Source organism: Rhynchophorus ferrugineus, unplaced genomic scaffold, assembly GCF_030347505.1.
Source record: "Rhynchophorus ferrugineus isolate W39M unplaced genomic scaffold, kcgeb_rfMv2 rfM9, whole genome shotgun sequence".
Classification (NCBI taxonomy): Eukaryota; Metazoa; Arthropoda; class Insecta; order Coleoptera; family Curculionidae; genus Rhynchophorus; species Rhynchophorus ferrugineus.
Genome location: NW_027472588.1, coordinates 35,432,508 through 35,497,001, shown reverse-complemented (window position 1 = coordinate 35,497,001; position 64,494 = coordinate 35,432,508). Strand labels below are relative to the sequence as shown.

Genomic DNA, 64,494 nt, shown 5'->3' with positions numbered 1-64,494 from the left:
AATTAGAATTCATCGCATACCAATTGTTACATAACTCATCGATCTGTGAATATCAATTTCTTATTAAAATTTATTTGGGCGTAACCTAGAGAAGCCCCTGTGTATACTAATCGCTTCGGTATGTGTCAATTCGACGAAATGTGAACAAACAATGTTTTCGGTGCACTGAAAATGTCTGAATATCTTCCGAGTTAATCGCATTTGTGGGAAGTTTTAATGTTTTACTTCAATTTAAAGAAACATGCAGCTGAAGGTCATCGAATGCTGTGTGAAGTTCATGGTAACCATATGCCATCGATTTGATTGATCCATATACAACAAAACAAGAATATGCAGAATTATTGGGAACAGCACAACAATTTCCAGTCACTTGAAGAACGTGGGAATGATTCAAAATATTGGAGATTTTGCGTTGTATGAATTGAAGCCAAGATACATTGAAAGACATTTGGTCTTATGTGAGATGCAGCAAACTCAAATATATGCTTTGCATAGATATATTACTGCTGAGTATTATTGGGGTATACTGGTGATTACTGGTTCAATTTATGGATCCTCTCAAAGCAAAAAAATTCATGGGCTCCACCTGGCTTGATGTGGTACACTATGAACTGCTAAAACTTAATTAAATCATCAACACGTTCGCACTGCGTGAATTTCCGCCCGAAACATGAGCGAAGACGCAACTATAATCACATTCACATTCAGCATGGCAATGATTGACCACATGTTGCAAAACCGGTGAAAACATATTTGGAAACCTTAAAATCGGAAGTGCTACCACACCCGCTCTATTCTCCAGACCTTGCTCCTTCTAATTACTACTGGTTCACTTCTAATCTCATCTCACTTCTGATGAAGATACCGAGAAATGGATCGATTCGTGTGTAGATATAACGTTCTTTCGAGATGGAATTTGCAATATTCCTAAAGGATTGGAAGTAGCACTAACACTCAAATATAAATCTAGGTATGACACGTTAAATTAAATTAATAATTAATAAAAATTATGCAATTTAATTATAACCCATTTTCAAATTAAAGGTTTGAAATTGACTTTGAGCGAATTTAAAGAATAATGTAGATCGGTACCCCGATTAAATGTCTTTTTTTATATCTTTCAAACATTAACCCGATGTTCATTTTTTTAATATCAAAGAGCGCGTTTTTAATTTTCGTTTCTGCATTTTTTAAATTTATTCCGCCTGTCTTACTCCCTCCTTTCGCTGTAGGCTTCTGAAAATATCTGTCCCGATAAGATAAATATTGAACAAAGTTAATATTTTAAATTGCTGTTATCTAATTTTAATTTACGTGATCATAAAGCGATTCAGTTAAATATTTGTCGGCTACAATATTAAATTGTCAATAAGTGATCATTTCGATAATAGTTTTGTAATTCTTGGTGTGCCTTAAACTTCAATTTACTTAGGATATTTTGAAAAATGTTTATGTTTACAGGAACATCAATAGATTAGAATCCAAAAAGTTGTAACAATGTTCTTGCTAAGTTATAGCATGACCAAGTTATACAATCTTTGTTTTTTTTTAAATATGAACAACAGCGTTAAAGAATAAAAAGATATTGAAAGAAAAAAAAGTAGTTGAAGGATTGAGAACAGACTGGAAGACATCGCACAGCAATAGAATATCATAGTAGCAGGATATAATCTGCCAGATAATCACAGCTAAAATTTAATTATAAAAATATATAAGTAAGGGAGCAAGGTACCATATAGGAATTAAACAATATATTGATTTTTATTTACTTAAGTTACTAGCGACCCGCCCCGGCTTCGCACGGGTGCAATGCTGATACTAAATTAAATACACTACAGAAAAAATATGAACGTTGTATATAAAAACATAGCGGCCCGCTCCGACTTTGCACGGGCATAAAATATATATGCCTATGTCACTCAATGAAAACATGATTAAAATCGATCCAGTATTTTTGGTTCATTTATTACTGCCCTTGGCCTGCACGCATTAAATTTGGAGTAAAACAATTCCTCTTCCCCTATACTTACTATGAAGATTTCCTGCTATCTTTGGAATATCTAAATTCATACAATTTTTATTACATTACACATTTTTAAACGCAAATTTTAAATTTGTAATATCTCCGAAAATATTTGTTTAATTTACATGCTGTAAAGAACCATATTGATCTATAGTAATTGCACACTGTATTTAAGGTACTTAATTCGATAAGGATTAATGCCGTATTGCTTAAAATAGCTTCGTAAATAAGCCATTTTCTCACGTAAAAAGTAAACAATAAAAATGGTTAATGTGGGTTATCCCTAAAAGATAAACATATACCATCGCGGACTTTTTTGTAGACCTTTTTATGGTGTACAATTCTGTAGTACATTAATTTGATCTAACTCGTAGGGTTAGGCAGCGTTTTTGCTAATTACTAAATAAGCCTAAAAAATAGGTTAATTTACGACATCACGTTAGAAACCTCTAAAATTAGCAATGTTGCCTTAGTATATTATGCATGTATTATACATATAAACCTTCCTCTTGAATTACTCTATCTATTGAAAAAAACCGCATCAAAATCCGTTGCGTAGTTTTAAAGATTTAAGCGCACATAGGGATATAGGGACAGAAAAGGCGACTTTGTTTTATACTATGTAGTGATATACATAATTTTACTCTCTATGATAGCCCTTTCTTCATTAATAATTATAACATTAGTTGGGAATACCGGTTAAAAGCGACTATCGACTTTTCAATAGTTACTTTTTTCTATCGACTGTTTCTGAACACTATTTTCGGTTTACTAATTTTTTCCACTGATTTTTAACGTTCTGGCTTTGGTATTCTAGTCGAGACCTTGAAAATAATGTGCCGAATTTTTGCTTATATGGATGTATATGTGATGTATATATTATTTTTCAAAGTAATAGGGTAAAATGAGCAACATTTTAATTGATAAATAGACATATAATTTTGACTGTATTTATGTTACCTTATTAAAGCTTTAATTAAAATTTCACCAAATAATCAATCCGTATTAACGATAATTAGAATCAGTATTTGAAAAGGTTGCGGTGATTTTGTGATTGATAAAGATTGATTGAGAAAATACGATGAAAATATTTGGTGGCCATTATTCTTTATAGTTAAATCAAATATATAAAATATAAATAAAGTTCGAGAAGATATACGTTTCACAACATCTCCGTCTCATTTATGCATTTTTCAAAAACACCTTTAGCACATGTTATAGTAATATAGAAATAAACGAATTACTTTTTTGATATTAGGTCATTGTTACTTTCCGAAAATTAAAATATGATTAAGTATGTTTGGGATCATTATTCCATGTATGTTTTCATACTGCCACCTGCCAATTTAAAATTATTTAAAATGAACTGATATATTCAGCATAGATAATCAATTATCTCCTTCGTTTCCTTTTCCAAAGTTAATACGGGAAGAAATTCATATATCTGCGTCTGTTATCATAAATAGCAAAACAATTACAATTTTCGGACGATAATATTTTGACTGTTAACTAATTTGACTATTTTGCGACTATCGACTCTTTCGACTATTTTGGATGGATAGGTCACAATGCTAATTATTATTAATAAAAGGAATCGTAGAATATTTTTATTGACATGGTCATTAAAGAAATATTTATGAGCTGTATGTTAATACAGATATTTCTTCTACATTTTAGTTTTCTATTAGGATTAATTTTATTTACCAGCAATGTAATTAATGTATAAATTAATGTAATTAATTTCATAGTAAATGATTGTTTAATTATAAGTGAGTAAGGACTATAGCAAAAGCTTCTTTTATTGCTGAATGACTCGAAACGACGAATCACGGCTACTGATTACCTACTATCATGATTTGCCTTATACGGCTTTACAGTTAATTCAAACAACATTACTATTTATAATTTAAAACAATATTATAGCCAAATAACTCATTATAAAATATTTATAATAGGACAAGGATATCAATACAAATCTAGACGTTAAATGTTAACGAACAGCTTCTGCACTCTTTCGCGATGTGTTTGTATTTGTTAAATAAGACCACACTGATTGGGGGATACCGATGTAATTAATTCAGAATTGCAAATGGAATCTGTTAAACATGAAATCATTTATTTACTTTTTAAAATGTTAATTTTGTTAAATGAATACTAAGGGCATATTCTAACATATATATATATATATATTATCTAAAACAATATATAATTAATAAGTTAATTAACAATTACCAAATACAATATTTCGGTGTAAACTCAACAAAAAGTATATTTTAATATAAAAAAATTCTCACAATGATTTCAGATGTTTTAAACCTGTGTTGACACTGCAGTAACGTAATCAAAACCAGCAATTTTCTGAAACACTTAGGAATTAGATTCATAAAAACATGTTATTAAAATTGTTGTCGGCAAGTTTCAGATTAGAGATGGTGTCTACCGAGTGCCGCTAATGTAAACAAAAACAACGGAAAATTTAATTATGTTAGACGCTATGACGACATACAAACGATGCTGAATAAAAACAATACTCTGGATAAACTTGAATAGTTTATATACTGCCTTACAGAGAACTCTTCATAAAAATATTATTTTATAATAATTTTTCCAGTTTCCCTATTCTTTAAGATTAAAAAATATTAAATGTATACGTATGTACACTTGTGCTTGTCCAAATGCTAAGAGTATAAAATCCGACCAATGAAGTAATCCCAGTCATGGCAGTAACCAGGTTGGGTAAGACCGAATATCCTCTTAGATGATCTACAAGTTGGTAACACGCCAGTCTGTTGCTTAATGTCGAAGACCGCGGTTCGGAGGCCACTTTAAGCAGTCGGTCCACTCCAGATAAATCCTAGTTGGTAAAAAGGAAACTATAAAATATAACAAAAAATTTTTGTAAGTGAAAATATTTATTTAGAAATTTAATTACAATTTCTTCTCAACCATTTTAGTATAAATACCGATTGATTATATCGCGCAGCCTGTAGAACTAGGTTGCATATTTAATTACATTGGAGGCCATGAATTATACATTGATATTAATTGACTAATACAGTAGAGGTGTTCAAAATGTTATACATAAATATGCCTATTTATCAATAATTGAAACATTGTTATTCCATTTTGTAATTACATGAATATCATATCTTCGAATATATATGCATTTCAGTGGACATGGAAAATATTATGAAAATCCAACCAGCCAAATATTCCAACTTTGTTGCAAAAATATTTCTCGAAAAAGAAACATAAACTCGTTGGAGATATGATTTATTTTTTACGAGAAAAGAAAAAGGAATACCTGAATATGATATACGTAACAAGCTTTAACCTTAACATGATATGAGAATCGTATACGGATACATTATGTTGTATTATTAAGAACCTCCGATATGTTATCTTCGGGCACTTTGCTGTTTTCGTCCAATGTTTTTAAGGTCCCGATTATGTCGTCAGCTAGTGCATACATTTCTTCGACGGTCTGTAAAAGAAAGACATAATATAAATATTTATAAAACATAAATATTTAGAATAAAATTTGGAAATTACATTTAACAAATTGCATAACCAGTCTGTCTTTAATTTAGAACATATTATCAAAACGAAATATTGTATTATCAACCAAAAAAGTTAACTTAAGTTCCTCATAGTAATTACTTCCTGAGCTTAAAGGGTATATATTAATGTCAGTTATATTTAGTCATACACATATATAGATAGAAAAAATAGTTCGGTGTCTTATTCATAGATTGAGACTTCTTTTATTTATAATATCTCAATAATAGTTCATTTTATCAAAATTTTAAAAATTATGGAGTTTAAAATTATTAAATAAGTTTTTCCCACTAACTAGAAAAAGTCTTATATGAAAGGAAGCAGAAATGGGAATACTAACGGGATAAAATTGAATAAAATAATAAATTTGTTTATTTATATTGATGCTTATGGACATAAAAAATAAATGATATTTCTTATCTTGCATATTGTTTTATTTCCTCCTAATTCCATTCAAGATTATTTTCTAATTAAATATAAACGTATAAAAGATTCTTCATATTTCACTTGTTTTATTTTGAAGATTAAAAGTGTGCCAACATTTTAAGTGATTATATTTTTTGAGATTATATCATCACTCTTCAAATATACGTATAGTTTAATGTAACTGGCAACGTCAAGTGCCACGCGTTTTAAAAAGTAGGCCCTTGTTTTCTGTCTAGTTTGAATATATTTCTTTTCTATTTATATGATTTTAAATTATCTTATTTTGGTGGGGCTTGGTTGGCGACAGGACAGTCCTTCCACTGTTGCGATAGTCACGGGTTCGAATCCTGCTGGGACATGGTGAATGTCTTTATAGGCAACAGTGGAAAACCCAACAAGGAATAACCATGCCAGTTACGCTAGTCACCAGGCTGGGTAAGACCGGATGTCTTCTGGGATGGTCTCTAAGTTTCTCACAGGTCAGTTGGCAGGCTCAATGCCGAGGACCGTGGTTCAGTGCCCACGTTAAACAGTAGGTCAACTCCAGATAAAACCTCTTTGGTAAAAAGGATACTAAAATATATAAAAAACTGATTTTGTTATATTTAAACATAATTTTTATTTTACCGCCAAATTGAATGAATTCACTCAATAAGAGTTCGAGAAATTGGATGTATTTCAAATTAATTTCGAACGTGAAATGTATAAGCCCTGTAAACATTCACAGAACTAAAAATAACGGTAAATAAAATATGATATATAGAATATTAACAACGCTTTCGAATTTGGTGATTGAAATAATCCCGAAATAGTCGGGCGCCGAATTGTTTTTCATATTTTCCAACGGAAACACACAAAGAATAATCAACGATTCGACTGAGTGCTAGTAAAAGTTTGTACACGTGTTTTTACCGTTGGACAGAGAGACGCAGCGTATAACAATGACGAATCATATTAGTCATCGAAGCGAAATAATATTTTCGAACAACCCGCTCCAGATGAAATATGTGCCATGAACAGAAATTAATTTTCGATTGTGTCGCGTCGGGCGATCCCCTAGCCGTAGCGATTTTTAATTACGACGACGTTCTTTCTATATCTGATAGATAATGGAATTCAAGATCTAGAACGTTCTAGGCAGGCACCATATGCATATATCAATAAGGTTTTCTTTTCTGCAAAAATATCGTAGATATATACTCAGAAGATATTTATTTATTGAAGAAGATATTTAAAGAAATAGAAAAATATAGCCCTTTTAATAAAACAGCCAATACACGTCACCGATAACATTGAATATACTTCCAAATTCAGTTTAGAAAAATTTTGCACTTTCAACTGCTGAAACCGTACCTCACAGACAGACTCACATATTGTCAAATAGGGTGAGGAATACACTGACCTACACCCTATATATTCGGGTGGTTCGCAGGGCAGTGTTCCTGGCCCATTGTTATATCTATTGTATAGAGCTGACGTGTTTTATCATCACACGAGGATCCAATATCAGCCACAAGAAACCTCCAACTTCATCTTAACAAAGTCGAATTGTGGTTGGAAACGTGAAGTGTCAAAGCAAATGAGACAAAATCTACCCATGTGACATTCACCCTTTGTTGAAGAACATGCCTCCCAGTAAAACTGATTAATCATGAACATCCGCAAGCAGACAACGTTAAATATCTGGGAATACATTTTGATCGACGTTTGACATGGAAAAAACATATAGTAACAAGACGCAAACAGCTTGGGTTTAAACTAAACCAAATGTACTGGCTGAGAGTGCGTAAATCTAAATTATCTTTAGATAACAAGGTTTTACTCAATAAGTCAATATATTTGGACCCATGGCATTGAACTGTGGGGTACCACTAACAAATCTAAAATAAATATGCTCCAAAGGTTCCAGAATAAAGTGTTGCGAGTCATCGTCGATGCCCAATATTACGCGTTCAATAAACTGATTCAACACGATATACTCATAGAACCCATAACGAGTGTGATTCGGAGTGTCGGTGCGAAGTATACCAATGCACTCGCCAAACAGTTAAATGTGCGCGATGTCAGTGAAGTGCGTAGGATCAAACGCACACTACCATACGAACTGATTAATAGACACATAGATTGAGATTTAATAATCTCTAGAATAAGCTAGAATAGTTTTTAGAATAAGTTAGGATAGACTTTAAAGAAGGTTAGAAAATCATATAATAATATTTATTGCCCACGGGCAGATTGTTGACATTGTAGGAGATTAATTTAAAAATTTGTTAAATAAATGTAAAAATCTTTTAGAATTTGAAGCCGATTTTCCTTCTCATTTTACCAATTAGCATTACCCTAGTTAAAAAGAGGCAGAACGCTATCTGATAAGTCGGAACATATGAATGAATAATAAAAATGTATCTAGTAAAAATAATAAAAGTTAATAGTTAGCAAAGAAAAATAAGATGTAGCAACGTACCAAATCTAATTCAATTTTATGTGACGAAATATTCACTTTCATCCCAATCAGGATTATATTGAACGAGCTAAGATCATTAAAAAAAAAATCATTTGTTTTGACTAGAAAAATATATACGACGTAGTAGGTCAACGACATCAAGTTCAGTGAGCCCAAATAGGGGAAAAGCTGAGGATCGCAGATAGATTGATCCTGCAACGGATCGATAATAGCTATAATTAAGATTTACATCTCATTTATTTAGCTTATATGTTCGGAGATCGGGAAGGAAACGTATAAGCGAGAACCAAATAATGTGATTGCAAAAATAAATCTAAAGACATTTAAAAAAGAAAATAAATTTAAAAAATAAATCGTTATTTATAAAGTGTTTTAATTTGATTTTAAAGGTTACTTCTTTATAGCGATATAACTCTGGTAATAAACAATAATGTTTGACGTTAACGGTTAATCATTGAAATATTTAAATAAATGCTAAACTTTAGATTTAAATAAATGCTAAACTTTAGATTTGAGACAAAATTGGATGAAGAAAACATTGTAATAAAAATGATACTGATATTTATAAATAGACTAGTACTGAATCTGATCTAGCCTTGTATCCGCATATATTTAGTACGATATTGTCGGTTCACTGGCGTTTTATATTGCTGAGAACTATTGTAACAGGTCAATTGAAAAGTCCCCGGCCTGACACATAGAAGGCGCTACTAGAAATAAATCCATATGATTTTTAGTCAGCCCTAACCCTCAAAAGATGCGTATATAAATTTGACAGCTGTTGGATCATTAGTTTGTGATTATAGCATTTTGAGTGAAGCAACTTTTGTTATTGTGAAAAAATGGATAAAAAGGAATTTCGCGTGTTTATAAAATATTGTTTTTGAAGGGAAAAAATATATTTGAAGCAAGAACTTGGCTTGATGCCGAGTTTCCGCACACCGCCTCTGGAAAATCAAGCACCAAGGATTGGTATGCTAAGTTTAGACGTGATCAAATTCGCATCGAAGACGATGAATGCAGTGGACGCCCAAAAGAAGTTGTTACCGACGAAAACATGTAAAAAATCCACAAAATTATTTTGAATGACCATAAATTGAAATTGAATGAAATAGCAGACACTCTAAAGATATGAACTGAACGTGTACATCAAATCGTTCACGAATATTTGGGTGTCAGTGAGCTCTGTGCAAAGTGGGTGCCGCACGAGCTCATTTTTGACCAAAAACAACGAGGAGTTGATGATTCGGAGCATTATTTGAAGATGATCAAGCGTAATAAACCAGAGTTTTCGGCAATATGTGACAATGGACGAAACATGGCTCCATCATTTCACCCCGAAGTTCAATAGACCGTCATCCGAGAGGACTGCACATAATGAACCCGCTCCAAAGCGTGGGAAAACGCAACAGTCGGCTGGCAACATTATGCCGTCTGTATTTTGGGATGCGCATTGTTAATTTTCATTGACTACCTTGAATATTGAAGGACCATTAACAGCGACTATTACATAGCATTATTGGACCGTTTGAAAGAAAAAGAAATTGTTCTCAAATCTCAAAAGAATGCTCAAAAGCAAGAATGGGAAGAAGTTTTTGTCGAATGAAGAGACGTTCGCCGAAACTGAGGCCTATTTTGAAGCAAAGGACAAATCGTATTACAAAAATGGTATCGAAAAGTTGGAGGGTCGCTATAATCAGTGTGAATATAATCCTATAATCCCTTGAAGGGAATTATGTTGAATAAAGAAAAATCTATCATTGCCAAAAAAATGTGTTTTATTATGGTAGGCAGGAGATTTTTCAATTGACCTGTTAGCTAACAGCGTTCTATTTCTAAAGTTTTTTCAACGCATTTTTTTTATCTATAAAAAGTTTTTCAGTAATTTTCATACGTTTTAAAAATGACATATAATTTATATAGGTTAAAACATCATTTGAAAATGTATGAATCAGATTGAATCAGACCCTCTTATGTAGTTTGTGGAAAGTTTACTAAAGGTTCAAATTAAGAACGTCCCACGTAGTTATACAACAACCTCCTTTTCTAAACTTGTAAATTTGGCGAAATAGACAGGTCGTGTTACTGACTATAATTTCTGTGCAATGAAATTGAAGGTATATTCTTATAAAACAAGAGATATAATCGGATATCCTAATGTGGGATCAGTAATAAAGCCTCTTCCTCATAATGAACACATAATGTTTAATATTTACTGAACTACGATTATGTTACTAACCATTATTTCTGTTAATTAAATTATAAGGATTATAGGAAAAGACTTAAAAGCGTATATCCGGATGTGGAAATGGTAACTAAACCTCATTTTTATACCCAATCAACGTAATATCAGAATTATATTGAATATAGCTCGTCATTGTAATACCCAACGAATGGAAAGATGCAGATGATAACGTAAACGACATCGAAAAAGAGTGTTCAATAGAGACCTCTTTAGGGAATTTCCTAGGAATTATATATATATATATATATATATATATATATATATATATATATATATATATATATATATATTATATATATATATATATATATTATATATATATATATATATATTATATATATATATATATATTTAATTCCAAGCAAATTCCCTTTACTTATATGTCTAGTTTCTGAATGAACTTTTTCATCCTTTTTAACATATCTAATTTACCTAATATCATGAAACATTATAATGGCGTTTGTACGTTACAATAAATAATAGTATTTGGATAATAATTAAAAAAAAATATATTTACGCCAACCTTTAGGAATGCCTTTTTAGGTATAGTAAATAATTTAGGATAATTTCTAATACCAATTGTAAATTTTTTATTTAATTTTAATGTATGTTCTTTACATTATTTATTTAATATTAAATAATATATTCGTTGTAATTGTTTAATATTTCATTTTAAAATACTATTGGGATAAAAAATAGGATCATACTCTTATGTATTATGAATCATTTTCTATGTATTAAAGTGTAACAACCAATATTTATTTTTATGTTAATGTTAATTTTATGAATTTGAGCCCTAAGAGGCCCAAATAATTTTCATTGACTGATTAACTGATTCATTAACTGTTATTGATCTATTAATTAACATCATTTTCACACAGTGTTGTTTCATCGCATTCTATTCTAATAATATCCCACCACCACTTTAATCAACTTACTTGATTATATTACATTCTTTTGAATGTCTCCGACACCTAAAGAACACCCCCCATACGTATCGTTTGAAGATGATTAAAATCGAAAAAATCAGTGCAGATATTGAATTAAAAAAACGGTTCCTATTGGATTCTTAACTCAAAAGTCCGGCTAGTTGTTGATTATAATAACAAATATTGTTTCATGCTTGTTATACAACATTAGATATTTATAAGAGTATATTTACCTCACACTGCATCAATCGCTTTACTAAAGAACTCTTGTAATTTAATTTGTCGTATTCCTCTTGTGGTAATGTGTATCCCTTCTTTATATCCTCTTCTTCGGTTGATCCTAGATGCTGTTCGACTGGATGGCAGAGTTTCTCTCCAGGTTGCCTGAACACGTGACCTGATTCGATTGATAGTCCTGACGGTGGATCCGGTGTATCGTCCCAATACAAATAAGTGGGTATCTTTACTTTATATATCTTAATCTAAAAATATATATGCAGTTGTAACAAATAAATATGTGGTAAAACTTATGTAAAATATTTGATTAATTTATTTAACTTAATATTATACTTGTATTTTATCAATGTATATAGGGCATAATGTTTTGAGATTAGAAATTCAAGGAATTTTTTGATAAATATTTGAGTTATATATTTAAGAGAATAATAAGCAAGGAATGAAATTGTCTATCTTATTAATATAACAAGGGTCTAGGGACATATAGGAATTTCAAAGAAAGTTAAAAAAGGAGGATATTTTTGATCGGATTATAAATAATAATTAACATAAGTTGGAAAGGGGAAAAGCAGTGGTAAACACTTATGATGTATATTTGATAGGGTCACAAAGGTGTGATCCACTATGAGCGGTTAAAACAAAAAAAAAACGATAACTGGATATTGCTATCGAAACAATTTGTAGGTTATTAGTAGTGTTTTGAAAAAAAAATGGCCATAATATTTTGAAATCTTGTATAATATTTTTATATAATAACAATGCTTATACACGTACCTCGAAATGGATACAAGCATTGGAATTTATTGTCTTTGAGACTTTAGATATTTATCTTATTTGATAGTAGCTAACTAAATAATAACAAACGATGAACAACATTTTGAACTACGGTGTACTCTTTTTAACAAAACAAAAACATTACAAATGAATTTCAAGACCTCATAATTTTTTAAAATGTAATAGCCACTTTATAACTATAATATACAATAATTTTTAATGTAACCTATTACTTAGTTACCTTAGCTCTCCTTTCTGCAATCAGTCGATTGCAATAGTTCTCTATTAGCATGATGGGATGCCGAGCCATTTCCGGCGGGGCCTGATCCAGTGGTATCTTTCCAATAAGCACCAGATTTTTGACTCTCTCCATTTCCTCTTCCTGTCAAACAAAGAACTTAAGTAGGCGACAATAAAAATCGTCCGGAATACTATTTTTTCTTCGCTAATCGACAGTCATAAGTCGTAAAAGTAATGACTACTTTTAAAAAGTTAATGGGGGAACAAGCACTGGCAGTAAAAGTTTTTAACCATATTGTTCAATTTATTTTTTAATTAGAAAAGTTCGATTGGCTTTAATGGTTCGAGTAAACGAAAAACGGTAATTTAGTTCGATTTTTATAGTATAATCACTGTCAATTTGCTTTAGAAATTAAGCCGAGAAAATCTACAAACTAAATATAAAGAGTTTTTTGTTAGCATAGCGTTGGCGTAGTCGCTAAATTATTTCGCTTATGACAATTAGAGAAACTTCTTTAAGCTATTATGGATAAACTTTTTAATGATATAATTTAATGACTAAATACGCTATTGTTTTAGTAGCTTTGTAAATTATTATTATGATATTATTTTTATGATTAAGTAATAGCAAGACCCAAGAAGGGTTGTTAATTGTACGAAATTTATTTTATATCCTTAAAAGAAATTTCTCTTGGATGCAATTTATATGAACCAACTTTTTTCTGTTTTTCTCGATCAGTTGTTGTTTTCGGATTCGAAATTGTCTCCTACCCAAAGCCTCCTACGACTTAGTTTTTTTGTTTTATATATAATGGGAAGAGTGACATATTTTTTAACTTTGTGTTTAGTGGCAATATCTATGAGTATTATTTATTGTTATCCATTGGTAAAATAGTCATGTTCATAGATGATAGTATAACATGAGGATGCTTTAAATATGATGGAGACAAACGCTGTAGATGCATGGATATTTTGAAGGTCGTGGCTCGATTATGTGGTAGCTGGGTCCCTTACGCGTGGCATAATTTTTGTATGGAGTGTATGTTTTATGCGAGTGCGACGACCATGAGTGAACGTTAAATGCCGACCGCCGTAGCGCAACGTATTGTCATTCTTTTTTAGAATAAGAAGGTGTTAAAGAGACAGAATTTTTTTTACGTTTGCGAAATCAGTTAGGTATTGAGTACTCGAGTAAGGTTGCCTTATTTTAGTGGACCAAATCATTCAAAGATGGCCATGAAACCGTCGAGAATGACCCGAATGACCGTCGACCGTGCACCAACATCACACCAGACAACATTCGCCGCGTAGAACAACTCATTTTGGAGGACCGTAGGATGAATGTTCGACATAATTTGGCTGAACCTGGCATCAGTATTGGTAGTGTAGAGTTTATTATCCACGAACACCTTCAATATCGCAAAATAACGGCGCAATGGGTTTTTAAACTGTTTACGCGATTGAAAGTTTATCGCCATCTGCTGAGGCGATACGAAGCGGGGGGGCCGGTTTTTTAACGCGAATCTTCACTACAGACGAGACATGGATACACTATTACACTCCTGAAAGCAAAATGTCGTCTAAAGAGTGGAGGAAGAAGAAGGAAGGGGCGTCATTCAAAGCGAAGACAATCAGGTTCGCGGGTAAGATTCTGTGTACGGTGTTCTGGGACCAGCGGGGTGTTCTGTACGTGAATTTCCTGCACACACAACGTACCATTAATACTGCACTACTCTAACATTCTGAAAACATACGTGAAACCCGGTTATCGCTCGAAATGGAGGGGCATTCCAGCACGAAGTGCGATACTTCTCCAGGATAACGCGCGCCCTGATACCGCGTGTCCCACGCTCGATACAATATCGGAGTCAGGGTGGGAGGTACTGGAACACCCCCTATAGTCCGGATTTATCACTTTGCGACTACCACATGTTTGGACTATTGAAAGAAGCCCTCGGAAGTCAAAGATTCAACACCGACGACGAGGTAGAGGAGTTCCTGCACACATGGCTGTCCGAGTTGCCCAAGGAATTCTTCGATACCGGTCGATATCAAAAAACTTCCGAAAAAATAGTACCTAAAAGTAGGGGAAGTACCTAAAGAAACTGTAAATTTTTTCAATAGTAAATAAACGTTTCGGAGTATTTGTCTCGATCACATTTCTCATATCTTGTTAAAACTCATTGAAGTACATATATTATATTATTATCAAAATTTTACAAATAATATTTGTTTAATTATGTTGTAATTTTATTTGTTAAAAATAATTTATTTGTTATGGCTAATATATATTTCAGAATAATGAAAGTCGATACATGGAAGTGACATGCAAATTGCCAACATATTCGATTATTTATTTATATTTTTTTGCTTATTTTTTTGAAATAAAAGAGGACATTTGGAAGTATAGAATTTGGCACGGTTAAAGTTAATATGCGGCACAAATAAATAAATTCCTAGAAAACGAAATACGCACAAATCAAGCAACCAAAAGTAGTCGTCATATCGTTGTTAAATTATATAAACAAATATTTAAGGCTCTGGCCAATGCGCTGCAAGTTTCAACTCTTTTAGGGAATATTATTTGTAGTTTCTGTTGTATATAAATTAACTAAGGACACATAATATTTAAATTTCAGAATCTGCCAGCGTTGTGTCGCAAAATGCCCGCAGGCCATTTTGAATCGGATGACTAAATTTCACACATGAAACATTATTATAACCAAAAGTGAGTGTCTTAACACATTATTAAACGATGTTATTTAATTTCAAGTGTTATTTAATATGATGCAACTATTAAAGAGTTATGGCATACAATTATAGCTGACAAACACTAACACAGGATAACATTAAACTAGCCTATTTCTGGTAATAATTACGCTAATTTGTACATCAAGATTTAAAATTAAAGTTGCAAGGAATATTAACAATTTTAAAACAGCTTCGTATAATTTTAATTCATCATTTTTTGGTGAGTTATTATTTACGTAGAACATGAGACAAAATAGACAGCAGTAGATTAGCCAAATCCATAGAAGATAAATTGAAGATAAGCTATCAACAAGGCCAAGATTGAGGAGTGGAAGAAATAAGCAAAGAACAGGGCAATGTTGATCGCATTTCGACCAATGGGCGATCACTAATTAACATATAAGAGACAGTAGCTTTACCGTATGTTGTATGTAGTAATCTCGTGTTGTATTATTTAGTATTTACATTCATATGTTTGATTCATTTATACAATATATGCAGTTATTTACATTGTCTATATATAGCACTAGTGTAAAAATACTATTTTCAGTCACGAATAAAAATATGTAGAAATAAAATATAAAACATATTTTATGTAAAGTTGAATTACATAAACCTTCTATACTGTTTAAGCCAAGAAAACATTTTGAAGTCATAAATAATGATACGTAGTTACTAAGCCAAATAAGTTCTGCTAAAAATATCAAGTCCTCTAATGCACTCTTCGGGTAAAATAATTTAAAATGTGTTTTACCCTATCTGACACTTTGTTTACGATGGTGCGCATGTTATAAGCCGCGTTAGCATCATGAAGATGATAACGAAAACAGGTACATTTTAATGTAATCCCAGGTAAAGTTTTAACAAGCTTTTGTGTTTAGGTGTAACATTTTCCTGATTAAATAATACTACATTTCTTATTCATAGATTTTGGCAATAAACAATAAATTCAACATTTTCATAGATATCCTTTTTTTGTAGTGACATAGTGATTCCAATGATCTTTTAGTATTTTTAACTTTAGTTATCTAGTCAACTCACGATCTCATTAGTTTTAATGTGTATTAGTGCATCCATATTTATTTCATTGATTATTCATCTATTATATACCCTATAAGGACCTTTTGATGTCATTTAAATAATTCCTAACATCGGTCTGTATTATCTGGTATAGAATGTTGTTCTTTTAGGTAAATGCTGTACGTCTATCGAAAGCAACTGAAACTACTATGTTTGGTGGACTCAGTACTAATATTTTTGCGTTTTATTTTTGATCTGGCATTAATAGTACTACCTATGGACCAAACTGGAGTTTTATTGATTATTGCGTATGCCCTGTAGGTACTAAAAGCTAATAAAATATAAATGTATTTTAAATTAGTGAACTTATAATTTTATTTACTGAAATATTTCAGTATTAAATTGAACAAAGGAATATTTCTATATTATTAATAATCCCTTTATTAACGGAAAGAATTATGAATGAACAGGAACAGACAGTAAAATATAATTATAGTCTATATATAGGGAGCCTAATAGCATTTTAATCAGTAAAAGTACGAAACATCTGATGCATTTTCTAATTTGATTAATTCGGACTCTGCGAGATTTTATGTTAAAAGGCATGGTAGGTTTTCTTTTCAATGGTTTCATAATTTCATTGACTGGGGATATAATGAAAGAAAAAATGGATTAACCTACTAATAATTACGAATTTGATTGGATATTAATTAGACAGAAATGCAAAAAATATAAGAAACTGACATTTATAGAATATTCAAAATATAGATTAGGTTGGGTTCTTGGCGAAGTTCTGATATTTCTGGTTTATTTTAGAGCAAAAAGAGAGTGTTTCAGAGGATCGGAACAAATGGTGATTTTACAGAGAAAGGTCTGCACTACAAGATATATAGTCTCAATTGCTCTTCAATCCGACCAATTTGTCGACATCAGTTTGCTTGGTGTCAATGTAGGCTTTGCAAATGTTTGTGAATCTAGAAATGCGTATCTGCAAATGTGTGTGAAGGTCTTCATCACGATCTTTTTCGCACAATCTTGTCGCAAGTGATTAACTTTTTTGTCAATGGTTTTTATTTCGACGACATCTGCTTAAAAAACTGTCTCGATTTTGTCTAGTTTCAACAGCGATTTTAAAATAGAAGCTTGGACTATAAAACGTTCCCCTGCAAATGTAGCAGTAATTCATTTGGAATCCAAATATCGAGTTTTTTTGGTACCCAGTCCATTTGTAAATGATAAACGTTAAATATTAATTTACTGCGATTTTTATTGAAAATATTTTCATGTTGCAGCTGCAGTGACTATTAGTATGGACACGGTCACTGAAATATATCAAATAATTAAAAATATAATTTTGAATTCACCGAAAAAAATTGTCCTCATAAGACGAGGGTGAAGAATCAAGATCAGCTTGATATTAGCTCTATCAGAGATTAATTATATGAAATGTATAAAAACAGTGAGTAGTATTTTAGTACAAACATAATTTAATATAATTATTTCAAAGGAAATTGGAGTCTAATGGAACAGATATAGGATATTGCTTCTAAAATAATACAATTTTTGAAAGAATATAATAAAATGAAGAACTTATTATTTCAATATATGTATTTGATTGAGACATGGATATTTGAGAAAGGGACCAATATACCCAATGGATTAGCATTATAGCAGCCATGGTAGATGCCTGGATAAGTTAAAATTTTTGAAGCAAATCTCGTATTTTTCGGAAGTAAAAAAAACAACGAAATATGATGAAAATGGAGTTTGCCACAGTAGAACAATTTTTTGAAAACATTCTATTACAAATACATATTAAATTATATGAAGTAATTAAATTATTAATTTACAATATCAAAATGACTGAATATATAATTATAATATAAACATTTCGAAAACTTAATAGTTGACACATACGACACAAGATCAACGTAATCGCCCACGTAACTTGAAGCAAACTTTACGAGAACGCAGGCAACGAGAGGAAAAGTTTCTTCAATGAGTTCGGCGTGCGTGAAAGTTAAAACATTGTTTCGTATACGCAACAAAAAATATCCAAGATTAAGCAAAATACACGTGGAAATATTACTTGTTCTCGAGTTTAAAAGATGTCTACCCTAAAGTGGATATTTTATTATTAAGGATATATACAATTTACGTTTTTTTTTTCGTACAAAACAGTTTTATAACCTCAAACTTTTTTGTGTCTTCCTGAAAGTTTTGTGATCAATCAATGTGACAAAAAACAAGAATTTTGAAAAAGGAAAATATAGTAAATATTCAGACCAACTTTACACTTTTTATTTGTATTTGGGATTGTGTTATGTATTATGTTAAGCTATTTCTTTGTTTACTTTAATATACATTATTTTTTAATACAATTGGTTATTATTTTGTAACTCTGGCGGTCCTTATATAATCATACGGTGACTGTAATTAAGCAAATCATATCTTGATTCAGACAGAGTAAGATGGAAAATAAATATAAGCTTAAATCATATAAATTAGTAGGTAGTGGGGTTGAACTAAGATAAAAAAAAATACATGCTTAATTACGATATACAGTTTTACTTTAATTCGATAGAAGAATGTGTAGAGAAGGCTTAACATGTAAATTGAAAAGTCCCCGGACTAACACAAAGATGGCGCTACAAGAATTAATTCGATATTTTGTTTAGTTAGCCCCAACCCTCAAAAGATGCGTGTGTGAATATGACAGCTGTCGGATCATTAGTTTGTGAATTATAGCATTTTGAGTGAGGCAACTTTTGTTATAACGAAAAAAATAGATAAAAAGAAATTTCGCGTATTGATAAAATATTGCTTTTTGAAGGGAAAATATACAGTTAAGGCAAAAAATGGCTTAACGCCGAATTTTCCCTCGGCCCCAGGAAAATCAACTATCAAGGATTAGTATGCTAAATTTAGACGTGGTTCCGTTATCTCACTCCAAAATTCAATCGACAGTCATCCGAGTAGACTGCACACAATGAACCCGCTCCAAAGCGTGGGATGACGCAATAGTCGCCTGGCAAGGTTATGGCGTCTATATTTTGGGGTGCGCATGGAATAATTTTCATTAACTACCTTGAAAAAGGAAGGACCATCAACAGCGGCTATTACACAGAGTTATTGAACCGTTTGAAGGACGAAATCGCCGAAAAACGGTCGCATTTGAAAAAAAAAGAAAGTGATACTTCACCAAGACAAGGCACCGTGTCACATGTCAGTGAAAACGATGGCAAAAATCCATGAACTGGGCTTCGAATTGCTTCCTCATCCACCGTATTCTCGAGATTTGACCCCCAGTGACTATCAGATCTCAAACGAATGCTCACTGGGAACACATTTTTGTCGAAAAAAGAGGACGAATCGTACTACCAAAATGGTATCGAAAAGTTGGATGATCGCTAAAATCAGTGTATGATGTAAAAAATTGTGTTTTACTACAGCAGGCCGAGGATTTTTCAGTTGATTTGTTACATCCAATTTTATCGTGTAAATCGGCTTAAAAGTTTTGTTAAAGAAGTTAAGTTTTTTGCGAAATTAATTTAAAATTTTAAAAATTTTCTAAAAATATGGGTTTTCTAAAATACTTAACCTTAGAATATCTGACGAAAATCGATCTTTACGAGATCTTAGACTAAAATACGGTGTATTCAAAACATAAACAAATATACGAGGTGAATGACAAGCTAATTAAAGAGAACAATAAATAAGATTAGGCAATACCTCACCAGTTACTAGGTTCCTAAAAAGTCCAGTTACATGTTTCACTCCCATTAGTTGACTAATTTTATAACGATAAAATAGATATTAGAACGAGGAGGTCTAAAGGAAGGCAGAACTTGACAATTATTTTTATATTGTTATAAATTTTTAGAAATGCTTCCATTTTCTAAAATTAAATTATCACTAGATGAAGTATGTTAATATAGCTCTATATTTTAAATAGTTTCATAGACCTTTTCAATGTTTGAATTACCACGGCGAGATTCGATATAGCAATAGAAAATTGATTTAATCACTCAATAACATAAACCAGAAGTAAGAAAACTATTACGTGCATAGCAAAAAGCGAAATTTTATGAAACTAACCTTTTGGAATCTCCATTTTCGAAACGCAATATCTTTTGACTGGGTAAATCAATAATGCTATCTTTATTCTACATTTTGAAACATTCTGTAAATTGTTACCTTTTAAAGAGGCTTTAGTACTCGATGGAAAAGTATTACCAGTGATAGGTAAGTTTAAAACTATCTATTAAAAAATCAAATAAAAAAGTGTATCTTAACGAGGACAACAGTCCAGGACATCATCCAGAGCTAATAAATCACATTATCTGGCTTCATTTTACTCTTTCCGGAATGCCTAATCTTAAATTTATTTTTTTTTACGTTAGACTTTGTTATTATATAAAAAATTACAGTATGTAATCTAAAAATTAATATATTATTTACGTACAACAAAAAATGGCAGCATAATTCATGAGTTTTAACTAACATGATAACTTTAAAATTTATTTAGCTTGAAGTTTTAATTTCATAAACTTGAAAAATACTCAGTTTTATAGTGGCTATGCGGAATAAGGCTACGAATTTAATAAAACGGTGCTGAAATGGATTAGACGTGATTGTTTATCACCTCCCACGTTAGTTTCACCAAAGTTAGTTACGAGAGTATTAGAAACAACAAGCAAAGTTATGAGAATACTGCAATTGGAATCAACGAAACAAAATACGAGAAAATAACAATTATATAAGAAGTAAAATTATTTCAATCAGAATATGGCCAATCAATCACATAATTCTGTTTGAACTTATTGATTCTTGATAGTGCTTATATCGATATAAAAGACATGGAAAGGAAATAACCGATGATGGATAAGTTAAGGTTGTCAGAAGAGTAGCCGGGATGTATTTTAGGCGGTTTCGGTCATCTAAATAATAAGAAAGATAGATTGATAATATCAGAAAGTTGACAGGAGCAATTGGACAGCCAAAAAGTTTCATTAATTTTAATAAATCAATGAATAAGACTCCGCTTTTCACTAAAAAATACTCAAGATAACTATAACTTAAAATTGATTGAAAATTACTAATATAATTTAAATATATCTTTACAACATTTACAACTAGCTATATTAATACATTGCTTTAAATGATAAGTTTGATTATTTAATATATTTATCCACGGCCAAACTGAAACCAATATTTGTTAACAGTTAAAAGTACTAATAATATTGTAATACACTACTATTGTACTATGTTAATACGAATTGTGGTTGAAAACATCGAGAATCAAAGCAAATTAGACAAAATCTACCGTTGTGACATTCACCCTTTATAGAAGAGTAAAATTGAATAATCTTGAACATGGGAACAACATATAATGACAAAACGTAAACAGCTTGGGCTGAAACTAAACCAAATGTATTGTCTGATAGGGCGTAAATCTAAATTATCCTTAGATAACAAAGTTTTGCTGTATAGGTTAATATTTGGGCCCATTTGGACCTATGGTATAGAACTGTGGGGTACTGCTAGCAAATTTAACGTAACTGTTCCTCAGAGGTTACAGAATAAAGTATTGCGTATCGTCGTTGATGCTTCATATTATTACGCCTCCAACAAACTAATTCAGAACACATAACGAGTGGGATTCAAAGTGTTAGTACAGCGTACGCTGAAAGACTGTTAGTGCATCCCAATGCACTCGCCAAACAGTTAAATTCGTTATTACTCATTCGCATATTACCATACAAACTGATTAACAGACATAAAGTGAGAAATAATAATCTCTAAAACCAGTTAGAATAGTATCTAGAATAAGATATAGATTATAAGATTTTAGAGTAGATCACTTACTGAAGCCATATTCTAGAAGCCCGTAGAGTTATATTGTATAACGGAAATCATAAAAAATACTTATTACCCACGGGCAGAATGTTGAAGTGTGAAGAGATTAACAAATAAAATTCTTCAATATGGATGAAACTTGGATTTACTGTCATTATCTAAAATCTAAACAAGAGCTTTCATAGTGCGAATAATAGGCAAGATTAAGAAGGTGTAATAAAGCCTGTGATTTTGAGATAATTCCTGAATTACTGATACACTGAAAAATCGACGATAAAGGGCCTAAAATATCTTACAAAAGAAAAAATCACTCGCCATCAAGATAACGCAACTACGAAACCGGCTTACTAGCCAGATTTAGTTCCCTTTGACTTTTCACTTGTTACTCTTAACAATAAATTGTGTTGTAACGGTAACGTAGAACCAGATAAATCTTTCAGAAAATCACTATAATGGTCGAATTCAGAAATAGAATTGTTAAAATACATTCACTTCAATGAATTTGTTCTAACAACAAGGGAAACAATACTGACAGATTAAAGTAGTTCCTTCCACTTTTTTTGTTTCCTTTCTATATATTTATTGAACAATATAACAATCAATGTTAACCGTTTAAAAGTCGTAATGCTAATTGAGCTAGAATAAATACACCTTGTGGTTACCTCTCTTATTTTGATTCTTTTCTGCATTTGTTCCTCGTAATCCTCCAGTATGCGTTCCTGCAGCTTTTGCATGAACTCGCGCTCGATCAAGCTCACATAGTGGGTCCCCATCAGTTTTTCCAGCCTCGTCCGCACTTGTGGAATGTTGAACCTAAAATAAAACAGGAGAACTTTTCAAAACAGTCTTAAAAGTTTTCAATTTCACAGTCCCGAGTTATTTATTGTGCAGTCGCCGCTTCGACATTATCGACTCGACGACATTTTAAACAGTAACAACAACCGAGCTTGGTATGTGGACGATTGCCAAGTGGTTCACACAGGATCGGAGCTTTAAAACGATATAAATAAATTGGCTTCTCGGTATGGAGGTCCTATATTTCCCGACTATCGAGAAAAAAAAAAGTCTTTTTCATTTTATTGCTTCCAATAAAACAAATAAATACATGATTAGTTTTTTTCTGTTCCATTTCTATCAATATTTACTTCGTAGTTCCTGCTCTGAACCCCAGAGACAGATATATATGAGGCGAAGAATTTTCAGCAAAGCTTTATTTCCAATTTAACGCAATATAAAATTTATTACCAGAAGAGAATTGATATAAAAAACTTGATTTCTTATAAAAATCTTATATAGTTATTTCTAACAAATCTGGTAGGGATTGAAGTTGTATTGATATACAATGTGGGGCAAAAGTCCCGCTACCATTTTGATTGAATATAACTTTGCTAAAAAGGTAAGTAAGCTTTGTTCTCATAAAAAGTTTATATGGTATTCACATTTTGTTTAGTTATGATTGAAAAGTTATATCGGCTAAATAGTGGCTGCTATTCGGTTTGCAACTTTCGGTTCTTTTTAAGGAATTTTTCATGACAACCTGCAGCATCTGAGGTTGAATTTCTTCAATTTGGTGACAAATATTGTCTTTAAGATGTTGAATCGTTTGGGGCCTTTTTACATAAACTTGTTCAAAATTACATAAACTTTAATTTACATAATATTACAAAAACTGGGTTCTAAAAAAAACCCTAAGAATAAGTCTGCTGCTGTTAAATCCGGGGATTTAACTCTCCATAATATGGCGAAACCACATGTTCTCTAGTGCTTGCTCTTCCATTTCAGGCACAAGAAAATTTCGAATCATGTCTTGGTAACATTCAGTAGTAACAGTAACTGCAACATCTTGGTAATTTTAAAAAAATAGTAATAAATGATATTTCTAGCATGAATACTACACCATACAGTTGTTTTTAGCGGTTTTTTGATGTTTCATGAATTAATTGAGGATTATGTGTTATCTAAAACCGACTGTTCTGTTTATTGACGTGGCGACTGAAAAAAAAAGGCTTCATCGCTCATTATCATATTAGACGAAAAATTTTCAATTTCACCAGATAACCTTAGCATAGCATTACTGTACTCAACTCGTAGATCAGAATCTCTCGGTAGTAAGTTTTCAAATCAGTTTTCTAAATTCGCCTTAAACTGCGTGCAGAAATGTGTAACTGTGAACGATGTCCCCGAATTGATATTTCTGGAGAATCTGCAACCGTAGCAGAGCCTCATTTTCAGCGTTACGAGACGTCCGTTGTCTTCCAGAACGGGGTCTGCCTGCTGTCTTACCGTACTGTCGAAAATTTGCATGTAAACGATAAATTGTAATTTTGTGAGGCGCTGGACGATTAAGATATTTTTGACCCAATTTCCAAATACAATTACGATTGCAAGAACGATTATTTTCAATAAATATTATCACGGTTTCTGCTCGTTTTTGTGGCGTAAACTTATCCGTAATAAAATTTGGACGTCTACACAACACAATGGTTAAAGCGAAACATCACATGACCAAGATGTCGGGCAATCAAATTGGTAGCGTAACTTTCTCCCATCTGTTAGTGGTGTTTAATCGCCATATAGGAGTTAATGTTGTTTAATTATCAGTTCCTAAGTGAAAGCAACAGCACAATTGTAATTGTGTCAAATTGTTATGATAATTTCTATATGTGACATCGATTTACCGTTGTAAAACAATGACTTGTGTTTCGTAAATTCTTTCCCTGGAATGTAAAAAGAAAACTGTAAAGTTACAAACTATCTTATTTAATTAAATCTAAATTACAGAAATAATCTATTTAATGACAACAATAGTCTACCCTATTACGTGACATTGAAGGCTCGTGGTTAACTAGACGGATACATCACATTTTATCCCCTGTACTTCTCCCTGGAGTACCTCATATTGATATAATAGACTGGCATAACTATTCTCATAGCTTTATTAGTAATTCTTTCTTATGAAGGAAAAACCTATTCAATGGTGATTGCATTGTCTCGATAGAGGGCCCACAAAGTCAACACGTTTCTCGATATTTATCTGATTATGTACATCCTCGTAGATGTTTCAAAACGTTGAAATGATAATGTATTCCGTCTGGTTCTTGTCATCCGAACTTGTTTTCTTATCTCGACTGTCTTGTCCTACGTAAAATACGCCTTATTTCAAGCTTAATTTCTATACAATCATACAAGCTCATAAATTAGATATCAATATGCACCGATTTAAACTTTGGTATCACCTGGTTTACAGTTTTACTGTCATTTAATTATTCTTTTTACCAAATAATGTGTTTTTACAAAAAAAGTGTTTCTGTATAAATATGGTTTCAGATAATGCAATATTACTATTTTTTAACTATTAGTAGTTATCTGATTTGACTCATTCATAAATAAACCTGACATAAATACACTCCATTAAACACATATATTAGACGCCTAATCTATATTATACGGCGTGATAAGCATCAATCTAGAAGTTATGTAATTTTTAACCAATATGCTCTTATTAGTTGCTTCAAAACTTAAGTTCACAACTGTTCTGAATTAGAGCACCTCTTATAAATTTCTATCTCTATGAAATTTATCTACCAAACTGTTCTTAACTGTGCCTGCATTTTGTGATTTTTTTCTCAATTCTGCACTGATCGTCCCATCTTAGTCAAATTATTTCATCATTAAAATGATCTCAAAGAAAAACTGGTATAATATGTTTAAACATACCGATGGTAATATTGTTCAAACCTTGCATCCACACACACCATATTAGAGAAGCGAAATCTGCTGCATTTTAACTGATTATTCATATTATCTTAGAGTAAAGACGACTCTCTTCTCCTGTATCACTGATCCCAAGTACTTTAGTTCCTGTAGTTGCTCTAACTGGATGCCGCTGATATTTACAATAACAAGCGATCCGTCTCGCACTAAAGGCTTTAACATCTGTATCAGCGAACAAAATATCGGAAAAGAAGTTTATAGTAACATGTACCTTATCATTATCTAGAAAATGAAACTTATTTTCTAGATTTTACAACACTTAAATCAAATTGAAAAATATACAATTAACAATCGTACACCCAGTAACTGAAAACTCTATTAAACCGTTGAAGGTTGTTCTACAAAATAAAAAACGAACTTTTTGCAGCAAATAAACATTTAGCAGGAACTTGATAACTTATTTATCTGGATATCCTGTAACGATACTTGTTATTATAAAAAAATTAAGTATAAATTTAGGATTAAAATATCAACGTAGTCAGAAAAGAACATTGAAATATATTTCGAACAAAATGAATAAATTATACGTTTTTGCTGAAGAGCTCTTACCATTTATATTGTCGTATAAATTGCTTGGTCCCCTGACAAAATTCAAAGACGTTCGTTGTATAAATGAACTATTCGGCCGAAATTTATTTAGCTTTGCCGAAATTGAGGTAGAAATTATACCTATTTCGATTACTCTATTAAATTATGTTTATTAAAATTGGAGTTGAACTCGATTTATATTCGGAATGTCAGTTCATTGTTGTTATTTTTTTTGTAACAAATTTAAATGAGATTAATTCTGAATAACATCGCGTATATTGCGCATATACGCACATAAATAATATTGGGTTGCGTCTGGGACATTACCGATATATCGATCATAAATTATGTAATATTCTACACGTCTATATGGTCAAATTTTATTAACTCATTATGATATTAAAGCGTTCCTAATAAATCACAGTTTCATAATGTTAATGATACTTAAACTAGTAATATAATATTGAAAATACTTATTTTGTACGGTGCGTTGGAAATGATTTGTCCAATAACTCATAACACCAAATGCCTGTATTTTTTAAAAAGATCAACTGTACTGAAAATTTTCAACGAGACGTGATTAGAAGGATAATAGTTAGCTGTTGTTTGTTTTGGTGGATGAGAAATGTGAACAGAATAGCAAAAGGCAAAAAAATATTTTTTATTGCAACATCTAAATATAACACAGCTTATATAAATTACGCACAATTATATGCTTACAACAAATATTTGGCAAAAAATATTTAAAAAGACATCTCAAAATAACTAATCTCCCACATATATATCAGAGTACAATACTCTGTATTGGACCGAGTTATATTTAAGTTTAATATATAATATTAATTGTATTTTTAATTTGTTTATAATAGTTTATTAATATTTGTATATATAGAGGAATAACTTTTGTGTTAAATGTGTTATATTACGTTTGAATGTATTGTTAGTATAATATATTATCATTAATCATAGAAAATTCTAAGAATTCTCCTTCAAAATAATATTTGCAATGTAAATTTTAGATGTGTTTAAATAAAATAATAGTATTTTTATACTTTTATTGCATTTTTACTTTTATTAGTGCTATTATTATTAATAAAATGTTTTAAATTTCCCGCTACTTATATTGTCAGTCGCGCCCTCTGGTGGCAAATGAACGCTAAACTCTTTTACGGGTAATACATGGGAGATACACACTTAATTCCTCTGTGTTTTGTGCAATAAAACGTCATTTTCCATCAAAATATGACAAATACCAACGGATTTTGTGTAAATATGTTCAAAATGAGTACGTAAAGGGGTGTAAGAATAGACTATAGGGAAGTAAACAGGATGCAGTATGTGACTGGCAAGTTCTGCACAGGCGCACCTAAAATGAATAACATTTAAATTTAGTTTAGTTTGACGTTATTACTGCTTACTTTCCTGTTTTTCTTTGAGAAGTAAATTTATCTGAAGACATTATCGATCTATGAAAACACTACAAAATCAATCGAATTTAAAACTCAAAATCCTAAAATAAAATCAAACTTGTATTATTAATACTTATTCTGTTACCGAATTTATTAATCTACCGTTTTGATCTGTTTCATTGGATAGTTTAAACGAGAGAAACTAATCAATGTTAAGATCAAATATGGTATATTTCAATATCAAAATAACAGCATCGATATATTCACATATTATTCATATATTTTCTTTGCATATAATTTTTTGGCAACATCAATGTGCTCTAAATTTACCCTGTATGTTCGGATTCTTCTCTTGTAAATTTATATTTTTTCAATTAATGTTATCTATCTGTACTGTATACTCTAAACATGTACAATAGTTTGTGAAGCACAGTCGGGACGCAATCTTTACACACTCTTATTATACATGCTTTCGAATCATATTTTATTTTTAATGAGTACTGGAAACAACGACCTATGAGTATTAAATAACTAGTTACATATTACATTTTCTGCCATTATGGAAGCTTTGAAAATTATTCTATCCTGGTAATATTTATTCATATTTTTATATTAATTACGTTTTCGAATGAATGTCTTCCTGGTAATATTCAGTATACTGACGGATATTTACTGAGATTAGATTTACTAAGTTGTCACAGCTACCCTATAGTGTTTTACTTTCCTTTATTACCATAATTAGACATATTGTTTTGATATATTTTTATAGATTTTATTAAAGTTTCACAACCATATATAAGAATTTAACAAGTCAGTAAAACATTACCATAATATTAGAAAATATTAAACATAACTTGACGTAGATTATCCAAATGCGCATGCACAGATCGAGCGAATCATAGAGAACATATTGTTGACTTCCTGGTAGTCCCTATAGGAATACGTAGTAGACACACTATCCGCATTGCACCACTTCGATTGGGTGTTTTGGTCAAATCTCTAAGTTAGTAATTTGGACTATGATATGTAGTTCAAGTTAATCAGTTGAACTGAGCTAAATCAACTCGCAAGGAAAATTAGGAATACCCCTAACTCAACATTAACTTGCTGTTTATTTTATCAGTGCGGATAATATGTGTTCTTATTAAAGTTTAGATTGAACTCAGATAACATGGGTTTTGAATCAGGGACTTATATCCCCGAATACTACAGATTATCGTCGAGCAAACTGTTGTATAACGAACCTGAAGTTATTTTTATGCTAGAAAGTACCAGATATGGCCGAGCTTGCTTGCTCACGCGAATATTTGCTGCGAATAAATAAATTTATATTCGGACTGATAGTGTAATCCGATGTTCGGAGCAACGAGGCTTAGTGGCCTCTGACCTAGGGTATTCTGTTTTTCTGAATAACTTTAACTGAGTATCTAAATATGGCAGAACTGACACTTTTAATGTGTGAGAAAGTAAACTCACTATAGATAATTTCCGGTAAATAATATTAAGTACTAAAATAAAACACTTGAAGTCTATTTGCTTCTATTTTTAGATAATGAAAGCTTAATGCGGTGACTCAAGCTAAACTTGCACAGTAGTGCCACTCGTCAGTGCAATCAGACCAGTGAGGTGTATCAAATGTATTAAAAACTAGCATGCATAGTGAATATCTCTGATTTAGTGCGGTGTTATTAGTGTGACATATTCCTATTATTTTATTATAAATTAAGATGTACATACTTTATTTGTATAGTTTTAAGTCATCTAATATATGACCGGTGTTTCATAATCAGTAAAATTATGAAAACGTGAAAAAAATGATAAAAATCTTTACAAACTTTTAAATGCTATTCAGTGTAGATGAGTTGACTCTAGCGCGACAACATACGATAACCGTACATAATTTCGGAATCGTCTGTGATTTTTTCTCGAGTTCGCGTTTCTGTTGCAGCCTACACGGCCTGGATCGAACAATGGCTCCGCGGTGTACGCGTGTGTTTGTGTATTAGTGTGCCCACGGACGTGTCGGATGCGGTTGACGATATTGAAGCGCGCCAACCTCTGTCGTCAGCATGAACTGGCGTGACTATTTGAATTCAGTTAACGGGTCGGGCGGCACCCGCTACAAAACGGAGGAATGACAAAGTTGTACACACCGTTCCGGGAAATAAATCAGTGCCAGTGGAAAGGCACCGCGACATTTTCAAAGGAGACAATTGTTAGACAGAGTCGTCTCCGACGTAGATATATTCATAAATTATTAATATTCGCTGAGTACTATTTACTTGCTTTAATATTTCTTTATATAAAATTGTAGTATTTTAATTTGTATATTTAGAAACCATAACGAATCCATATCTTTTTGTAGTTTAGATATTTTATCGTTTTATTGCCAAGACAGGCTCAGGTGTAGTCAAGTGGATTGAAGATAAAAGCAAATCAGCAACTGAAAGAAGTCAGTGAAGCATTTGCAGTTGCTATAATTATGTGAACTACTTTCTTAACAAACTCAAGTTACTGTAATCAATAGCATCATAGCGTTGGGAAATATTGCTCCGAACTGTAATAACCCAAACTATTGATTTAAATGATGATAGACTGGTATTTTACTATCGAGTGTTTCATTCTATTACTTTTGGTCGACTAGTTTCAGTAGCGACTAGGTTTTAACGTTATGTCCTAAATATGTGGTTTTATGTTTTCTTTATAATTAGGTTTTAAGTAACAATGTACATTATAACACAATAGTATATAGGAAAACTATTGTTCAGAATAATATATTAATATTTTTTCTTTGGTTAAATAATAATTTAAAAAATGCGTGTCGGAATAGCACGTTTTCAGTCACGAAACTTGACATATTTAAAGAAGTATAAATATAGAGATTTGAAGCATGATGTTTGTAGAATAAAATTACATAGATGTAAAATCAAAACATTGGTTTTGCTGTATAAGTCACTGCTAAGGCCCATTTGGATCTTTGGTATTGAACTGTGAGGTACTACTAGCAAATCCAATATAGGTACACTCCAGAGGTTCCAGAATAAAATATTGTGAGTTATCGTCGATTCCCCATATGACGTGTCTAACAAACTGATTCATCGCGATATCTCCATAGAACCCATAATGGGAGTCAAATCACTCGCCAAACAGTTAAATGTACGCGATGACAGTGAAGCGCGTAAGTTCAAACGCAAACTGCTGTACGAACTGATTAATAAACATTAATAGACACATAGAGTTATTTACTCAAGTGTTCCATTACATGTCAGGATAGTTATAGTATATAACTGAAATCATATAATAATACTTATTGCCTACGGGCAGATTGTTGACGTTCTAGACGATTAATAAAAAAAAATTTCCAGTACAGCTAGTAATGGGAAAAAAATAACAACATATTGAATATTAGAGAGCAAAATATTTTTGAGTGTATTATGTTATTTTGGGAACTATTAGGTTTTTTATGTTTCCAATTTTTAAAGTATCTCGATGTTTGTTCAACCTTTTTGAATGTCAAAATTTCATTCATTGAACATTTTGATGTCAACATATTTGGGATAATAATTTCATTTATGTATTCACATTGCCACTAGTATTATAGATTAGAGAGTAGTAATTAGATATATAATATGGAAAGAATTTCATACATTTGTGTCTATAATCACCAATGGAAAAAGAGCCGAAGCGCGCATTTAACTGAATTAGTAGTTACAATTTTCCATTGACTGTTTTTAGAACAGAAATATAATATAACATTACTGTTTATTGATCGGTGTTGGTCTATGGCATTAAATGAAAATTTGTAACAAAACAACTTTACTAACTTAGGTACTTAACAAAACAACTAACTAACTTAAAAAAACTAAAATTTAAGTAAAATTCATCTTTATTCATATTTATATACTAAGTAAAGGTTTCTTTGAATAGATTTTAACTCTGTTTCATTTAATATAAAAATGGGAGGGACAGATACAAAATTGGCAGTATTCTCTCATGTAGTACCTCGCTAATATTTAGCTGAAAAAAAAGGCAATTTAAAAAGGAAACATTTGGTCTATATCGCCTCTAATTTTATATTTCCAACATATTCAAAAACTAGCTAGTAAGCGATTTTAAGTTATGAGATTTTTTAGTAGTTTGGTCTACTATTGAGAATGGTAAGTAACCTGTTCAAGCTTCAGTGCTCATACCAAGTGATGTGTAATCAAGTTTATCAACGATTTTAATTTTTAAAATACACGCGCAGTGATATCATGGCAATGTAACGATGTTTGTTCCGGCCTCAACAAACTTTTAATATCATCTCAAGTTTGGATCTGGTCGACTATATGCAGGCACAAAAGTAGCGACTTTTTAAATACGTCCTGGGATAAGAAGGGCTATGATGGTGATTGTGGCCAGCATATGATGGTGGAAGAATATATACCTAACATATGTTGTTAGTATCAGTTGTTTCATCTCCATTACTGACTATAGCATCAGGCAAAAGTACTCAACAAATAAATGTAACTATTTAAGTTAAAATTAACAGTAATATAGAGTTCGCTGATATATTGTTAATGAAACTGAAAATGAAAATATTTCAAAATATAAACTTATGTTCGCAATTTTATTTTTATAATTCAATATATTACTGTAAATTAACACACTGTATAATGTAGAATAGACACTGATTTTAAAAATAAAATTATATTTTTATTTATCTTCAATTAATATGAAACATAATTATTCGAAAGTCTTTGTTTGGATATAAAAGTCATTTTTGACTTGTTTTCTTTTAAAACAGTTAGGTAAAACAACGGAGTTAACTCTATTTAAATTGGTTATATGGTTATTAAAATTGCTAATATCGCAATAGCTATATGTAGGCTCATGTAAATGTATAAATGTTATTTTACTGTTTGTGCGTCTATCAAATAGACATAATATAATTATTTAACGATCAGGTTTATCTATTGGAATTTGGTAGATGAATGGACTGAAATCCAAACATATTATTACGGGATATATTAGAGGATCTTGTATTTTACTCCCTTTTAGGAATATTTCAATAATTTCAATTCTATAGGAATAGTAATTTCGGTAATACGTTGTTAATGATGGTTTATAAAGTTTTTATTCTAATATTAACGTATCATAACACATATATTATGTGGTATTATATTAAATGCTTTTAATAAAATTACATGCTGAAATTTTGTTAAAACTGAACCTCAATAATGTATACATGGTTATTTTTTATATGCTGATAACACCTTTTAATCTTAATGTATATTGCAGCGCTTTTGTCTGTATTTTACAAGTATACTTCTAAGATGTGTGTGTAAGATTGCCCTTCAGTAAGTGTACACTGTCAGACAAGTTTTTTTATATTATATCGTCAGAGATTATATGAATAGTACTTACTTGAAATTTATCTCAAAAACTTGAAAATATATAAACTTTTGTTGTCATATGTTGAAAAATTCATTTTAGTTCAATGCGTAGGGTGGTTCAGATGTCGCGCTACCAATGATGCAGTTTCCGCTGAATGGCAATAATAGAACGATTATTTCCAACAAATACAACAAGGCCGGGGATTAGTGAATGTACTATCAAAATAATTTTTCTGGATTTATATTAGAACACATGTAAATATACTCGACAGTCAAGCATGTTATCAGAATGTTTTGAATTTTTTATCAAACTCTTAATTCTCTCTTTTTAAGGTCATTTAAATACATTTATGGTTGGCCAACCAACCAACCAACCAACATTACACCATAATCACCACGGTACTATGAGCTTTTACACGTTTATTATTTAATATTATTCACATTTATGAAACCTCATATAGTTATATATGAAAACATGAATATATAAGGTAGTTTCCAGAATGTTTTATGCTTGAATATATAAGCAAATATAAAAAACAATTTATGTTTCCATTCATTAAAAAAATTCAAATCTTTGGATATATACTTCATATATTAATGAAGGATATATGATCCGTTTATATCAATAATTGTAGAAATTAGTTTAGGCGTCTAATGTATTTTTTAAGTGTTTGGGGTTTAATTATGTCAGGTTTATTTATCACAACAAAAATACTCGAGAGACATGCATCAGTTCGGCATATTTTAATATTATTTCGGTTAATTTAAGATATCGGTTCTCCAAAAGTGTATAAAAAATTAGGAGTCGAATCGGGCGTAGTGGGCAGACAAGACTCTCGAGATAAAGAAAGTGCAGACGCCAAGATTTAGATGTAATTTTACGTTATACCTTAAGATTTCAGCCGCTTCAAAGATATCCGATGATGTAAGAGAGCAGATAAACACCAAGAGTAACACTTCATACGAGATATTTTATACCTACTAATATTTAGATACCTGGTCAAGGGAGCACACAATTAGTGCCACTTTATAGTGTGAAGGCTGTCGTCAACAACCAGTTTATAATACCCGTCTACTCTTATTAATTTAAGTGTTATTGTCAATAAAATAATTTTAATTTTTCCAGTATTTCTCTTATAACCGAGAAGAAAACGCGCAGCAATAATCTTTTACCACTTTTGTTGTAAAAACTTTTTTATTACTCTTTTGAGGCCAGTTTTACATCACTAGAGTTCTACAGAGACGTAAACAAATATCGAAGCAAGATCCATTCCAAAAATAAGCATGTTACAATATTTTGTAGAATGTAAAAAAAATAATCTTACAAAAATGTTAAAATAAACAATAAAAATTAATATATACTTGTATTGATATTCTAATACAGAAAATATTTAGTTAGCAATAAAAGTACATTTTAAGTAATATATGTTGTTTTATTAGATTTTTTAAATATATGCAACATTCATTTATAAGTTTGCTGTTTCTTCTGCCATCGTCAGCAATAATGTGGGCGAAATTCCCCCCTCCCCAAAAAAAAAACAGTTATTGCATTTTTAAAACAAATCAAAAAGCCCCTTCAAAGAATATTGAGCAGAGGCCACAAATCAGCGCTGTCAAAACGCTTGAAAGGGTTTCCACTACATTAAATGATGCCTAGGCTTATCTTTCCGAACACACTAATTGAGGATTTCTTCTAATTCTAAGGCGTCGAGGTCATAAATCCTGACAGCGCCCGCTGCAAAACAAGATTATGTTCGATATTGTGCCGCCCACACTACGGGCTCACTTCCTCGAATAATTAATTGTTCGGAATTTTCGGAAAAATCAACTGTTAATGCAAGAAATGATGCCTGAGAGGCGTTTATACAATATATCACTTTTATTATCGAGGGGACATTTGTATATTTTATTAGAAAGAGATCCATTTCGGGTTTATATTGTATATTAAAACTTGTAGGAGGTTCGAAATGGCAGAGTTTATGGGCAGAATCCATAAAAAAACTGTTAAAAATGTTGTCATTTATTGTAACATTATAAGTAGCTTTATCAGATCCTTAGTTCAGCATTATGTTTTGTATTTTTTTGCACTTTAAGGTTACCAATAATTCATCAAATTATGTCATAATCAATAATATTAAGTGTATAGTACAGTGTAATAGTACATCAGACTCTTGTTAATTAGAACTAAAAAAATGTTTTTATAATAAAGTTTAATTAAAACGAACTATTAATATATAGTGTATTCAAAATAAAAATGAGCTCACTTTATCACGATAAATTATCTATAGCAATTTGTAAATTCGTTTCAATATCAGACAATATTTTCCCTTTCATTTTATTCTAATTACGAGGCACAATTATTTCTGATGCGTCCATACATGTAACAAAATCAACCTACAAAATTCGTCTAGTCGTCAAATATCTCAAAAAGGTTCAAAACATTACTGATCTGAACTATAATAGGTTATCAAAAGATAAATGCTATTTTGGCGCTTTGCTTGTTTTGATAAATTTTAAGTAGCTACTCAATATGTAAAGATAACTGATGTAGAGGAATGATAGAAATTCTAGATATAGCTTTAATATAATACAATTATTAATAGCATATAATAATATTAAGAAAGATTTGTTGTTTCAATTTATGTATAGACATAGATACTTCAAAATAGAACATCAGACCATTTCTAGCAAGACGAGTAAAGACAAAAAAGTTATTAAAAGTTATTTAAAAAAAGACCATTAAAAGCAAGACGAGTAAAGACGTTTGGTTTTGTTAATCATTTTTAAACAATTAATTTGACATATATAGTTCTTTATGACAGAACCAGGAATCCAACAAGAATTCCTCAACATGTGTATCGGAAAAGGTTGTATATAAGTAATAATAATAACATAAATTAAGTTTTTTTAATAAACTTTTTTAGAAATTCATGTAACAAAATTTACATAGGAGATCAGAGAACTGAACAATATAGTTTCATCTCGCTAAATATTGAATTTTATGGGATGTGGAAAATAATTACCACAATAGACATGTAGGTCATGTAATATATATAAACAAGAAATGTTTGGATATGTAGAAAGCATTGTCGACAATAACGCCCTTCGGTTTGGATGAACTTCATCAGTTACAGAGGAGAAGAAATTGAGAAGTGGTGGAATTGTGAAGTAGTGTTAGATTAAAAATTAACAGCTCACTTCTTGACTTGAATAGTAGCTTGAATGTGACAGTGACTGAATAAAATTTTCTGGTTGTGGGATTAATATTCAATGCGGACAATACCAAAAGAAGGCGATGAGAGTGAAGAGAAGTAAAGGTGTGATTATAATTAATACAGGAATACTGTTTATTAAATCTAACTTTATCAAGAAAAATGTAGAGGTGTAGTAACAGAATAAACTAAGGAGAAATAAACTAATACCATAATAACTTGACAAGGAAACACGTTAATGAAGGACACAAGAACTAAACATAAAAATGTAAATATACTCTCCAATGAAACTAAAATACATTACTTCTATCTACAATTGTTAATTAGATGGATTAAACCTCCAGGGTATACCATAGCTGGTTTAGAAAAGAGTTAAAATGTAAATAATAAAGTAACTCAAACCTACAAACTAATGTAATTGTTTAGTCAACTGTAGTTTAAGTCGTTTGATAATATATGTCTTAAATGTACTGTACTCTTAAAATAAACTATATTTTATAACATATTTGTATAATTATATTGTTTACGTTATAATATTGTTGTATATCAAAGCCAAAATAAACTAAAATTCTAAGTTAAACGCGGCAACATTGAGACGTTGTGACGTCATAAATTTAGATGATATAAATTTAGATATATACTATGGAATATATGTGTAATAAACCTAACGAATATTTCAGCAACGATAATTATTCTTTAATTAGAAGTAAAATATTCTACCTTAATGCAATTTTTTTCTTATCAAAGATGCATGTTATCTAACCTCTTCAGTAGTTAAGTAGATAAGTTAATTAGATTACACTGAACCAACAGAATTAATAATACAATAGAATGAATTATATGATTTAAAATATGATAGGAAGATAGATTTAAAATGTATGCCAAAAAGTAAAAATTAACAGTAGAAGGAAGGGCTACTAAATGTTTATTGTGTTCTTTATTTTGACGATGTTAAAAGCTTGCAATCTATATAACAGAAATTTTAGTACAGTGGTAATGTAATCCATACTATGTATATATTGTACAGAAATAACTGTTGCATTGTTTACCAATAATATAGCCAGGAACTAAAGTATCTCTTACAGGGATAAGAAGCAAAGCATATTGAAGCATTACATTTAAACATGAAATTAACTATTAAATTTTAGCTCACAAAAGAGAAGCTAATTAAAATTAAACTATTATATCAATTATACCACAAGTTGCAATTATAATATTATAATATAATTAAATAATTCCGGCGCTTATGAACCGTATTTGAAAGAACTTTTATAAATGTTCATCTAGATTAAATAAATGGTGCACGTCTTGAAATTAGATCGATTCCCTGGAATATATAACGATATATATCATACCAGGAGGCTTTCGTGGGGCTGCGAAATGACACCGAGAAAGGCACGAAGAGTCACAGAAAAAAAGTGTTTACTGGGACAGCAGCCAATTTTTTAGGGAGTTTTTTAAAATTATATTAAAATAATATCACATGTTGCCCAATAATATATCATATAATATATCATATAGAAGAACTAATATTAAATTAAAAAATATAACATATTGTTGTTAACATATTATTGTTGGACATATTATTGTTAACATATTATTAAGGATATATAGCTGTTGGCTTGGTTGGCGTAGTGGTTAAGGCTATTACTTAATGACTGTTATATTATTGCGATATTCCCTGGTCCGAATCCTGCTGGCGCATGGTTGTAAATTTATGTTTGAGATTATTTATTAATGTGATTATCCATTAGGCAAGAGTGCAAACTACAACAAGGAAAGTCATCCCAACCATGCCGGTGTTCAATTTGGTCCCTTGCCAATGAGTAAGTTTAATGCTAAGGACTGGGTCTCGGAGACCACGTTAATCAGTAGGCCCATTCCAAATAAATCCGAGTGCATAAAAAGGAGACTTTAAAATATACCAAGAAAGTTATGTTGCTTGGGTGATATTTTGATTTTTTTAAATAATTTGAGCAACAACGCTGTCACAGACTATCAATATCTCCCTTTTATATCATATATATTTAGTGTTTAAGAGCATTTACAACTTCCATGTTTCTAAAGTATTATAAAATAGCGATAGATGTCATCATTTTACAAAAGTTTTATCAATCCAGTCAGTTCTGTTTCATGTTAACGGTTGCAATTTTAACTAGTGATGGCCATATGTTTGAAATTCGACCATATTTTATTATATATCATATCATAGATTATAAACATAAATATGGAATAAAATAATTTAAAAATTCATATTTGTTTTTAATTTTATTTGAAAAAGTAAGGAACATAATAAAATAATTTATTTTTAACAATTCAAAGAAATATATTAGAGGAATGTATACATCAAATTAACTATTGATATTTTAAATTTCCAACAAGGAAATATTTAAAATAATTTCATTCAATTTCAATTTACGGTCATTCAAAATCATTTTGTGGATTTTTAAAATGTTTTCATGCTTATTTCAGCACGTCTAAACTTAACATACCAATCCTTGATGGTTAATTTTCCTGGAACAGTGTCTGGAAATCCAGCAACAAGCCTAGTTTTTGCTTCAACTGTATTTTTTCCCTTCAAAAAGCACTATTTTATCAACACGCGAAATTCCCTTTTATCCATTTTTTTTCACAATAACCAAAGTTGCTTCACTCAAAATGCTATAATTCACAAACTAATGATCCAACGACTGTCAAATTTATACACGCATCTTTCGAGGGTTAGGGCTAACTAAAAAATACATGGATTTAATTCTAGTAGCGCCGTCTATGTGTCAGGCCAGACTTTTTAATTGACAAGTTACAATAGAAACGGCGAATAAGAAAAATTACCTTATAAAATTTGGAGCTGGTAGCGCGTTGGATAGACTAAAATTATCTGTTTATATATTTTGTCACCGATCTAACCACTTCTAGTTGCTTGATTTGGACGTATTTAATTTTATTGGAATTTATTTATTTCTAGTCCATATTAGCTACAGAAGTGTCTATAGTAATAGAACTACTTATATTTAAAATATCTATGTTCAATACATTATATAAGTAGATGTTTATATAGTGTCCATTAGTTGTTATCTATAATTAAATATATTTATCTATAAGCTTTAACCATGCTAAATTTCATGCCTCCAGATGGTCCGGTTTTCCTCAAAAAGGGAGCCAACATTCTCACTATGCCGATAAATATAAATAAAACAATTTTAGATATATAAGAATTATAGAATGTATAGATATAACCTTTATACAATAATACAAATTGTATATAATGTAAATTATAACTACAGAAGTGTCTATAGTAATAGAACTACTTGTATTTAAAATATCTATGTTCAATACATTATATATGTGGATGTTTATATAGTGTTCATTAGTTGTTATCTATAATTAAATATATTTATCTACTCTTTAATATCTTTTTATTTATCGTACAGTATGTAAAAATAGTGTCAACTTACTTATATATACTTTAAATATGTTTGTATATTGTGGGCTGGCTATATACTCTCGATGATATGTAGCTTTCGTGAGAAAATAAAATGACAATGGGGAAGGTACGAAGATCCACCAGCTACCAAATATGCAAACTTGTAAAAACATGTGCCAAGTTTTTTTTAAAACTCTATGTGATGGTCTGACATTTCCCTAAAGGCCAATATAAATATTGTAATGTATATGTGTTAATAATAAATTATAGTATTGTTTTATAATAATTTTATTAGTTTTATTTTATTATTAATTATTAACACTGTTATAATAGTGTATAAATAATTAATATTGTATATATTGTATAAATATCTATTGGGTATATGTATATCTGATTTAATTACATTGAGTATAGTACTTATAATTTTTTAGATATGTTTAAACATATATATTCAAAATCATTGAAAACATATACAGCTGACAGTTCTTTCTTTTCTAAGCAATATATCAATATTTTCTTCCAACTGAAGTTTTCTCCTGGACATATAAGTAAACCAGAACACACATTGTCAAATTTGGCATGTAAGGAAGATATTATATAACTGTAACATTGATATCAGCTGAAGACCAAAAGGTTAGTGACCTCATATACATTCTACATACTGGTATATTGAGATAAGATAGAATTTAGCTGACTTCTTAATTACCTTTAGCTCTTATAGCATTTTTATAGTTTTATTATATTTTCGATTTTTAAAAAGACATTTGTTGAGAAAAGCGTATACAATATATATTAATCAACATATTTTCCATATTTTTTAATTAATGTGCTATTAAGTTTTTATATTTAAACCAATTACCCTTTAGCGAAATAAATATTGATATTAAATTATTTTATATGTTATTTTATATTAGTATAATGGTTTTCAATTAATCCATTTTCGTCTACTGTTACATCAATATATATCCAGTAATGCACTATTAGTAATATAATATATGTAGTTAAATTTTAATTATATTTTAAATACGATAATTAGTTTATAATTTAATTGGGCAAATTATTAATATATATATATATATATATATATATATATATATATATATATATATATATATATATATTTATTGTTTGATATATTAATGGATAAATCATGGATAATTACTGATAATTATCACAAATAATAATAAATTATCATATATCGATGTGTTCAGAATATTAACACAGCTATTAAGCTGATATTATAAATTATATAGTTATCTGAACTATAATTATAATACATTTAAGTTTATATAGTTTTGTATTATATATAATATAAAAGACTATAACATATCGCTCAGTAAAACAGCATATTCAGCTTCAATTTAGTAAAAAATAGACTACAAAAGTGCTTTAAAAATATCTAGTTATGTCTTTAAAACTCTAGTAGAGGGTATAATGTTATTTAAAGACAAACACATTGATTACATAAATTATAAATGCCATTAATCCTACCATCAGAAGTCACATGATGAACAATTTTAAGCCAAAAATTCAAAACAAGCAACTGTTTAATCAAGCAATTGTTATTCGAGCTATGTTGTGTGCTTTATAAAGATCAATGCATTCGATTTTATACCCTCTGAGTCTACTAGTCAATAAAATAAAAGCTGCTCAAAAACTGACTTGTGTAATTCGATTTGTGTGAGATGTTACTCTTACGTTGCAGAATTTCATAAAGATCAATATACTTTTATATATTTAGCAGAACATTAGAACCAGTTTTTCATATCCATTTAAGACACTTTCCAAAGTGCTTTCTTGAAAACTATTCTTAACTTAAGTTAGTATGAATAAAATCCAAAGATGATGTATTGTTATAAATAGGCTGTATATTCAAAAGTAAAACTCAAATTCTATCAAACTGATTTTTAGTTATGATCATGGTATTTAATTATCTTTAGATAATTTTAATTAATAAACACATCGAAAAATTAAAATTTTCACTATATAAATAATATACGTAATAATGTTTATGTAAATGTTATAAAAGTTAGGTATTGCAACACTGTAAAAATGTTGAGAAATTTGTTTTTCCTCAATGAGCTTTATTCAATACTTAGTGATTATTTTTTTCAAAATCCTTTAATTTGCATGTAAATATTATTGTGCGATGTAATTTTATGAGTATTTTGTGTCAATTTGTTGCGAATCACTGAGTTAATACTCTTAATAATGTTAATGGTATACCTGTTTTCATGAGAAAGCCCTACTGAGTTAAACAATAATACTTACATTAATTGGCATTTAATTACTAATATAGTACTGCAAAAACCAAAGTAATCTATACTTAAACCTTCTGAGAGCTGTCATAAATATTTATTTCTTGGCTCAGTTAAATTCTCTCAAATAAGTCAACAAATAAACCACCCTGCATACAGAGCAATAAATACTTAATTAATTAGGTAGTGTAATTACAACTTGTAGATTTAACAACTTTAAGTTGGTTGTTTCATATAAGTTTTTACTTCAATAGCATATCTAAACTTAGCTCGTAAGTAGACACTTAAAACCCACTATAAATATAACTACTCTAAAGCTACTCTCCGATGAGAAAGGTAGACAAATAATTTTTGATATAATTACAGCGTTTCACCTTTAGTGTTAATAACTAACTAAGAATAATGCTCTCTAAAGTTAAAATGTGCTCGTTTAATAGAAAACGATGCCTTCGTTAGAAGTCGTTTAATCACTATTAGGATTCAGCACGCATATCGCCTTTTCTGATACACATGAGAGATATTTACTGTGTAATGGTAATCTGAAAATTTATATTATTTAGTGTGTTTGGGTTCTTGAAAAATTTGGTTGAAATAGTCCACCTAATATTAGAACTAATTATAACTCTTTATGTTCCTATGACACCATTAGTATCATTTTATGTTTAATTTAGAAAAGAAATAGCCTAGCGGGCAGAACAATTACTTTGTATTATGTTTTCAAAGATAATTTATTAATCTAAATATAAAACAATAATTAATCTTAGTGTCAATATATACTGTTATGATTGATTATTAAACAACAACGGTAGTCGAACGGAAATAGATCTGGGCAATATGGTGATTGCATCAAAGCTCCCCAACAAACATTTTAAATATTTTCCTAGTCTTTTATAAATAGCGTTTTCATAATAGCCTACGGTATACTTTTTCTGTCGATCAAATCTAGTAGATTTTAACCAGCTGCTTCAATTGCATTAGTTTTTTGGTTAGGTTGAACTAGTTCATAATGGACAATACTTTTTAAATCTCACTAAATATTTAGCATCAGCATCCATTACCTTAATATGAGCTTTGGAACCAGTTATGAATCTTCTCCGTGCTTCAACCAAGATCTCTTTAACACATTATTGTTGTTCCTTATCCACATTTCAAAAAAAAAACTCTTTCATGGAACTGTGATTATAATCTTAGTTAATTCATTTACCCATTTTTTACGATAACTTGGTGTTGTAAGTCCCAATTTGGTTAATCTCTTCCATGAAAAGCCAATTTAGTTACAGTATTATTTATATTTTTCATTAAATTCATCAGAATATCTGAAAGGAATCTACGCTAAATCAGTGTGACTTGTTTTTCTGTTTAATTAAATCTCTTATATATATAAATCAATGATTTGGTATTCGCCAGCTTTATTACTTGTTGCAGAAGTTTACGCAGAAGAAGGAAATACACCACATTTTGTTTACTATTTAATAATACTAATAATATAATAATATAGTAATTATTATTAAAAATAAATATACTATTTCTAGTTTATATATCTGAATAACTTAATTCTCTAAATAAGAATTGGTAAATTTACATATTCAATAACAGACTTCTATAAGTATCACAATCAAGTACTACTAGTGTAAACATCATGATCATTAATATATATGCCTTAGTTTCTAATTTAGACTTAAGGGAATGCTATGCTTACCGTGGTGTTATTCCTAATTATAATATTAAGCTTGAAGCATGCTTAAGGTAAAATACAATTGAAGTAAAAATGAGTAAATAATTTGAAGAAAATATTAGTTTGTTTTTTTTTATTGACGGAATTGGTGACTTACAAATTTTATTTGATCGAGCAACCTATAGTCAGAAGGATCAATATCCATATAAATCATCTATGTATAATGCGAATTATGCAAGTTAGAAGAAGACTTACGAACAATTAGGCTTTAAGGGTGATGTTGAGCTAATTGATAATGATTGATAAAATATTGCAGTGCTGCTAATATTCGCATAACATTTCTGCTTCTTAAGGTTGTCATAAAGCATTCTATTTTTATTGTTTCAGTAACACACCATTGTGAAAGATTTCATACTAACTATACTCTATCACTTATCAACTGAGGTATTGACACTATCAACTCAAGAATTGCACTCAAAGGGCTATTTGATATCCGAAATAATATAATGTGAATATTGCTGACTGTGAAACCTTTATAGAATCGCTGTAGAAAAGGACTATATACGCAATTCAATAAAATAAATGATAAAATCCTAATTGTATCACTTGATAAATGACCTATTCAGCAAGCACATTCAGCTAAATACCTCGATATCCATCTCTATGATAGGTTAAATTGGAAACATTATGTAACAAATCAGAGCAACGTGGAATCAATATAGCTACTGACCAACACACAGGAAATCAAAATATTGAAATAATCCAAACCACAAAAATTGTATAAGTCCTACTTTATCTTAAGTAGTTAAGTTTAATTTTAATGTCGAAGATACATTCAGCTGTATAAATACCGTGCCTAATTTATCGCATTGCTTGTGTGTTAATGCGACTATAAAAGAATAGTAGTAATAAATTTAGATTGTACTAAATATATTTAACTTAAGATGTAATTGATAAGAAAATTATGTGAAGGTAAACAAAAGAGGATAAATTAACTTTTAGCTGTTTGAAAATTGGAAGAAGAAACGTGAATCATACTCAGTTTCATTATGAATATTTTTAAACTTCGGAATAGAAAATTTAGATAACAATGTTATGTTAAAAATGGAGCAATGTTTTCTTGGTAAACTTCATGACAGATCATTTCGCCGTTTTGGTAACACTTTATATCTTTTTTATTATTTAATAATAATAATAGATTAAGCATCTTAATAAATTAAATCTCTAAATGAGAATTGGTAAATTTACATATTTAATAATAGGCTTCTATAAGTACCCTAATCAAGTACTATTAGTGTAAATCTCAAAATCATATGCCTTACTATCTAAGTTAGACTTAAAGGAACCCCATGTTTCCCACGTTGTAAAATATCAGTTTGATTCCTTTTTATCAAAATTCTAACCATAATGTTGTCCATTACTAGCTAGTTACTACTATATCCCATATCTCAGATAATTTTCCAAGTTAGGAGATATTTTCGATCTTTGCGAGAAAAGGGGATTGGTGACTTGCAAATATTATTCGATAAAGCAAACAATAATCAAAAGGATCAATATCTACATCAATGATCTATTTATAATATGAAATAGAAGTTAATTTTGTCCTACTAGCATAATGAGCAAAACCTATGAATAATGGATATTATGCTTTAACGGTGATATTGAGGTCATTCAACAATGATTGATTTAGTATTGGAGTGCTGGATAATATTGGCGTAATATTTCTGCTTCATGAGGTTGTCATGAAACATTCTATTTTTATTATTTCAGTAACCAACTAATTTTGAACATCGCCTTTTACTTCAGTTTATAAGGCTAAAACAAATCGCTTTACCTGTCAAATCTTCCTATGCATTTTAGTCTTACAGTGATTTCTTATTGCATCTAATCCGATAATTCCGAAAATTTCTCTAGCGTGTTGTTATCAACGTCAAACTCGCTAGTCCTAAAGCGTCGAACTAAGTATAGATACCTTAGTTACAACTCTGAACTGAAGTATTATTCAAAGGGCTCGTAATAATATATGAATATTGCTTACTATGTGAAACCTTAATAACATCCAGCCAACTTTAAAGTAGGTGTAGAAAAAGTAAAAGTGGCACTCAACAAAATCTACAAATATACTAAAGATTATAAAATAAGCACATTCAACTAAATACCTCAACATCTACTTCTATGGTAGGTTAAATTGAAAACATTATATTAGCCAAAAAGCATAGTATATCAGGAACTAGAAATTATATGTAGTTTATCCAAGATTTCACTTTAAAAATGAAATAATGTTGCAAAATCAGAGCAACGTGGAAGCAATACAGCTACTGGCCAACGCCCAAGAAATCATAATATTGAAATAAACAAAACCACATGAACTTTTATAGTGTACTAGCGACCCGCCCCGGCTTTGCACGGGTGCAATGCTGATACTAAATTAAATATACTACAGAAAAAATATGAACGTTGTATATAAAAACATAGCGGCCCGCTCCGACTTTGCACGGGCATAAAATATATATGCCTATGTCACTCAATGAAAACATGATTAAAATCGATCCAGTATTTTTGGTTCATTCATTACTGCCCTTGGCCTGCACGCATTAAATTTGGAGTAAAACAATTCCTCTTCCCCTATACTTACTATGAAGATTTCCTGCTATCTTTGGAATATCTAAATTCATACAATTTTTATTACATTACACATTTTTAAACGCAAATTTTAAATTTGTAATATCTCCGAAAATATTTGTTTAATTTACATGCTGTAAGGAACCATATTGATCTATATTAATTGCACACTGTATTTAAGGTACTTAATTCGATAAGGATTAATGCCGTATTGCTTAAAATAGCTTCGTAAATAAGCCATTTTCTCACGTAAAAAGTAAACAATAAAAATGGTTAATGTGGGTTATCCCTAAAAGATAAACATATACCATCGCGGACTTTTTTGTAGACCTTTTTATGGTGTACAATACTGTAGTACATTAATTTGATCTAACTCGTAGGGTTAGGCAGCGTTTTTGCTAATTGCTAAATAAGCCTAAAAAAATAGGTTAATTTACGACATCACGTTAGAAACCTCTAAAATTAGTAATGTTGCCTTAGTATATTATGCATGTATTATACATATAAACCTTCCTATTGAATCACTCTATCTATTGAAAAAAACCGCATCAAAATCCGTTGCGTAATTTTAAAGATTTAAGCGCACATAGGGATATAGGGACAGAAAAGGCGACTTTGTTTTATACTATGTAGTGATAAGTCTTACTCTTATGTCTAGCTTAAGTAGTTTAGTTCTGTTTTAATTTCGAAAATACAAACTCAAGTATTAATACATTTTATCTCGTTGCTTGTGATGCGAGTACAACAAAAGAGTAGTAATAAATTAAGATTGTACTAAATATATCTAACTTAATATGTAATCGATAAAAAATTATTTGAAGGTAAACAAAAGAGGATAAATCAACTTTCAGCAGTTTGAAAATTGCAAGAAGAAACGTGCCTCATACTCAGCGTAGTTAGGAAAGGACATTTACATAACACTTATGTTAAAACTCAAACGGGACAACTTTTTCTTTGCAAGCATCATGATAGATCATTTCACCCTTTTTTTAACACGCTGAGTATGTAACACTAAACCAAAAAAATATGAAAACTTTCAAGAACCTGTTTTCTAATTGCTAAAATTGCATGTTTAGTGATACGTTCAATGGACAGACACAAAAAATCGATGGCGTTTCAGCTTTTATATGGAAACTAACGGCACAATGAGATCTTTTGTATCGGCATCGATTTACCGAACAAATTGCACTCGGGCTTTCGAGCGCCACGCACCACCCCGTCACATTCTCCTTTCACGGTGATGATTGATGACGAAACGATTTAATGAACCGTCAAGCTGACGGGCCTCTTTCAGGGAAGCTTTGTTTTTCGCAGAAATGGCGGCCCGACTCAATTGTACAAGTCGAAAATTAAATGACGGACGTTTCCGTCGAGTTAACCGCTTTCATCCTCCGAATTTTGTAATTTGTTCGTTCTATTTTTTGTGCGCTCCGCGTAAGTTGATTAGGAAACGGCGCAAACATAAACGGATTACTTTCGTTTGGGTTTCTCCGTCATTTTCTTCGCGATATATCGGCTGGAAAGGAAGAACTATATTTGCTAGTTATTTATTAGTTTAGATACTATGACGATTCTTTTTTCTTTATAAAAAAAATATATTCTTTTATAAATATCTTCTTACTAGCTTTTAGTAATTAATTATTGAAGCTTTAAACTTTAAACTGTCAAATGTTTTTACTCCGTATTTGTTTTATGAATTTTTGACTTTGTTCCCTCGCTCTCTCCAGTCTCACACATATACTTACTACAATGTTTTCATTGTCATTGTTTTCTATCTGTATACTGACGTCATATGATACCAAGTTAATTCTTATTTCATTTATGTCCAAATCTTATTGTATGTCAGAAATATTTTAATTCATATAACAGGTGGGGCAAAAGTCCCGTACCATTTTGATTGCCTATAACTTTACTCAAAGAAATGATAAGCAAGTTCGGTTTTCATAAAAAGTTTATATGATCTTTAGATTTTGTTGTTTATTATTATTGAAAAAGTATAGCGGCTAAATGGTGACCGTGATTCGCTATGAGTCTTTTGACAATTTTTTAAGCATTTTTCATGACATCCTGCAATATTTGAGGATTAATTTCTTCAATTTGCTGACGAATATTGTCTTTAAGATATGGAACAGTTTACAGTTTATTCGCATAAACTTTTGATTTAAAAAAAAATTAAGAAACCCCATAAGAAAAAGTCTGATGCTGTTAAATCGTTATTCAATAATTGAATTGCTGAACGAGCTGTGTGTGCTGTGGCTCCATCTTGCTGAAACCATATGTCCTCTAGTCCTTGCCCTTCTATTTCAGGCACAAGAAAATTTCGAATCATGTCTTGGTGCCGTTCAACAGTAACAGTAACTGCAACACCTTGGTCATTTAACAAAAAATAGGGTTTCATACAGTTGTTTTTTGGGGATGCAACGATGTTTGAACGAACGAATGAATTCAATATGTTTAAATATTTAAGCACAATGTTGTATCTATGGATATTTGACATTAATTAATGTAAATATAATTTATAAACTATATTAATTTACTTATTATACTAACCTATAATTTCATTAGTGATATAATTACTCCAACTAAATAGGTTTATGTGTTCAGAATAAAATATATTTATGTAATTTTTCTTCTATATACAAAGAATTAACATACACATAAAATTTATATTTATAATTTATTGAAAGCTATTTGTTTTAAGGTATGCACATAGTGTAGCTCTTAATAATTATCCGGTAAGTTGTTGCCTATTGAAAAGGAATTGGTGTGGTGACAGTTGTAAAAGCTGTTATTAAATATATTAGTCACTGGGTATGGCAATTAAACTGCGAAGAAACTTTATATAGGATATATGTCACGATGGCTTCTAAAACAACTACAAAATAAAGAGAGTATTTATGAATGAAATGAAAATATTTTTAGTGAGAAACGCAGTTGTTATATTTATCTAGAAACACGTTTTGATCGCATAGTTTAAGCTTCTCAAGTGCTAGCAAATTGACATATCAGGGTGTAGCTCAAACAGCCTATTTTACTTTCTCAAATATTGAATACTAGCATTTGAAAAAAAAATTAATTTATTTATTCAATTTGAATATGTCCATGCTAGCGTTGGCCAACTGAAGCCTAGAAAATATTTAATTTTTGTTTCAACACTAACTCAAGAAGTTTCCTTTACTTACAATTAATTTTAACCTAGGACAGAAACTTTTAAATTTCAATTATTATTATCCTATTGCCCAACACATTTGCTACTCCAGTTAATCATCATTTTTATTGGGCAAAATTTTGCTGAGGGCAAATTCCGACTTCATAAATATTATGAAGACTCTTTTCATACATGATGCCTTTATATACTGGTTTTAAATACAAAAGATACTGGATGCTGTAGCCCCCAAAAATCGGCTACTGTTCCAAGAAAGTTAAGAAAAAATGCTTCGGCCTTACCCAGCCCAAACCTTTTGTTCAGCTAAGATTTCTTTTAATTCCCATTGTCTACATTTTTTTTGGAATTCTCTTGTTGTATTTTCTAAGCAATAACAAATATTTTGCAAAGATTTAAATTTCTTTAAAGAAATATTTCTTGCTCCGAATTACGAATATGCCCCATTGGAAAATATAGAACCACAAACTATAAATCCTTACAGAGTTTCATATTAAGCTGGCAAATTACGTACTCACCTCACAACCAGACTGGGTACATTTATATTCTTCATAAATCGAATCACTTCGCCTACATTGTCTTTGAAGTCGTCCTCCGAGATCACGGAGTTTCTGCGTGCGGGCAGAGACAATTCCGCCAGCGTATCATTCTCGAACCGTACCCTGTTCCTCTTGAACACCACATCCACCCACTCGTCGATTGTATCCTGCTTCTCCTTGATATCTTGCTGGCACCTCTCGTTGTAGAGCGCATTTATAATGCCGAAAATGCTCCTTTTCATTTTCCAGACAGGAGCTACACGACGACGTATATACAACGAGGTCGTTTTATTGGATGTCAAGCGAATTAACAGCCAGGAATGTAATCTGGCCACTTTCCATTTTTGTCCATGGCGTCGAAGATGGTGAACTGAATCGGCGATGAATAGACGTACATAAACAGTACAAGAGGTGTTTATTACAAAGCTATCATATTCTTGAATTTTGTTTCATAACAAGTTTATTATTATGAACGAATTTGTAAACAAAATCTTCAAAAAACACCGTCGAACAAACACTGTATTCACCTGGCTCCGGACGGTTTCTTTCTCCTTGAAAACTTTTAAAACTCAAATTACCACCTCGATGCAGTCGATAGGATACGTGAAAAAATTGTGGCGACAACTAAGATCGATTATGCATTTACAAATGTTTTAACAATTGTATTATTCGCTGGTATAAGTATATTTTGGAAGGGACCTTCTTTGAAAGTGATACAATAGATCTATATATATAAATAGTATATAAATAATAAGTTTGTAAATGTAAATAAATAATATCTATAGATAGGTAAATATTTTTGTTCGATATTTTTGCTCATAATGCACTAGTTGCTACATGTTTGCTATCTATAGAATTTTGCGCACGTAGATCTATAGATCGCACGTATTTCTGTAGATCAACTTTTCATCGCCAGCCAGAATACGCCACAGAAGATTCTTCTTTTTTTGCTTGAAAAGAAATGAAACCGCAAAGTGGAAATGGTTCGAAATGGAAACATCAGTCAATTCATTTGGTAGCCTGTAATTTCATATCTTTCCTATCGCCTATAAAAGTTGAACAATGAACTGTTAAACCGTCTGAACGTTCATTGAGAACTTGTGCTAGGTTTTCGTCGAATACGTCTTGCAAATCATAGTCTTCGAAATTACTTAGTTCTTTAGCCCGTTCTTTTTCATTGATACTAAAACCGCCACTTCCAAATCACTGACACCTAGACCAGCAATTAAAATATGACATCATTATAATGTTATAAAAGTTGTATTGTTCATAAAGGTTTTGATCGGCTTACATATACAATACTGTAATTTTATCCAGAGAAATATCAAAGCTATGGAATTTAACAGTTAGGTTAGGTTGCTTAACAATAGTTAACATTGTTATTTTGCATTTTCGGTAATAGGTACCGCTAATAAAAATACAGGTAAGCATGTAATGCTTCAGATATACTTAGCCCCATGTATACTCAGAAATTTAAAATATTAATTATTAGTAGTAATTATAAAATAGTAAAACTCAACAATTTAGAATTCTGTTCCAAAGCCTATTCATGACAGGATTCTATAAATTGAAGTCGCATATTAATTTTCAGGTAACATTATTAGGAAGGATTTTTCACGAATTTTGAGAGTCATGGAACGGCATCCATTTCCAAGAAAGGCTAAGTTGGAAATGTAACATTAAACAAAAAACACAGCATATGAGACTCTAATTGAAAGAACGGTACCGGTTAGTTGGAAGATTCTTCAAGCTTGATCAAAAATCAAAGAGGTTGGTTTATCAGTCTAACACAAACCCTATTTGGATTTATGGGGTTCAAATATAGGATTGCACTAAAAGATCAAATCAATTACACTAAAGCAGTGATCCAACGATGCGTAAGCAAAGTTCTTCTTTTAATTACCAGTGCTTGTCACTATGTAACCAACGAACAACTACACATTAATATCGAAAACAAATGTATTTACGAAGTTATTCAATATTGTGTCCTAAAACATGAAATAGGTTTAGTAATATAAATCACAGCAACGTAGAGGCTACTTGAGAGCATACAGGAAATCAGTAGATTGAAGCGAATCAAACCACATAAATTTATATAGTGTATAAGGGTGATTTTAGTTTAAATAGTCTACTTTAATTGTAATTTGGGAAATCATACTGATGTGTACTTATCACACACCACTCCTGCTTGTGTATTAATATAATTACAACAGAACAATAGTTATAAATTGCCACCTCTAAAGGAGTTAGTTCCTTTAGCCGAAAAAAACTTCAAAAAAATGTTAATTTTTTATAGATGGGGGCATAACTTATACATCAGTCGCTATTAAATATGAGCTTACATGACATTATCTGAGTTTCAACAACGTAAGTTGAAACTTCTCACAAAGAGTTTTCTACTTAATGGATAAATCTTAAGTTCTACTTAAAAGATATACTCTAAATGTATTAAAAAATGTCTTCCTTTTATATCGCCATGTATCTCGAAGTACTGATTTATTGATTGATTGAAAAAACAAATTTTTAAGAAATTCAGAATGTCCCCAATATTTTGCGACAAATTTATAGTTTTTAGAAAAAAATTCTAGACCTGTTTATAGCCACGAATAGAATTTTTTTTAGTTCTACAAGTATTAGGAACATATCGGGGAAGATGCATTTTTTCACTGGCCTGTAACTGTGTTCTTATGGCAAATTTTTATTATATTGATGAAAGATATGGATAGCAAGAATAATTTTAATTTATTGTTATCCTGCTCGGAAAAACGAAAACATCTAGTTGGGGAATATAGAACCACAAGCAATAAACCCTTTCAGAGTTTCATATTAAGCTGGCAACCTACGTACTCACCTCACAACCAGACTGGGCACATTTATATCCTTCATAAACCGAATCACCTCGCCTATATTGTCTTTGAAGTCATCCTCCGAGATTTCGGAGTTTCTGCGTGCGGGCAGAGACAATTCCGCCAGCGTATCATTCTCGAACCGTACCCTGTTCCTCTTGAACACCACATCCACCCACTCGTCGACCGTATCCTGCTTCTCCTTGATGTTTTGCTGGCACTTCTCGTTGATGAGCGCATTTATAATACCGAAAATGTTCCGTTTCATTTTCCAGACCGGGGCAGGACGACGACGTATGCAAGACGAGGTCGTTTTATTGGGCGTCAAGCGAATTAACGGACAGGAATGTAATCAGGCCACTTTCCACTTTCGTCCGTGGCGTCGACTATGGTGAACTGAACCGGCGATGAATAGACGTACACAAACAGTACAAAAGGTGTTTATTATCATATTGGTTATGAGTTCGTTGCCTCCGGGCTGAATCCTTTGTGAGGGATTCATATATTATCAGGACAAGTGTGCTGGCGAGAAATGATTTGGCGACGACATGCGCCGCCCGCCGTTTGTCGTTTTTTTTTTCTATGATATGTCGCAGTTTGGCGAATAAATTTAAACTTTTCGAATCAGATATGGAGGAGCGATTCGCGGACTCGCATTTGTAATAAAAAGAGAACGGTATTTATGGCGGTTTCTTTTTGAGACACGCCGCGACGTTATCGGTCTTCGGGTGTCCCCATAACTTCCACCATCGATATGTTTATGGGGGTTTATTTCTATTTGGTCGATGTGGGTATTTCTGGGAATTTTTTTGTCTCGCACATTTTCCGTGGTCGTTAGTTTACCATATCGCTACTAAAATGTATATTTCGCACCTTTCAAAAAAATAATCATAAAAGAATTTCATTTCATGTACGCAGTATAGGATATATGGATATAAAATAATAGATACAAAACAAATTGAATTAGTTGAATTTTGTTTTCAGTGTAAGAATATTCGAAATAATTTTCTAGCACCATATGTACTTTCGTCCGCCAGTTTCCCTTTGTTTATCCTGTAAATAACACTGTTTCCCTCCAAATTTCGAAGATATTGCTGTATGGAATAGTAATAGTCTACGCATGAGAAACCTTCAACTGCAACTTTTTGTCTAAATTATAGTTCATAGCAACGTCAGTCCACATTTAAGTTGGAATAGTATTTGGCTAAGGCCGTTGAACTTCTCCAATGCAGCCTTTGTGCCCTTACAGATTCAGCTGCCATACCTTTGCCTGAAATCTATTTACTTACACCAAGGAATGCTTCGAGTAACTGCGGAATGATTGTCGATCCAATGTCAATTTCTCTCCTTTTTTACATTTTTATTTATTGTGATTATTATACTGGCCAGATATTTTGTTAATACCACAGGTCAATTGCAACAAGGATGAAATGAATATAATAATAACTTCTTGTCTTGTTGGAGCTCTCTGTCATTTTTATGCATTAATGTTTCTGCATATTTTCTACATATCATTTAATTTTGCAATTTATAAATTTTTTCTTCTCGTCAATTTTTTTGAATACCTCTCTCCTGTCCTCCTGTTGCCTTTTTCCAGTCCATCCATTTCTTGATAATTCAAGGGTTTTATATATTATTAAGTACTATTTTTCCCAATATTTTAAACTTTTTTTTATGTTTTCTCGACCAGAATCTAATGATATGAATTACAAAAAGTAACCAATTTTATATGTATTGTTTTAATCGATGGCTTATTACCACTTTTCTAATAAAACCATAATAGATTTCTGAGAGACTTCTGATATTTCTGGAGAAGGAAAACTGAACACCATTAAAAATCTTGCAGGGGCTAGAACAAATGGTAATCGCATAAGGTAACCATTCAAACATGGCAGCTAATCATTCCGTCTTAGAATAGTTACTAAAATGTAACGTTTAGGACAAATTATGTGCTAAGTGAGGAACAAATACATAGACGCAGATTACAATTGTTTCCATTAGTCTACCGAATGAAATTTTAACAAATTCTTTACAGGTTTCTGTGGCGGAAAAAAAATTTCAAATAGAAATCGCAACGAATATCACCGAAAAGGACTTTGAATTGAGACCGATCTCCAACTGTAGTGAGATTAATGAAGAATATTCGAAATCTTGCAGAAGCAACAGCTACATATTAGTTACGAAGATGATTTACATCACTTCGCTTCGTTAACAATTGACAAATTTTTACAATATATTTTTTTTGTTATCGGATAATTAGTGAAAAACACTTATTCAACTTGCACTAGCTAGTTTAGCTTTCTAAAGCTAGTGACAGTATTTGTCTAAGGTATTTGTACCGTGATGTCGGTCAAGAGTATTTTGAATTGATTGGTGTACTTTGAATTGTAGCAACATTTCACATTTCATTTTGCTATTCTAGTAGGCTATGTAATTAACGTATTGTGACTCGAAAATTTCATTTGTTTTATTAAATATCTGAAGTGGAATTTTAAACTCGAAGTAAAAAACAGAAAAACTAAAACAATTGAGCCATTGTAGTGTCAAGAAATATAACATTAACAAAACAGTAACAAATTATAATACTTAAGAAAATTGTAATTCATTTTCGATTAGGAACAAAGAATATGACAAAAAGGTTTCATGTTTCCTTAAGTATCCTTTGTATAAACTGTAAAACTAATACGAAAAATACAAAGAATACATATTTTTCTAAACTAAGCTTAAATCTGTACTATAATCTGTAAATAATAAGCTAATATATATTTTATAGTCGTTTTTTAACTCTAATGAAAACTAAAAACTTAATATATCAGTATTAATCCCATACATGTATTTCCAAAATTAAAATAAAACTAATCTACTTAAGCTAAAGTTAAAAATACATTTATACACTAAACTAAATCGTTTGGATTGATTCGCTTCAATCTTCTGATTTCCTGCGTGTTGTCCATTAGCTGTATTGCTTCCACGTTGCAGCGATTTAGCAATTTTAATTCATGTTTTTGATGAAATATTGGATCACTTCGTATATCCATTTGATTTCCAGATCGTTGTGCTGTTCTTCGTTAGTTACGTAGAAATAACCATTGATAATTAATCGTAGAATTTTCTTTTGGGTGCGTTGGATTACTAGTTGGTTTAATGATTTTGTGCAACTCCACATTTATACCCTATAGGCTTTATATAGGCTTTATAATTGTCTGATAAACCAATCTCTTAGTACTATGTAGAAGAAAGAATTGAGAAGGTATAGTGATATTTAACTTATAGTTATTTATAGAAGAAACTTAGTAAGAAAACAAGTAAAATGTATCCATAACCGGGATCTCGTTAATTTTAATTAAATCATCCTGTTGGTTTCACGGTCACCTAAACTGTGCATTACCGTAATTGGCTCTCCTTCCTAATTATCATGAAATTATCCTAAATGCCTCTTGGTTTGTTACCATTGGAGTTTTTTGGACATACTTAATATGCAAATAACTCAGAAATAATCAAGATGAAAGCTGTATAGGAAAAACATAAATTTAACTCATCAAAGTTAAAATATTTAAAATATTAACATATTTATGACCGAGAGAAAAATTGGTAGGGATCCCTTCGAATTCTCTTCTTTTTTTAACTCCACCCCAAAGATTACTTTGGCATTTAATTAATGTTTATCTTTGATGGTAATTTTTTCTTATGAGACAAGGAAATCGATAATTCAATATGAAAATAATGTAAAGCTTTTTATAAAATTTTATTTTTTCTTTGTTAATTTTTGGAGATATTCGTAGTAATAGTAATATAATGTCAATTAAATATTGAGTATATAAAGTTTTATGTCAAAATAGCCCTTAGATATTTAACTGTAGTTTTATTTATGTATAATATATCCGAAGCAATTATGCCAAAAGATATCATTAACTCTACCTTCTCTCTATCTCTTACCCAGCCTGGTTACTGGCGTGACTCGGATAAGTTTTCTTGTCGGATTTTGCACTCTTGCCTAAGGACGATCACAAATGTTAAACAATCACAGACATAAATATACGACCATGCCCCAGCAGGATTCGAACCCGCGACTATCGCAACAGTAGGAGGGCCGTCCTATCGCCTTTACCATTGCGCCAACCAAACCGGGCTAAGTAACTTTTAATATCTAATTTCCCAGAGAGTATCCTTTACTGATTATTAATAGTTTGGTATATAATACAAATTATCTTATGGAAAATGTGGGAATAGTTTGAATGGTAGTTAAAAACTCAACGATTTAAAGGTATATTTATATTTTCGATTTATTTGTTACTGTTTTATTTCTTGAGCTTAAACTCAGGTATTAGATGTATGACTTATTTTTTTCTTATTCCTGCTACTAGTGAAATGATTCTTGAGATATGTTCAAGATAACTGTTTCAGTTTTCAGATAAAATTTTCAGATCATTGAGCATTAGTTACATAACTTCTCACAATAGCAGTATGGATATACGTATAAAACATATTTAACAAAGCATTTTATTCGGAATTTTATATATAATTTTTAATTTAATCAACTTATAAAACTTTACAGCTATAACAGGGCAATTGAAAAGTCCCCGGCCTACCATAGTAAAACACATTTTTTTTTGAAATATTAGATTTATTTTATTCAACATAATTCCCTTCAAGGGTGATAAACTGATTATAGCGACCCTCCAACTTTTCGATAATATATTTGTAGTACGATTTGTCCTTTGCTTCAAAATAGGCCTCAGTTTTGGGGATCACCTCTTCATTCAACGAAAATTTCTTCCCAGCGAGCATTCTTTTGAGATCTGAGAACAGGAAATTTGCATGCGCATTCTGATTTTGAAATACAGACGCCATAAACTTGCCTGCCGGCTGTTGCATTTTCCTACGCTTTGGAACGGGTTCATCATGTGCAGTCCGCTCGGATGACTATCTCGATGAGCCATGAGCCATGTCCCATTCATTGTCCCATATCGACGCCAAAATTCGGTTGATCATCCTCCAACACTGCTCCGAATCATCAACTTGTCGTTGTTTTTGGTCAAAATGAACTCCCGCGGCACCCACTTTGCACAAAGCTTTCTCGTACCCAAATATTCATGAGTGATATGATCTACACGTTCAGATGATATATTTAGAGTGTCTGTTTCATTCAATTTTAGTTTACGGTCATTCAAAATCATTTTTTGGATTTTTTAATGTTTCCATCGGTTACAACCTCTTTTGATCGTCCACTGCGTTCACTGTCTTCGGTGCTCATTTCACCACGTCTAAACTTAGCATACCAATATTTGATGGTTTACTTTCCTCGAGAAGTGTCCGGAAACTCGGCATCAAGTCAAGTTTTCGCTTCAACTGTATTTTTTCCCTTAAAAAATCAATATTTTATCAACACGGGATATTCCTTTTTATCAAGTTTTTCACAACAACAAAAGATGCTTCACTCAGAATGGTATATAATTCTGGTAGCGCCATCTATGTGTCAGACCGGGGACTTTTCAATTGACCTGTTACTGAGTGATTACAATACAAACACCTTATGAAGGGTGATTTAAGTTTTAGTTACCACCTTGCTGTTGTAATAAAGACAACAAAGGGTATTTTTTCATTTTTCTTTTTTCCTTTGCCAGTTACTGTTACGCGAAGCAAAATTGAGTTCTTTTTAAATTTAATAATTATAAGCAATGAAGAGTGAATAGTGTACGGCAATAAGGTAAGAAAATGTTTAAACAAGATTTTAAAGTATGTATTGACACTTAAAAATGTGGTGTTAAGTGTTAGATGGGACATGATGACATCAGAATGAATTATTCATACATGGTATATTTGAACTGTTTGAAATGCAATTGAAGTAGATTATTAACGAATGATGATCAAGCAGGAAATACATAGCCGGATCTTGTCACATTCGATTACCAGTTATTTCAGTACGTACAAAACTCTCTCAATAATGTTAAATTTGCCTCAAAAAAGCTTGTGAAATTAATTCGCTTCATTATTGTCGTCGTTAAGTTTGGATACTCAAGAAGTTCCACAGCGACAAAATTAATATTTCACAAGTAATGGGGTAATATTAAGAAATTTTTAATCTGTTCAAATATCCTTCCTGTCCAGCTATTTTATACAAACTGATAATAAAATTAGACCGTTCAATTCACACGGAGCCTATGGCATGTATCAAAAACATTGACAAAACATTGGCAAATAATGTTCAATCGATCCTGAGTGCGTCTTAATACATCAGGAAGCCCCAACCACATCAAAAAGTTAATATCAACATCCTAGAGGAAATGCCGACAGCATTTTCTCTGAAGAAAAACAAAAACCTATACGGTCAATGGATAGAAGCATAGAAATAGATTGGAAACGTCTAACTTCAATTCTTATTCAATTATGTTTAAATTTTATTAGCTTATTGTTCAGTTCATTAGGTTTATTTAAAGAATATCACAAATTTAAACAGTTAAATTCCTACCAATAATATCGTATATAATTTGAAATAACTAAAGTGTTAAATATCCAGTGGAATAAACAATTTCAAAACGATGGGCTTGGTAACCGTATGATGGAGGTATGAGGACAGTCTTTTTATTGTATTTTATAAGTATTTTCTTGATACTGAGGAACGTTGTTTTACAAGTCTAGCCAACTTGATAAACAGAAATATATCATATATAACCACAGTATTATTATCACTGATTTCTATTAAGCTTGTTATAGCGATTCATTATATCTTTTAAGGAAAATTAGAGAGCCGAGAAAATTTTCAGAAGCTTATGTTAATAAGGCAAGTAATGGGATTATATTTTGTGATAAAATCCACAAGTCACTATATAAAATTTACGATAATACTTTTTTTAAACTTAATATAACGAACTTAGCGTTTATGTCTGGTGGTTTTTAGGTTATTTATTTTTTTGCAGAAAAATCTACAACAAAATTAAATCCGCTATATAAATCATATATAAAAAATTATAAATGATTTGAAATTAGAATTTTCTAGTTATATATTATTATAGTTATTCTTCAATAAGCTTGTTATTATAAGTAGAGATTAAAATTTATAATTAACTTGACGGCAAATAATGCAAGAATATTTTATTAAATTAAAGATTATAATGAAATTTTTGCAAAATGTTGTGCAATGTTTTGTAAAAATTAATAAAGATTTACTTAGATAAAAGTTCGGATAGTGAAGTTTAAACATGTTAATGCCTAAAATCCATTGCCAACTAGACGAATTACATGTGATATTTGAATCGCAGATGACATAATTCTATGTTCCCTATGGCACAATATAACAAAAAAATAACGGACAATATTTTTAATATTAATTATTATCTATTTCATTATATGAATTTGATTTGCTTCAAGGAAATAAATCTTAGGATTTACCCCCGAAATGAGTAAACCAATTTAGCACAATGAAATTTAAAAGTCTAAATACGCTCTATATAACGATATGGAAGCTTTTATACGATGATATATACACCAATTATTCTCCGAACCAAAATAAGGGCACTGACCTAAGCCCTCGATCGATGTCCTCTGTCAACAAGGTATCGTATTCAATTTACCGATATGATCATTTATCTTGTTTTAACAGTTCCGCAAAATAAGAAAAGAAAAACACATTTAACACCGCAAATACGAGAGTGTTGAAATAAGGGAGGGTTTTACTCACGCGTATTGTATGCTGGGCTTCCTCCACCAACTTGTGGCGTTTTTACGCATTTTCTCGAGATCGGGCGTTTTTAAAGAGGCTGGAGCTGTTTTCCGCTTCTTGGTATGTGGTTTTATCTCCTTAATAGGTTCCTCGAATTGAACCATCTTGATTTAGGATATAGCGAATTTAGAAACACTAATAATTTCAATTAATAATGAGAAAAAAACTCTAATAAATTGTGTTATGTCATTTGTCATGTCATTTTATTCTATATCAGTTCTATATTTTATAAAATCACCTGCCATAATATATATATATATATATATATATATATATATATATATATATATATATATATATATATATATATATATATATTATTGCTTTAAAAGCTGTAAATTTTAAAATTTTAAATAAAATAAATTTCAGCAGAAATGATAGAAAAAGAACTTGAAAATGGCGAAATAATTTCTATATAACAAGGAAACAAAATAATTTTTTTTAGTTTTTGGATAGATATTCAACTTCAATTCAAACAACAAATTCTTAAAATATATATGCATATTGGAGTTAAAGAAACAAAAATTTATGTTAAATTGGACTAGAAGTGATAATTTTGAGGGTATGGGATATAAACCGAAATGTACTCATTTTTACAATACACTTTTCACTGTATAACTAAAAAACTAAATGTTGTATAAGTATTGGCTATGCAATTCTACTGTGCAATTCTAAGTGAAATTATTTATTACTCCAGAAATTTTCATTAATTTACAAATATTTTAAGGGTAACTATTAGTATGTAGAAAATAAACGAAAAATTTGATAAAGTAATGACTATACCTTTATATGCCGACTGGACTGTTACCTTTCAAACATGCTATAGTATTGGTTCATAGAATTACTATTAATTGGTATGGTTCATTGAGTTTTACTTGAAATATAGACTTTAACATTTATTAGGAAAATCTTCCACCAAATCTTATACTTCCTGTAGAAACAGTAACTAAATAACGATTAGAACTATATAAATACTGAAGAAAATCTAATTCAAAAGGTAATTTTGGTTAAATCTGTATTAATAATTACAAACACATTTTTATAATTAAAATAACTAGATTGTTAAAGGAGTTTTAAGAAGTTATTTTACCTTATCTGACATTTTTTTATCATTTTTATGATTTATTTTTAGTGAAAACTACTTAAGAGATTTAAAAGCTGTAAATTTTAAAATTTCGGTTAAAATAAATTTCAACAGAGATGATAGAAAAAGAACTTGAAAATGGCGAAATATTTTCAAGACTATATAACAAGGAAACAAAATTAAATTTTTTTAGTTTTTGGATAGATATCAAATTGTTAAAATATATATGCATATTGCAGTTAAAGAAACAAAAATGTATGTTAAATTGCACTAGAAGTGATAATTTTGAGGGTATGGGACATAAACCGAAATGTACTCATTTTTACAATACACTTTTCACTGTATAACTAAAAAACTAAATGTTGTATAAGTATTGGCAGACTACTATGCAATTACTATGTAGAAAATACACGAAATATTTGATAAAGTAATGACTATACCTTTATATGCCGACTGGCCTGTTACCCTTCAAACATGCTATAGTATTCTTTCATAGAATTACTATTAATTGGTATGGTTCATTGAGTTTTACTTGAAATATAGACTTTAACATTTATTAGGAAAATCTTCCACCAAATCTTATACTTCCTGTAGAAACAGTAACTAAATAACGAATATAACTATATAAATACTGAAGAAAATCTAATTCAAAGGGTAATTTTGGTTAAGCTTGTATTAATAATTACAAACACATTTTTATAATTAAAATAACTAGACTGTTAAAGGAGTTTTAAGAAGTTATTTTACCTTATCTGACATTTTTTTATCATTTTTATGATTTATTTTTAGTGAAAACTACTTAGGAGATTTAAAAGCTGTAAATTTTAAAATTTCGGTTAAAATAAATTTCAACAGAGATGATAGAAAAAGAACTTGAAAATGGCTAAATATTTTCAAGACTATATAACAAGGAAACAAAATTATTTTTTTTTAGTTTTTGGATAGATATCAAATTCTTAAAAAATATATGCATATTGCAGTTAAAGAAACAAAAATGTATGTTAAATGGCACTAGAAGTGATAATTTTGAGGGTATGGGATATAAACCGAAATGTACTCATTTTTACAATACACTTTTCACTGTATAACTAAAAAACTAAATGTTGTATAAGTATTGGCAGACTACTATGCAATTACTATGTAGAAAATAAACGAAATATTTGATAAATTAATGACTATACCTTTATATGCCGACTGGACTGTTACTTTTCAAACATGCTATAGTATTCTTTCATAGAATTACTATTAATTGGTATGGTTCATTGAGTTTTACTTGAAATATAGACTTTAACATTTATTAGGAAAATCTTCCACCAAATCTTATACTTCCTGTAAAAACAGTAACTAAATAACGATTATAACTATATAAATACTGAAGAAAATCTAATTGAAAAGGTAATTTTGGTTAAGTTTGTATTAATAATTACAAACACATTTTTATAATTAAAATAACTAGATTGTTAAAGGAGTTTTAAGAAGTTATTTTACCTTATCTGACATTTTTTTATCATTTTTATGATTTATTTTTAGTGAAAACTACTTAAGAGATTTAAAAGCTGTAAATTTTAAAATTTCGGTTAAAATAAATTTCAACAGAGATGATAGAAAAAGAACTTGAAAATGGCGAAATATTTTCAAGACTATATAACAAGGAAAAAAAATTAAATTTTTTTAGTTTTTGAATAGATATCAAATTCTTAAAATATATATGCATATTGCAGTTAAAGAAACAAAGATGTATGTTAAATTGCACTAGAAGTGATAATTTTGAGGGTATTCGACAGAAACCGAAATGTACTCATTTTTATAATACACTTTTCACTGTATAACTAAAAAACTAAATGTTGTATAAGTATTGGCAGACTACTATGCAATTACTATGTAGAAAATACACGAAATATTTGATAAAGTAATGACTAAACCTTTATATGCCGACTGGACTGTTACCTTTCAAACATGCTATAGTATTCTTTCATAGAATTACTATTAATTGGTATGGTTCATTGAGTTTTGCTTGAAATATAGACTTTAACATTTATTAGGTATCTTCCACCAAATCTTATACTTCCTGTAGAAACAGTAACTAAATAACGATTAGAACTGTATAAATACTGAAGAAAATCTAATTCAAAAAGTAATTTTGGTTAAGTTTGTATTAATAATTACAAACACATTTTTATAATTAAAATAACTAGATTGTTAAAGGAGTTTTAAGAAGTTATTTTACCTTATCTGACATTTTTTTATCACTTTTATGATTTATTTTTAGTGAAAACTACTTAAGAGATTTAAAAGCTGTAAATTTTAAAATTTCGGTTAAAATAAATTTCAACAGAGAT

The 64,494-nt window shown here is 30.5% G+C and overlaps 1 protein-coding gene across 1 annotated transcript; it reads right to left on the bottom strand.

Moving 5' to 3' along the window:
• Positions 1-5,283: 5,283 nt before the first annotated feature.
• Positions 5,284-50,747, bottom strand: LOC143203171 (uncharacterized). The gene is made up of 5 exons (XM_076415307.1): positions 50,485-50,747; positions 23,189-23,339; positions 12,898-13,038; positions 11,879-12,127; positions 5,284-5,507 (listed from the first exon to the last, which is right to left on the bottom strand). Exons 1-5 carry the CDS (start codon positions 50,745-50,747, stop codon positions 5,391-5,393), a joined length of 921 nt encoding a protein of 306 aa, XP_076271422.1. The 3' UTR covers positions 5,284-5,390.
• Positions 50,748-64,494: the final 13,747 nt, after the last annotated feature.

What these genes read in the sequence shown, in the direction of transcription:
- LOC143203171 (XM_076415307.1), bottom strand. Translation starts at nt 50,747, where the DNA reads ATGAAAAGGAGCATTTTCGGCATTATAAATGCGCTCTACAACGAGAGG. An exon ending in GTACCCAGTCTGGTTGTGAG is followed by an intron (nt 23,340 to 50,484) that starts GTGAGTACGTAA and finishes GTTTTATTTTAG; the next exon opens with GTTCAACATTCCACAAGTGC. An exon ending in AGCGATTGATGCAGTGTGAG is followed by an intron (nt 5,508 to 11,878) that starts GTAAATATACTC and finishes TTTCTTTTACAG; the next exon opens with ACCGTCGAAGAAATGTATGC.